Source organism: Theobroma cacao, chromosome 7, assembly GCF_053813885.1.
Source record: "Theobroma cacao isolate CCN51 chromosome 7, ASM5381388v1, whole genome shotgun sequence".
Lineage (NCBI taxonomy): Eukaryota > Viridiplantae > Streptophyta > Magnoliopsida > Malvales > Malvaceae > Theobroma > Theobroma cacao.
Window position 1 is genome coordinate 9798204 of NC_142645.1, and position 59999 is coordinate 9858202.

General features: G+C 34.6%; 2 protein-coding genes, 4 long non-coding RNA genes and 2 pseudogenes across 26 annotated transcripts; 7 read left to right on the forward strand and 1 right to left on the reverse strand.

Moving 5' to 3' along the window:
- Positions 1 to 2288: 2288 nt before the first annotated feature.
- LOC148761647 (putative disease resistance RPP13-like protein 1) lies at positions 2289 to 9208 on the forward strand (annotated as a pseudogene). Its single transcript, XR_016027453.1, has 5 exons — positions 2289 to 6706; positions 6809 to 6900; positions 6997 to 7033; positions 8090 to 8378; positions 9040 to 9208. The product of XR_016027453.1 is annotated as a putative disease resistance RPP13-like protein 1 (transcript).
- Positions 9209 to 10081: 873 nt separating this feature from the next.
- LOC18594447 (uncharacterized) lies at positions 10082 to 15289 on the forward strand. 15 transcript variants are annotated; one of them, XR_016027459.1, is made up of 12 exons: positions 10082 to 10172; positions 10586 to 10811; positions 11086 to 11170; positions 11332 to 11387; positions 11469 to 11572; positions 11936 to 12104; positions 12706 to 12825; positions 12933 to 12974; positions 13267 to 13440; positions 13576 to 13660; positions 13967 to 14043; positions 14307 to 15289. It is a non-coding gene; the product is annotated as an uncharacterized LOC18594447 (long non-coding RNA). The 15 variants fall into 15 exon arrangements; XR_016027454.1 differs by lacking the exon at positions 12933 to 12974; XR_016027465.1 differs by lacking the exon at positions 12933 to 12974 and having other exon boundaries at positions 14316 to 15289.
- A 1844-nt stretch (positions 15290 to 17133) lies between these two features.
- On the forward strand, positions 17134 to 19198 carry LOC148761648 (putative disease resistance protein At3g14460; annotated as a pseudogene).
- A 6567-nt stretch (positions 19199 to 25765) lies between these two features.
- LOC148761649 (uncharacterized) lies at positions 25766 to 27915 on the forward strand. The gene is made up of 3 exons (XR_016027647.1): positions 25766 to 25880; positions 26532 to 26611; positions 27478 to 27915. It is a non-coding gene; the product is annotated as an uncharacterized LOC148761649 (long non-coding RNA).
- A 1619-nt stretch (positions 27916 to 29534) lies between these two features.
- On the forward strand, positions 29535 to 30747 carry LOC18594448 (uncharacterized). The gene is made up of 4 exons (XR_001928828.2): positions 29535 to 29633; positions 29735 to 29814; positions 29933 to 30008; positions 30126 to 30747. It is a non-coding gene; the product is annotated as an uncharacterized LOC18594448 (long non-coding RNA).
- Positions 30748 to 33160: 2413 nt separating this feature from the next.
- LOC18594449 (uncharacterized) lies at positions 33161 to 34818 on the reverse strand. Its single transcript, XR_001928816.2, has 3 exons — positions 34066 to 34818; positions 33811 to 33924; positions 33161 to 33341 (listed from the first exon to the last, which is right to left on the reverse strand). It is a non-coding gene; the product is annotated as an uncharacterized LOC18594449 (long non-coding RNA).
- Positions 34819 to 35582: 764 nt separating this feature from the next.
- On the forward strand, positions 35583 to 52055 carry LOC18507199 (putative disease resistance RPP13-like protein 1). 6 transcript variants are annotated; one of them, XM_088808223.1, is made up of 8 exons: positions 35583 to 37083; positions 37198 to 39957; positions 40060 to 40318; positions 40830 to 40876; positions 50596 to 50687; positions 50781 to 50817; positions 51368 to 51422; positions 51874 to 52055. In XM_088808223.1, the coding sequence occupies exons 1-2, from the start codon at positions 35673 to 35675 to the stop codon at positions 39882 to 39884; spliced, it is 4098 nt and encodes a 1365-aa protein (XP_088664349.1). In that variant the 5' UTR covers positions 35583 to 35672; the 3' UTR covers positions 39885 to 39957; positions 40060 to 40318; positions 40830 to 40876; positions 50596 to 50687; positions 50781 to 50817; positions 51368 to 51422; positions 51874 to 52055. The 6 variants fall into 6 exon arrangements, with proteins under 6 accessions (XP_088664349.1, XP_088664344.1, XP_088664343.1 ...); XM_088808218.1 differs by having other exon boundaries at positions 35583 to 39957; positions 40060 to 40322; XM_088808217.1 differs by having other exon boundaries at positions 35583 to 39957.
- Positions 46012 to 52055, forward strand: LOC148761650 (putative disease resistance RPP13-like protein 1). Its single transcript, XM_088808224.1, has 5 exons — positions 46012 to 50493; positions 50596 to 50687; positions 50781 to 50817; positions 51368 to 51422; positions 51874 to 52055. The coding sequence occupies exon 1, from the start codon at positions 46152 to 46154 to the stop codon at positions 50430 to 50432; it is 4281 nt and encodes a 1426-aa protein (XP_088664350.1). The 5' UTR covers positions 46012 to 46151; the 3' UTR covers positions 50433 to 50493; positions 50596 to 50687; positions 50781 to 50817; positions 51368 to 51422; positions 51874 to 52055.
- Positions 52056 to 59999: the final 7944 nt, after the last annotated feature.

Here is a 59999-nt window from a genome sequence, read left to right on the forward strand (position 1 = left end):
TTAGGGTGTGAAAACACCAAAGGGATATCAGTCACTTACCTGATCTCGTTAATTTCAATTTCAAGTAGTAAATCCGAAAATCCTCTTAGTAGCCTAATATTTCGAGAAACATAAAAATAAGAACTAAATTTGTAAACAGATCCTACAAGACGACTTTTCGTTGACCATCCTAAGCACTTAGGGTGTGTAGCGACTCCTATTACAATTTATGAACATTTTTGGTTAATAAGGTAATATATTATTATTATTTATATTTTTGAATTAAACAAAATTTCCAATAAGGTTGAGAATTAAACTTAAATCATAAAATCAGTAAGGATTTTAATTTCAGATAGAGAAATAATACTAATTTCACTTGTAAAAATCATATTTATAATTAATTTCATTAATTTTGATATTTTAATAAAATCTACTAATTTAAGAAATAAATTTATAAAATATAAAGATACATACTTCTTGACATAAAAATACAGTAGAAATCACATATCCAATATTTATGAAATTTACAATAGAATTTATCACATATTAATTAAAATCAAATTTTAAAACAAATTTGAAAAAAAGAAATTTTCTGTTTTCTGGAATTTTCAGAATCTGGATGGCCATTTGGCTTACTTCAAGCTCTCATAACTTTTAACCCGAATTATTTCCAGTGATGAAATCAACACCAATTTGAAGTGTTCATATCATAATACAAGACCAAAATTTGTTTCGATTAAAAAGACCACAAGATTCTTAAGTTTCGAAAGCCAAAATTCAAGAAATCATCACAGAAATATCCAAATTTATGGGTTCCAGTATCAACAAGCCTATTTTGAGGCTTTAATTCTCTTAACACAGGAAGCCTCTAACTAAGACATTGACGCCAAATTAAACGCCTAATTTTATACTTCAAAAGCCCTCAAAGAAAAGACCAAAAACGTCGCCGGAATATGGAGTTCCGGTGACCCAAAGTCGGGTTGTCAAAATTGTTGAAAATCAGATTTTTAATTAACTTCAAAAATTCATATCTTCCTAACCACAAGGCCAAACAAGATGCTACAAAAACCATTGGAAAGATCTTTTCAAGACCTTTCCATTGGTACCTATCATGCTACTGGAAAGTCATCGAAAAAGTGTCAGATTTAAATAAAAGATAAGAAAATATATCTAATTTAGGGTTTTTGTATCCAAACTATGAAAATATAATTCCAAACATACCTTAATCAGCAATCTATTTCCCTTCCCTCTGTCTTTCTTCTTCTCTGATATTAAGCTTTTCTGATTGTCTGTTGTTTGAATTTGATGAATGAACTAACGTAAGTTGTTATTTGTTCTTTTAAAACTTATAAACTACCTAACCCCACTAACTTAAATGGAATAAATAAATTGACCCTTAATCTCACTAACTTAAATGTAATAATAAAACTGACTTAATTAAACTTCTTCTTTTACTTAAAGACCCCTTCTTCTATTTTCTAATTATTAAGACACCCAAGGTCATAATTGTAAATAAATAAAATACTAAAATAATATTTACTTATTATCTTTATAAAACTATAACTTAATAATTTTAATTTTTTTTATAATAAATACTTTGTGAGGAGTATTACATTTTTATTGCACCAAAAATACTTCTTTTGACGTTTCCTTTTGCTTTCTTCAAAACCGTGTGGGTTCCATCCAAGAAGAAGAATTAATTAGCCAAGTAAAGGAAAAAAAAAAGATATTTAAAAAAATTTTGATAAAACAAAATAAATTACAAATATAATTTTGTTTTGTTGAAAATTTTTGAAGTACAAAATTGAGAAAGACCAATAATTAAATAAGCTTTGATTGATTTATTTGATAATGTCAATGCAAAAGGCTCAAATTAAGTAAGAAAATGCTTCATTTGAAGGAGAGAGTAAGGAAAGAAGAAGCAACTAAAACCATGCAAACATGCAGCAAAATCCATTTCGCTCATGCATGCAGAAGAAGAATATGAGTTAAAACACGAACATGGCTGCACTGACCTACTGTACCCTAAACAGTCCAATACCCAAATTATTGCTATTCATAACCTGTCAATGCCGTTGATGCCTGGTCACTATGAAAAAGTTAACACATGAATCGCACGACCTAAGCATCGTAGTATAGGCCATCTATTCCCCATTTTTTATCACCCAAAGGAAGAAGAATCTTGTGAAGGTCGATGACTGCTTTATTGAGAGTAGAATTTGCTTTGGGTGACTCATTGATAGTTTTTTCCTCGTCTTTTTCCATCACTACCGGTGGCCTCTAAGAAACTACATGGGGTCTTTCTTCGAATGAGAATTCGACGACTCCAAGTCAATACCTTACTCAATTGTTAAGCTACCCTCACAAACTCCTTTAACTTTCACACAGCAAAATACATCTCTTTTCCACATACGCACTTCAATCTCCATTTTTGATTTCTCTCTTTCTTTCCTGAGCAAAACAATCATGTCTGTTGTTGGGGAGGCTGCTCTCACAGCTTTCTTTGATGGGTTGTTTGGCAAGTTATCCTCTTCTGATTTCCTCAACTTTGTCACTGAAAAGCAGATCCGCAAGGAGCTCAACAAGTGGGAAAAGATGCTGCGGGATATCCGTGCCGTGCTTGATGATGCCGAGGGGAAGCAGATGAAGGATCAGTATGTGAAGAACTGGTTGGCCGATCTTCAAGACTTGGCTTACGATGTCGATGACATTTTGGACGAGTTTGCCACTGAAGCTTCGAGGCGCAAGCTGACATCCTTTGAGGAACCTCAAGGCATCAAAAATAAGGTACAAAAGATCATTCCTACTCGTTTCTCTCCAAAAACTTTCATGTTTAATAAGAAGATGGTGTCCAAGATTAAAGAGATCAGTGCTAGAATAAATGATTTGGCCACAAAAAGAACTCAATTGGAATTGCGAGGCATTAATGAGGGATCAAGGTCCGATAGAATGATACAAAGGCTTCAGCCTACTTCTTTGGTGGATGAAACTGAGGTGTACGGTAGGCAAGAAGAAAAAGCAGCATTACTTGAATTGCTTTTGAGCAATGACGGTAGCGACAATAAAGCTTCTGTGATTCCCATCATTGGCATGGGAGGAATTGGCAAGACAACTCTTGCACAACTTGTCTACAATGATACTAGTATACAAAATTCTTTCCATGACAAGGCGTGGGTATGCGTTTCTGATGATTTTGATGCTGTTATGATAACGAAGACAATTCTACAATCAATTGCTCCTGATTCTTGTACCAATGTTAGTGATTTCAATTCGCTTCAAGTCAAGTTGAAGGAGAAGCTGGCTGGGAAAAAGTTTTTGCTTGTCTTGGATGATATCTGGAACGAGAATTATCTGGAGCTGACCAACCTACTCTCTCCATTCGGAGTTGGAACCAAAATTCTCATTACAACACGGAGTCACAATGTTTCTTCTATTATGGGCACTGTTGAAGCTTACCCGCTACAACAGTTATCAGAGGAGGATTGTCTATCTGTATTTTCTCAGCATGCATTAAGAGCAAATGATTTTAGTGGGCATCCTGAATTAAAAGAAGTTGGGGAAATTATAGTGAAAAAGTGCAACGGCTTACCTTTGGCAGCTAAAGCCATCGGTGGTTTACTACGCACTAGACTGGACTATGAGGCATGGAAAGGTATATCAGAGAGCGAGATATGGGGCATACCAGAAGAGAAATGTAGCATAATTCCTGCTTTACGATTGAGCTATCATCATCTTCCTTCACATTTGAAGCGATGCTTCGCATATTGCTCTATACTCCATAAGGATTATGAATTCGGGGAGGAGGAGATAATCTTGTTATGGAAAGCAGAAGGTTTTCTACAACCAACAAGCCCTGGAACTCAACTCGAAGTTCTAGGTAGTCAATATTTTCGAGATCTAGTCTCAAGGTCATTTTTTCAAACATCTACTAGGAACAAGTCTCGATTCGTAATGCATGATCTTGTCAATGATCTGGCTCAATCGGTTGCAGGGGATATATGCTCCAAATTGGAGGATGATAAACAGTTGAGATTTTTGGAAGGTACTCGACATTCATCTTATGTTCGTGGTTGGTTTGATTGAATGAAAAAGTTTGAAGCCTTCAATCAAACAAAGCATTTACGAACCTTTCTACAGTTGTCTGGATCGTCGTCGGCACCTGAAGGTAATTCTTATCTAAGTAACAATGTCCTCGTTGATTTGCTGCCCAAACTTCGGTACTTAAGAGTTCTTTCTTTAAAAGGGTATCGCATCATTGAGTTACCAAATTTTTTTCAAAACTTAATACATTTGCGCTACTTGGACTTTTCTCATACTACAATCGAAAGTTTGCCTGATTCAATTTGCGCCCTTTATAATTTAGAAACTTTACTATTATATGGGTGTAGATCTCTTCAAAATCTACCCTCAAATTTACCAATTCTAGTCAATTTGCGTGTTCTCGACATCACTTATACACCTTCAATGAAAGGGATGCCGTTTGGAATTGGTAACTTAACCAATCTTCGAAGACTATCTGATTTTGTTTTGGGCAAAGGTGATGGACATCATATACAAGAGATGAAGAATTTGTTAAATCTGAAGGGTAAGCTTTGTATCTCAGGGTTAGAGAACATTGTTAATGCTCAAGATGCATGGGAGGCTAAGTTAATATATAAGTCTGGCCTTGGCACATTAGAACTAAAGTGGAGTAGAGAATTTGATAATAATAGAAATAAAGAAGTTGAAGAAGAGGTCTTGAATTTGCTTGAACCTCATAAAAAGCTTGAAGAGCTCTTCATTCAGGATTATGGTGGTCTAAAATTTCCGATTTGGATGAATTCTTCATTACAAAATTTGTCGTCTTTGGTTCTCAAGGGCTGTAAAAATTGCGTATCACTACCATCAATTGGAAAATTACCGTTGTTGAAGAATCTTTCTATTGCTGGAATGGATGAGTTAAAAAAGGTTGGCATTGAGTTCTATGGGGAGAATCACTCAAATGCATTTGCTTTGTTACAGAGTTTGAGCTTTGAGAATATGCCACGATGGAAGGAATGGGACTTAGTTGATGAGCAAGTTGAGAAATTCCCTAGCCTCATCGAGCTTTCCATCAAAAACTGCCCTCAATTGTTGGGAAGGTTGCCTAACCATCTTCGTTCCTTGGAGAAGCTTGAAATTCGTGACTGTGCACAAATGGTGGTTTCACTTTCAGACCTTCCAAAGCTGTCTGAATTAGTAATAGATGCATGTGCAGAGTTGGTGCTCAGAGATGATGCAGACTTTCTCTCAATAAAAGAAGTCAATCTTTCAAGTGTCGTAAAGTTTTCTACTGCAACAGAAAGGCTGGTGTCAACATCAACAACATTGGAGCATTGTAAGATTGACAGTTGTGAGGGATTGACATATTTATCGCTAAAGAAGTTGGGACTGTTGGGATCTGCCCGTAAATTGGAAATTTATAAATGTCCACAACTTGTGTTGTTAGAGCCAGATGAGGTAGAGGAGGCAGAAGAGGAGCTGTTTCAAGTTGGGAATCTTTGGAATATTGAATCTTTGGAAATAATGCAAATTGGTCTCCATATGGAATCTTTGAGAATAAGAAAGCATTTTCTCCCATTTCTTACAGAGATGAGTATTCAAAACTGCCCAAACATAGTTTGTTTTGCAAAGAACAACTTACCCCCGCTTTTGAAGAAGTTAGTGATGGTAAATTGCGACAATTTGCGATGTTTGGTGGATGAAGGAGAAAATATAAGCATCACTAACATATCTCCTCTTGAGTTTTTGTATATTCGTGAATGTCCATCTCTAATATCATTATCATTACCCGTTAGGCTTCGACATCTTGCACTTTCGAGTTGCTAAAAGCTAGCTTCCTTATCAGAAAGTGGCAAGTTACCCATAGGGCTTAAATATCTTAACCTTTTTGTCTGCCCAGAGCTCGAATCCATTGCAGAAGCAATTGACGAAAACGGTTGTCTTGAATTTTTTTATATCTGGGGGTGTGGTATTAAATCTTTACCGCAAGGATTCGACAAGCTCAACCATCTTCAGAGTATTCAAATAACTCGATGTTCAAATCTAGTCTCGTTGGAAGGGTTTTTGCCCACCACCAATTTGACTAACCTTTGGATCTCTAACTGTAAAAATTTGCGAGCCCTGCCGAATTGCATGCACAACCTCACCTCTCTTCGACAATTGCAGGTTGAGAATGATTCAGGTGATCAGATATCCATTCCAGAAGAGGGTATCTCTACCAACCTAACGTCACTTTCCATCTCAATGCCCAGAAATTATGAGTCTCGACTTGAATGGGGATTGCATAGACTCACCTCTCTTAAAACACTTACCATTACTGGTAGAGGATGTCCGAATATGGTGGCGTTTCCACCAGAGCAGATAGGAATGATGCTACCTTCCTCTCTCACCGATTTGAGCATTGTAAATTTCGAAAATTTGAAATGCCTATCCTCCAAAGGCTTTCAAAACCTCAGCTCTCTTCATCATTTGCGCATCATCTGTTGCCCTAAGCTCACATCTCTTCCTGAAAAAGACAGGCTTCACTCGCTTTTGATGTTATTAATTATTGATTGTCCATTGCTAGAGGAAGAATGCGAAAGGAACAAAGGACGAGAGTGGTCCAAGATAGCCTACGTACCTTGTGTTGAAAGTCATTATCTCTGATTCTTTGATTGAGTTTGACACCCAAAGGAGTTGAATTGAAAGTTGACTGTGAAAATCACAGGTATGAAACCATTTGAAACGTAAGGCAATTTAGAAGCTGCTCATTTTTAACAACAAAATGAAACTAATAATAATATTTCTTTTCATTACTGATTATTTGCAGGCAATTCAAAAGCTTTAGAAGGAAACTTGGTGGGAGACTGGGCTTCTCACTTTTTCATCTAAATGGCAGAATCAGTGTGTAATTAATTGTTGGTTAGTAGACTCATGCACATACAACAACAGTCTACAGGACCCAACTGGTTTTTCTTCAACTTCATCGTTGATTTTGTTTTTTTTTTTTGTTTTCAGACCTATGAAAATGCTGTAGAGGCTGATGAATGGAGTGGTCAGTTAATTCTCTGCAACTCTCATCTACATTTTTAGGATTTGATAACGATTTGATATTCTAATAGAATACTATTGAGTTTTCTTCATTTCTATTATGATGAATTTGGTGTATTTTTTACGAATTCAAAGTCTGCCAATTCTATTTTACTTGCCTATACCTGGAGGACATCCTTCACTTTATTCTTTTAATTTCACATCATTCTCATTTGATCTTTGTGTGACAATTTCTCATACTCCAATCTATCTTACTTTTCTTAATTTTTTGGAGGAACTGCTTTATAAAGAAAAGAAAAGAAAACAGAGGAAAGGAATATAAGATTGGATATATGTAGGTTAGATGCTCCATTTAATTCGTTAACAGACTTTAATTTTCTGCATGTCTTATGCTCGTGTGAATAACAGATTACTCATTATCTGGGCAGAAAAGGAAATAGGTATTAGATCTCACAAGCAAACTTGGAAAAAATTCAGTGAATAGATATACCACATCCCATTCAAATAGTTGATTAAATTTTGAATGATAACGAAGTGTTCATTTAATTGTACAGGTAGAAACCTGAACAAGAATCTGAATAAGGGAAGAATGAATTCTGGCCTTCAAAGGTAATTTGTTGACCTAATAATCAATACAATTAAATGGTGGCATGCCATTAGGCAACAATGAGAAAATCCTTCCTAAGTAAACCATTTGATGTATAACTTTTAAAAGTTTGAGTTGGAACTCTCTCTAACCTTCATTCTCAACTTTCAGATAATCTAGGTACTTAGGGATGTGTTTGATGTGCACTTAAAAAGTTGGATAGGATTGCAAATAGAAATCGTCGCATACCAGTGAAAAACAAAACTTTACCTGACTTCATATGCACCCTTTGTAATTTAGACACCTTGCAATTAAAGTGATGTCACGAGTTAGAAAAGTTACCCTGAAAAATAGAAATTCTAGTCAAATTGCATCATCTTGACATTAGTCATACAAATTCAGTGAAAGCAATGCCCTTTGGAATTGGTGGACTAACCAATCTTTAAAAACTGTCTAATTTTGTTTTGGGTGAAGGTGGTGGATATCAGATATGAGAGATGAAGAATTTGTGGAATCTTAAGGGTGAGATTTCTATTTCAGGCTCGGAGATTGTTGTTAAAGCTCAAGATGCATGGGAAGCTAACTTGATTGATGCCCAGGCCTCAATGAGTTGGAAGTGGATTGCAACTTTTGATAACAATGCAAGAAATAAAGAAGTTGAAGAAGTGGTGTTGAACTCGTTGAATTATGGCTGTCTTTGCTGCATTGCTGCCACAGGGGATTAGTTTCTACACATTTGGAAACCAGCTTGGTTGGAGTCAGGGTCAGTTACTTTTTGCTCACCAAATGTTTGATTATTTCTTTGGTCATTTGTGCACTTGCTAGTTTGTTTTTCTTAGTTATATTTGGCTTTTTGAATCTGTCACCATGCCTTATAATGACAGTTTATGCAGCATTAGTTGAAATATTTTATGTTTAGTTTATTTTTAGAAGCAATGTGTCAAATAGTGTGAGCAGTTGAAGATGCTTTTGTTCAGTGTCTTGATTATATAAATATGTATTCTCTTAATGAAAAGTGATGTATGAAGAGCTGAAGTTCTGGTATTTTTTGAGTTTTGTTTTCCCTCTTTGTTTTTCCGGCAAACTTTGGTCTCTTCATGGAGAGTTTAGGATGCATATCCTTAAGTTTTTTTTTATCCAGCAGAAACCAAGGATAACATTTCATTTATCCCTGGTACAAACTCTTCAAAATTTATAACAGCAAAAACTAAGGTTTTTGCTTCTGCCTTCGGCTGCTTCTCCTTGGGTAGCCTTAGACAAGTAATGTGAGCTCCCACTAAAGCCAAGAGAACTTTTTTGGTCATCATAAAGAGCTAAAATAGCTCACCATAATAATTATGGGACTACCAAATTTCCAACTTGGATGGTAGATTCTTCATTACAGAATTTATTGTCCTTGAATATCATGAATTGTAAAATTGCAGATCATACCTGCAATTGGAAAATTACCACTGTTGGAATCTCTTTGCATTGAAGGAATGGATGGAGGCTACCAAAGGTCTTGCTTTGGTCATGTTCCTTGCAGATATACAGATTGCCAATGCCCAAGCATGGTTTCTGTTTTAACGAATAACCTGCTTCTGACTTGAAGAAGATTGAGAAATGAAGATGGCAAGAATTTACAGTGTTTGGTGGATGAAGAAGAAGATACTAGCACAACTTCACCTCTCTTAAGCCAGTTACGGTTGTTGGCTGTTCAGCTGACATATCTTTTCCAAAAGAGGATTTCCCTACCGACCTAACATCACTTGACATCACATCACCCAATATTTGTAGGTCACTACTTTAATAGGGATTGCATAGACTCAGCTTTCTCAAAAAACTGTCCATTAATGGTGAAGAATGTCCAGATATGGTGTTGTTTCCACAAGAGGCGATAGGAATGATGCTGCCTCCCCCTCTCTGCGATATCAACATAAGTGATTTCGACAACCTGAAATTTCTATCCTCGAATGGCTTTCAAAACCTCACGTCTCTTTGGTCTTTCGAGATCACTGATTGCTCTAAGCCCACATCTCTTCCAGAAAAAGACATGCTTCTCGCACTTTGCCATTTTCAGATTGATGATTGTCCTTTTCTAGAAGAATGGTGCAAAAGGGATAAAGGACATACCTCATGTTGAAAACAATAATGAACAAAATTATCCCAAAGAAGTTGAAATTTAGAAATTGAAAGTCAAAAGGTATTAAACCATTTGAAAGATAGGCCAGATAATTGAATTCTGATTATTTATTCATTTAATTTTTGTTAGATATATAAGATAATAGTAAGTCTGATATGTTATTGATGATATATAATTAATTTACAGCCACATTGGAGGCTTGAAAGCTACAAAGTGCAGTTTGTATATATAGCTCTATTCAAAGGTCAGGTACAAGCTTCTCATTTTCTTTTTCCATTTCACTTGCACTTAAGCATAGCATGCTCATCAATCCACAACATTTAACCATTAAAACACTTGTGCTCCTCTAACTTCAGGTCTAAACACCTCTTGGTGTGAATTTGTTGATTCATCATTTTGGCTTATGAAACTGATTAAAAAGTTCAAGGATGAAAGGTGAGTTGATTTTTTTCTACTTTTGTATGTCATGTACATTGAAGAATTGAAAAGTGATTGTTAGAATATATACGCAGTTTCATGGACAAAATTGTGTTTTATTTTTTGGTAAGTTATATATTCGTTCATACAGAAGCATATTTGTTTTGATTTCAGGAGATTGCCATTTTGTTAAAGAAAATTTAAGTCTCTTTCTCCTTTTCCATATTATCAATTTTCTTTGTACGTGATTACTTTAAACCACACGAATTATGCTTTCCTTGAGTATGTTGGATAGTGAACTACTTTCTGTTCTTTTAGTATTTTAATGTTCATTTATTTAGTCCTTTGCTTTCTGAGTTTGTAGAGAATGGAGGGGAAAGGAAAAATTACATCCATAAAATTCTAATTTTTTATTAGATTTTCCATTTCAGAGGAGTGTATCCCCACCAATTGAATGTTACTTCGAATCTCTGCTGCTAAAATCTGTATACCATTATTACATTGGGGAGAGCGCATACGAATCTGTCGTGGACAACTTCCCATTGGTGGTGCTAACGATGCAGCCGGCCACCTTTCAAACTTTCCTTATCACCAAGAAGTTCCTAAATTTGGAACACCAGCACTGCAAGGGTTTTCAGAGCATCTCCTTGCTCAAAGGTTTGTATACTTAATTGCCTTAATCTATAAAAAGGGATAAAAGATGAAGTGATTAGAGATATCTCCTGTATTAATAACAGATTACTTATAAGCCACAAGAGGAACAGTGAAAACTTGTTGTTTTTCATAGAAAAAGAGCGAAAAAAGCAGAATATACCATGCTTGTAAATTCAATCCTAGGTATGTCAATGGGAAAATCCTCTCTCCTTTTCCTCTTTGAACAATTAATTAAAACTTGTATGATCACCAAGTGTTGATTTACTTGTACATACAGAAGTCTGAACATGATTAGGAAACAGCAAGGATGAATTCAGCCTCCAGTTCTAATCTATTGGCCATAAAATCAATGCAATGCAGAGGTGAGCTTTTATATATTGGACTATATTAAGATAATATGCCTCACCAATAGAAACAATCCCTTCTTCTAAATGATATATGCATGCATAGTTCTATTATTGTATTGAATTTCCTCTAGCAGTCACATAATATTGTTTCCACACCACTGGATATTACTTATTAGCCACAGAAGGGAAAAACGGCAAGAATCAGAGAAACTACCATACTTGTAGATATATGGTATGTCAATTGGAAAATCCTCCTGTTCTTTTTACACTTTGATAATAATTAATTAAAGTTTTTATGCTAACCAAGTTTTAGTCTAGTGTGTACATGCAGAAATCTGAGCATCCATAGGAAGCAACAACAATGAAATTTAACCTCCAGTTGTAATCTATTGACTGTATAATCAATTCAAAGCAGAGGTGAGCTTTTATTAGACTACCTTAAGATAATGTCCCTCACCAATGGACAGCCCTTATGATAAATAACCTTTTGCATATCTATTAGTTACTCATCTTCATTCTCAATAGTGTGACCCTCATTCACAATAGGTTTAAGTAGATGAACCCTGATTGAAAGTACATTGCAGTTCTCAAGTAATGCGTAGAATTATTTTTTCACACCAGAACTGTTGTACAACTTGGCACACAGAGATGCAAAGAGCTTATGTAACAGCTTTCATGGCTCTTTATGCCAAACTTTTTTGGCTTCTAATATTACATATTACCATGCCCTGCATGTTGCTTCTTCAGCCTTCAACACTAATCTCTCTATGTCAATCCCAGTGAGTCTTCAATCCCTCCAAATGACGCAAAAAAGTATCACTAGAGGCAAAAAGTGTCACTAGCGGCAGCACCACTGCTAACATACATCATTGCAACATGTCATCACCTAAAGAGCAATCAATGTCATTGACAGTCAAGATTTTCTTTTCTAACACTATGAATCAGTTGGGTAAGAATAACTTATTAAAAAATTTGCTCTTCATTTATCATTTCTCTTTGCAAAGAAACTTCTTCAAATTCATCAGTAGTATCATCGCTAATAGATTCACACTAATCCCTTAACAAATTTTCATAGATAGACTTTGTAATGTGCCATAAACTAGTTGAGCTTTCAGTTTTCTTTTTCTTTTTCATGATTATGCTATATAAAGTTTGTATACTATGGTATTGGACTTCAGAAGGATTAATTTTCTTGCGCTTTTGAATTGAGATTATGAGATGTATAATAGATTCAAGCTAAATGTTAATCTCTTTTTCCTACTCTTCGTCCTTTCTCTTTTATCTTCTTCTTTGGCAAATAAAGAGATCCAACAAATTTCAATACAGGAAATAAACTGAATTTTTATGGCTATCATCTGATGGATGTTAAGCCATAATGCATGAGCAGGCCTTAAATCTTCTTGTTTCGCTGATAGCGATCTAACTTCTCTGTCACTTGGCTGTGGCAATGCTTAAAACTTCTGCAGATCAAAACACCTTTTTCCTTTTATTGGATATGTATAGTGCATGCCTTCATTTTGTATAATCAGTAATGTTCTTTGGCTTTTCAGAAGGTGCTTGTCTGTGTCATCCCTGTGCCAAAAAGGAGCGTTGCAATGGTAGACGGTAGTTTTGATGCAAGATGTTCTAAAAATGTTTTACCTCTGTTGGTGCCTCATCCTTAGTCCCACGTAAGTCTCATGAATGGTTGGGAATAGCTAAGTTATTTTATTGTTTTTTGACTAGAATGTCAACATGATGTCGTGGTCTTACCCCTGAGGCCACATTGTTTGACCAGGTGCCACAACCAAAGAAGCTGAATGTCAAGTTTCCTACTAGTGTTAGTGTCAATTTTTTATATTAATAGTTATTCTGTTTTTTCTTCTTGGTATTTTATGTTCCTTCATTAATATTGGGAATTTGGACCTATGCATTCTTTCAACCTGATATTTTATTGTAAAAGAAATGCCATGAGCATGGATAACGGATGTGGGCATGATAACTTGTCAAGTCACCATACAAAATTCATGAAAGCATAGTGATTTGCGACCAGGCTGCCATTGTTGGGATTTTTGTTATTGTGGATTATGGTGATTATTAAAGTCATAACTGTGGCAATTTTTTTCTAACAGGCTACTCGTTATCCATCACTTTATGAAGCAATCGATGGGTTGTGCAACAGCTACTGAGCCAAGATTAAAGCAGAATGGATTGTTGTGACAAATTATTGATCTGGCACTACCATGGAGTTTTCTACAGCACTAATTCAGGGGAAATAAAAAGCTGATGAAGTCTTTAGGCCACTTGTACCTACTTTCACTGCATTATTTTTCATATACATTCTTTTAGGGGAAATGAGAATGGGGGTGAGAGTGGGGATGCTAATTGGTATATCAATAAAGTTTATCACTGTTTGCTAAAGGATACTTTCTTGTATTCAGGTGATGTGTCCCAACAAGGTAATGGGTATGCAATCAGGGAGCTAGTCTCTAGGATCCAAACACATAAATTCAATTTAGCCTCCTGGTGAGATTTTGGCTTTGCTTTATGATTTTTACTTCATCGTTTCATATAATAGTTCACACATATTTGACTTATTTCTAAAGTATATCTCCAAGTATATTTACTTGCATCTAGTTGATGTCAGCAGAATTTTAGAACTCATCTGACTTTCAAAAATGTATTAGTTCTAACTGTGTCTGACCATATACAATAAATAATGAGATAGCATAATGGGGAATTCTTGGAAAAGTGAAGTATACTTTAGATATACTTATTATTATTGTCATCGAATGTCTGAAAATATTTGATTTTTTTGCTTTTTGTTTATAGCTCCTGAGAAAGGGAAATGAGTGCCAATAGTAAAATCACCACATATTTGCAGAACCTGAGATCTCTCAATTGGGAAGGTGGGCAACACCTGACTTCAGTTCCCTTTCTATACATAACTGTTAATTAAATTTAATTTTAATACTTGAAAATGCAGCATGATAAGAAGTTATTGACCTTTCTTGGGAAGTAGATTGAAAATGTAGGGATCGTTTGTATGTTTTTTGCTGCTACTTTCCCTTTTTTTCTTATGTTACTCAGGTCTCTCATATTTTCCTATGTAATGTAATTGCATAAGTTCAGGAAGAGTCATGTCTAAAATGTAACCACAAGAATATTTTAGTGATGGCAGGTTCAGATACTCAGGCACGCCTCTTTCACCTAAGCACTGCTTGGGACCCTTGTGTCAAGAGGTTGAGGAGGATTGCAATTATGTTCTATATTTATGTCAATTTTCTTGCAGTCCTGGTGCAAGTTACTTTCTCCGATGATGCTATTTTGGTCTCATCCCCTTTGCATCAGATTCCTGTTGCAATGCGTTTGAGCCTTTTCTGGATTACTCTGGTGGTTTACTTCCTATTCTGCTGCTTCTCCATGGCTAGTAAGATATGACGCTGGCTTTAATGAGAAACGGAGGTGGGTGGACGAGATTATTTTTCTTTGTAAGCTTTGTTCTCTGCATTGGCGTAGAGCTTTGGCTGATGGCATCTTGTTCTCGGACTAGGATTCTGTGGCTTGCTCCCCTTCCTTCCAGTAACATCTCCGTGGACCTGCTGGCTGCGGTTGAGTGTTAAGAGATTCCTCTGGCTCTATTCTAGCTTTGTTTTCTGGCCAAATTGGTGTGCTAGACCAATGTTGCTGAAATATAATACTATATTTGCTTTGGAAATATTCTCTAGGACATATTGGAAAGAGAAAAAGGTGCTGGTGGTTGAATGAGATTCGACGGTAGCTGTGCCTTGGGTGAAAAAGTTTGAGGATTGCCCATGGAGTGTGTGTGTTACCTTCAATTAGATTGATCCACTTATTGCTGACATTGGTGAAGTCTCCTTTGGTAATATCTGTTGGGAAGTTAACGGCCTTGCTGACTCTTTAGTGTGTAGAACTGGCATGTTCATGGCTTGGTGGTTCAGCAGGCTATTAGTTTATCTCCACCCTTTGGGCGTCATTCTACCAGGCCTGTTATTAGAGGTTTTATGCTGTGTATATTTTTACGCTTTTGGGTGGTAGTTTAGTCACAGGGAGATTGCTGGTTATCTGTACATGAACCCAATATATAAGAACCAACTCAAGCCGCCACAAGAATACTCAAGCAGTACATCACAAGAGTCAATAACTTTACCAATAAGTTTTTATATTTTACACATTGATTGCATGCTTCATTCGTTAAGAACGAAAGAAGCCAAATGCTAACACAAGAAAGCACCTGGAGAAGCTTGTGTTTGGGATTAGCTGATGGATGCAAACTAAAGTTAACAGAAATAATTTAGAAACTTTCTTCTTTCCCTTTGTAGAAGCATACATTGGGAGATGAAATTGAAGTTATACAAGAATAAAGCTAATTAAGGGCCAAAGACAACCTTTCCACTCTGCAGCCTCCTTCCCAACCCAACAACAAATAGTAAAACTTGCATGATGAACTCATCTTACATAATGCCATTTCTGTCAGCCATAAGATTAAGGCCTAGAATTTTCAATTTTTTTTTTCTCAGCAAGAATTTTCACTATTGAAAATTTAACGTGTGAATAAATTTAAAAATATTGATAAAATTATATTTTTTAAATATGAATAATAATTATGAAAAAAAAATCTATTAATTACTCACTTGACTTTACAAAAAATAAAGACCAATAAACCCGTTGTTCATTACTTCTATACCATATGTGAATAGTCGTCAAATAGTTGAAATCAAAATAAAGTAGCATTATTCTTTAAAATTTTTCTCCATCTCTCTCATTTTTATCTATCTCTATTTAACTTTTATGTATTTATATTAAATTTTTTATGTTTATACAAAATTGAGGTTCCATGGTTTTTAATATAAAAAGTTAAAAAAATCATGAAAAATTATTTTGAATATAAAAAAGTAATAGTATTAGCTGTTAAAAAAAAAGAACATAATATTAAAATATTAAAAAAATATAATCCAATAAAATGAGACAAAAAGAGTATGATAGGTATCCCTTGTACTCATCATCATCTACATTAAACAACTGTACCTTTTAGAAGAAGGTTTTTATGGTTTAAGAAGTTGAAAAGAGGAGGGAATAAAATAGTATACAAAGCATTTAAAAAATTGTCTTATGTTTGATTAGAATATGTTTATTGAAATTAATAAATTGTTATAATAATTAAATAAATATGTTATATATAAAATAATAATTTGCCAAGAAAAAAACAAAAGGGGACCTACTGTTAAATCAAAATTCAAACAAAAATGAACCCACCACCACTGGCTTGGTTAGTGCCCATTACCTATATTTCCCATGACAGTCTAAATTTTTGAAAAGAAGGCTTTCCTTTGACGTTCTTTTTTGTAACCAGTACCTTACCTTTCTTTTATTAATCTATTAGAATCTTTTTTATTGTACCAAAAATTGTTCTTTTCACGTTTCCTTTTGCTTTCTCCAGTATGGGTTCCATCCGTGAAGAAGAATTAATTAGCCAAGTAAAGAAAAAAAAAAGATATTTAAAGAAATTTTGATAAAATAAAATAAATTGGAAATATCATGTTGTTTTGTTGTAGTATTTTGAAGCACAAAATTTATGATTGATTTATTCGATAATAATGAAATCTGTGACTGCAAAAGGCTGAAATCAAGTAAGGAAATGCTTCATTTGAAGGAGAGAGTAAGGAAAGCAAAAAGCAAGTGAAGCCATGGAAAGATGCAGTAAAATTAAGAGAGCAATCGATGAAGTGATGTCGGGGATTAATGAATACTTCAGAACTTACCTAATGTCTTGTGAATTTGTCTAATAAATTTTCAATTGTTTCCCAAAGGAGAGGATTAATAGTTGTGATCAAAGTATTGAAACACGTAGCCTTGCTCTTTCTTCTACTTGGGTTTAGGTGTTGAATTTGCTTGAACCTCATAAAAAGCTTGAAGAGCTCTTCATTCAGGATTATGGTGGTACAAAATTTCCGATTTGGATAAATTCTTCATTATAAAATTTGTCATCTTTAGCTCTCAAGGGTTGTAAAAATTGCGTATCACTACCATCAATTGGAAAATTACTGTCCCTGAAGAATCTTTCTATGGTTGGAATGGATGAGTTAAATAAGGATGGCATTGAGTTCTATGGGGAGAATCAATCAAATGCATTTGCTTCGTTACAGAGTTTGCACTTTGAGAATATGCCAAGATGGAAGGAATGGGACTTAGTTGATGAGGTAGTTGTGAAATTCCCTAGCCTCGTTAGGCTTTCCATCGTAGACTGCCCTCAATTATTGGGAACGTTGCCTAATCATCTTCATTCCTTAGAGAAGCTTGAAATTCATGACTGTGCACAAATGGTGGTTTCACTTTCAGATTTTCCAAAGCTGTCTGAGTTAGAAATAGATGACTGTACAGAGTTGGTGCTCAGAGATGATGTAGACTTTTTGTCAATAAAAAAAGTCGATCTTTCAAATGTTGTAAAGTTTTCTACTCCAACAGAAAGGCTGGTATCAACATCAACAACATTAGAGCATTGTGAGATCTTGAAATGTAAGGCATTGACATATTCATTGCTAAAGAAGTTGGGATTGTTGGGATCTGTCCGTAAATTGGAAATTTTTAAATGTCCACAACTTGTGTTGTTAGAGCCAGATGAGGCAGATGAGGCTAGGAAGGAGCTGTTTTAAGTTGGAAATCTTTGCAATATTGAATGTTTGAGAATATGGGAAGATGGTCTCAATATGGACTCATTAACAATAAGAAAGCATTTCCTCGCATTTTTTACAGAGATGAATATTCAAAACTGCCCAAACATAGTTTGTTTTGCAAAGAACAACTTACCCCCACTTTTGAAAAAGTTAATGATTGTAGATTGCATGAGTTTGCGATGTTTGGTGGATGAAGGAGAAAATACTAGCATCAGTAACATATCTCTTCTTGAGCATCTGGAAATTACAAAGTGTCCGTCTCTAGTATCATTAAACATCAATAACATATCTCATCTTGAGCATTTGAAAATTATGTATTGTTCGTCTTTAATATCATTATCATTACCTGTTAGGCTTCGACATCTTATACTTATGAGATGCTCAAAGCTAGGTTCCTTATCAGAAAGTGGCAAGTTACCCATAAGGCTTAAACAGCTTCACCTTACTTTCTGCCCAGAGCTCGAATCCATTGCAGAAGCAATTGATAAAAATGCTTGTCTTGAATCTATGTATATCACCCTGTGTGGTATTAGATCTTTACCGCAAGGATTAGATAAGCTCAACCATCTTCAGAGCATTCAAATAACTAGATGTTCAAATCTAGTCTCGTTGGAAGGGTTTTTGCCCACCACCAATTTGACACAGCTTTTTATAGTTAGCGGTGAAAGTTTGCGAGCCTCGCCCAATTGCATGCACAACCTCACCTCTCTTCGACAATTGACGGTATGGAATGATTCAGGTGATCAGATATCCATCCAGAAGAGGGTATCTCTACCAACCTAACGTCACTTACAATCTCAGTACCAAGAAATTATGAGTCTCTACTTGAATGGGGATTGCATAGACTCACCTCTCTTAAAACACTTAAATGTTTCTGGTGAAGGATGTCCGAATATGATGTCGTTTCCACCAGACGAGATAGAAATGATGCTGCCTCCCTCTCTCACCCATTTGGACATTTCAAATTTCGAAAATTTGAAATGCCTATCCTCCGAAGGCTTTCAAAACCTCAACTCTCTTCATTATTTGAGCATCTTCGGTTGCCCTAGGCTCACATCTCTCCCTGAAAAAGACAGGCTTCTGCCGCTTTTGAACTTAAATATTTTTTCCTGTCCATTGCTAGAGGAAAAGTGCAAAAGGGACAAAGGACGAGAGTGGTCCAAGATAGCCCACATACCGTGCATTAGAATTTGCCCTGTGGTAAACCGAAAGTCAACCGTGAAAGTCACAGGTATGAAACCATTTGAAACGTACGACAATTCAGAAGCTTCTTATTTTTAACAACAAAATGAAACTAATTATACTTTTTTTTTTTGGTCATCATTGATTATTTGCAGGCAATTTAAAAGCTTTAGAAGGTACTTGGTGAGAAACTTGCTTCTCACTTTCATCTGAAATGGCAGAATCAGTGTGTAAAGTTTAATGGTTGGTTAGCAGTCTCAAGCTCATACAACTTCAACTGTCTATAGGGCATTTCAAAAGATCATTTCATGGACAAGGGTGGATGGACCCAAATCGGTTTTTCTTGGACCTTGTACGTTGATATGGATTTCCTTTTCAGACCTATGAAAGTGCTGCAGAGGTTGATGAATGGAGCGGTCAGTTAATTCTCTGCAACTTTCACCTACATTTTTATTGTTGATAAGGATTTGATATTCTAATAAAATATATTGAGTTTTATTCATTTCTATTATGATGAATTTGGTGTATTTTTTACAAATTCAAACTCTGCCAATTATAGTTTACTTGCCTACACCTTTATTTTATTCTTTTAATTTCACATCATTCTCATTCGATCTTTCTGCGACAATTTCTCACACTCCATTCTATCTTATGTTTCTTGATTTGTTGGAGAAATTGCTTTATAAAGAAAAGAAAAGAAAAGAAAAGAGAAGAGAAGAGAAGAAAGGAAAGGAAGGGAATATAAGATTGCATATATGTAGCTTAGATGCTCCATTGAATTCGTGAAGAAACTTTAATTTTCTGTTAGATTTCCAATATTAACATGTTTAAGCCACTGTTTTGAGTGGAGGTGGATAGACTAACGTCTTTTGGCCCTTCATTGATTCTACTTTTTAGTTTCATCCATGTAAAAGAGATAGGCAATTTTGCTTAATTTTGCTGGAAAAGGACTCGCTTCTCACTTTTCCAACTATTGCTAACTATCCTCTAGTAAGTTAACAATGTAAAAACATATAAACAATGGAGCAGTTGAGGATAGCCTGCCTGCCTTATGTTCGTGTCACTAACAGATTACTCATTATCTGGGCAGAAAAGGAAGAAGGTACTTGATCTCTTGAGGAAACTTGGAAAATATCAGTGAATAGATATACCACATCTGATTCTGGTTTTAACACTAGGTATGTCAATTAGAAAATCTTTTCTATCTTTTTTTTAAAAAAAAAATAAATCAAATAGTTGATTAAATTTTGTATGATAACAAAGTGTTCATTTAGTTGCATATGCAGAAACCTGAACAAGAATCCGAAGAAGAAAAGAATGAATTCTGGCCTCCAGAGGTAATTTCTTGACCCAATAATCAATACAATTAAATGCTGGGATGTCATGGGACAACAATGAAACAATTTGCCCCAAGTAAACCATTTTATGTATAACTTTTAAAAGTTTGAGTTGGAACTCTCTCTAACCTTCATTCTCAACTTTCAGATAATTTAAGGGATGTGTTTGGTGCAAAAGATGATGGACAGGATGTGATAAAAATCATTGTATTCCCTGTTTGGTGTGTACTTGAAAGGAAGGATTGGATTGCAATAAAAATCTTAGTATTAGTGAAGTGATCATCATAGCATACTAGTGACTGGAAATAGATTAGGGATTCTACATTTTTCATATTCTGCTTTATTAAATAATGTTTTGCCATGAGGGGACTCACACCATTTTCTATAAGTTGGTTAATTTTAACAGAAACAGGGGAAATAGAATTAAAAGGAAAGAAAGATAAATAGAATTTAAAATAAAATGTATTTATTTATTTTCATAAACTTTTGAAATGACAGTGAACCATGTAGTTGGCCAAAAGAAAAAACCATGCAGAACTTACAGGACTTTTCTTGCTACCAAGCAGTGACATACAATGGCTAGATATTGAAAATGTTTCATTTGACCAAGTAATTGTAATATTGCCTCTGCTTGCATGTTGGGAGCTTAGTACCTATTTAGTTTAACTTTTTTTTAGTTTATTTATATAAGTCAGGTCAAACAAGATTTTTGAGAAATAGCTTTTTTTTAAAGAAAAAATTAAAAAAAAAAAACTTAAAAAAAAGCTTCAAACATGAATTTTCTCTTCTCTTCTTTTAAAAATATATTAGCCTTTCAGGAAATACTTTCTTGCTCAATCAATCTCCTCTCTTCTCCCTCCCTTGCAAATTATCCTTTTCCAATGTAAATCGCAATCTCACTCTCCTCTATCTTTCTCTCCAAAACAAAGACTACTAGAAAAAAAAAAAAAGAAAATCCAATAACAAATTAGCAAAATTTAAGATTTTTTTTGTTCTTATAAAAATTAAGAAAAAAAAAGATCCAAAATTCAAAACTGTATTCAGGTGCTATTTAAAAGTTTTCTCACCAAAAAAGATTTTAATGTTAAGTACATCGTTTTCTTTTTTTCTTCTTTCTTAGGGAATTAAAATATCATGGTTCAATTGCTTGCTAGATCAATAAAAATATAATATTATTACTATTATACAAGTTTGAGAGTTGTTATGTTTCTTTGTGGATTTTTTTGAATTTAACATTTGAAATCATATATAAACTCGAAGCAGACTTATTCTACTTTGATTTATTAGGTGATTAAAGATAATATGAATATCCTTTATAATAATTTTAATCAAAATTAAAATTTATATAATTTATTTTACCAAACAGTTTTAATTTAATTTTAAAATATATTATTTTCATAAAAACTTTATAATAACTTTTAAGTTAAAAAAAAAAAAAAAAAACCTAAACCAAACATGCTCTTCGTAAGTTTCTACTTTGTTAATGGCTCTAATATTTTTCCCTCTTTTTTAACTATGTATTTCGTAGTTTCAGGGTGGATTTGATGGTGTCAGGCATCATCTTCCTTAGGGAAGCTAGTGAACTTGCTCTAGAAGCCGGCAAAGCCAAACATACCTTATGGACCAATATGTGCGTCTTCAACTTGTCTTGGAGCACATGGCTTACTCAAGGTAATTTCAACGTCACTTTCTTGGAGACATTTTATGGAGATTATATTTATCTTAGTGACTTGGTCAATTTAGAAACTTATCAAACAAATCATGAACTTAGTACTTGAAAAGCCATAATCTAGTGTTGTTACATGAAGTAGTTTCTAGAGAGGTGATTCAATTTCTTCCAATATATTTTGCAGAAGGCAATTGCTATTTAGATTTAACCGTGCACTTCTGGACTTGACAATTTTGAGCTTATCTTGAAAGAAGTGAGGAAAGGGAATAAAGTTGGTCTGTAATTATGGTACTCTGTAAAATTCTAATTTTGTATTGACTTTTCATTAGCAGTCAAATAATATTGTTTCCACACCCACTGAATATTACTCATTAGTTACAGGAGGAATTATGGAAAACTAGTTGATATCATAGAAGGGAAAAAGGGCAAAAATCAGAGAAACTACCATGCTTGTAGATATATGGTATGTCTCCCTTTTCTTTTTGCACTTTGATAACAATTAATTAAAGTTTTTATGGCAACCAAGTTTTAGTCTACTTGTGCAGGCAGAAATCTGAGCAAGAGTATGAAGCAGCAAGGATGAAATTTAGCCTGGAGTTGTAATCTATTGACTCTATAACCAATTCAAAGCAGAGGTGAGCTTTTATTAGGCTACCTTATGCCTCACCAATGGAAAATCCCTTACTGTTGTATAAGTTGGCATACAGAGATGCAAAGAGCTCATGTAACAGCTTCCTTGGCTCTTTATGTCCTGTTTTTTCTGCTGCTAATATTACACATTTACCATACCCTGCGTTTGGGTTCATCAGGCTTCAGCACTAATCTCTCGATGTCAATCCCAGTGAATCTTAAATGCCTCCAAATGAGGCAAAAAGTGTCAATAGTGGCAGCATCAATGCTAGCATATATAAAAAAATATAAATAGGGTCATAAACTCTGACATTTCGAACCCCTTGTTGCTCCAGTTTGTGTGAATTGTTTGACCTAGGTGCCACAACCAAAGGAGCTGAATAACAAGTTTCCTAGTTTTAGTGTCAAATTTTTTATGTTAATAGTTATTCTGTTTTTCTTCTTGGCATTTTATATTTGTTCACTACGATTGGGAATTTCTTATGTGTGTTATGTCTTTTCTTTAACAGAAACAGGGGAAACAGAATAAAAAGGAAAGAAAGATAAATAAACTTTAAAATAAAATGTATTTATTTGTTTTCATAAACTTTTGAAATGATAGTGAACTATGCGGTACTTATAGGACTTTTCTTGCTGCCAAGCAGTGACATACAAAAGCTAAACATTTAAAATGTTTCATTTGACCTAGTAACTAAAATATTGCCACTACCTACATCTTGGGAGCTTAGTGACTGTTTAGCTTGATTTTTTTTTAATTTATTTACTTATTAAAAATAGAAGTCAATTCAAATAGGATTTTTGACAAGAAATTTTTTTTAGAGAACAAAATTTAAAAAAAACCTTAAAGAAAAAATTCGAAAATGAACTTTCACTTCTCTTCTTTTCAAAATACATCATACTCTTCTCTCTCAATCAATCTCCCTCTGCTCTCCCTCCCTCTACAAATCACTTTTTTCTAACGTAAATGACGATCTCCCTCTCTCTACAAAGACTACTAGAAAAAATAAAAAAAAAAAATCCAGCAACAGAATAACAAAATTTAAATTTTTTTTGTTTCTACAAAAATTAAGAGAAAAGAAAATCTAAAATTTAAAGTTGCATTTAGTAACTATTTAAAGATTTTCTTTTTTTTTTCACAAAAAACGATTTTAATATCAAATACATCATTTTCTCTTTTTTCTTTTTTGTTGAGGAATTGAAGCATCATGGTCTGATTATTTGTTGGATCAATAAAAATCTAATACTATTATTAGTACACAAGTTTGAGCATTATTCCGTTTTTTTATGAATTTTTTTTTATTTTACCATCTAAAATCATATATAAACTCAAAACAAACTTATTCTGCTTTAATTTTTTAAATGCTTGAAAATGATATGAATACGCTTTATGATAATTTTAATCAAAATTAAAATTTATATTATTTATTTTACTAAACATCTTACCAAACAACTTTAATTTAATTTTAAAATATATTATTTTTCATAAAACCTTTGTAATAGTTTTAGATTAAAAAAAAGGTAAGCTAAACAGTTTCTTTGTATGTTTTAACTTTGTTAATGGCTCTAATATTTTTTCCCTTCTTTTTAACTATGTATTTCGTAGTTTCAGGTGGATTTGATGGTGTCAGGCATCATCTTCCTTAGGGAAGCTAGTGAAGTTGCACTAGAAGCCGGCAAACCCAAAACATACCTCATGGAGCAATACGTGCATCTTCAGCTTGTCCTGGAGCCCACGGCTTACTCAAGGTAATGTCAACATCACTTTCTTGGAGACATTTTATCTTGGTGACTTTGTAAATTTAAAAACTTATCAAACAAATTATGAACTTAGTACTTGAAAAGCCATAATCTAGTGTTGTTACATGAAGCAGTTTCTAGAGAGGTGATTCAATTTCTTCCAATATATGTTGCATTGGGGAATTGCTATTTAGATTTAACCATGCACTTCTGGACTTGACAATTTTGAACTTATCTTGAGCAAATTTAAGATTGCTTATCTTGAAAGAAGTGAGGAAAGGGAATAAAGTTGGTCTGTAATTATGGTACTCTGTAAAATTCTAATTTTGTATTGAATTTTCACTAGTAGTCAGATAAGATTGTTTCCACACCCACTGAATATTACTCATTAGTCACAGGAGGAATTGTGGAAAACTAGTGGATATCATAGAAGGGAAAAAGGGCAAAAATCAGAGAAACTACCATGCTTGTAGATATATGGTATGTCAATTGGAAAATCCTCCCTTTTCTTTTTGCACTTTGATAATAATTAATTAAAGTTTTTATGGTAACCAAGTTTTAGTCTAGTTGTACATGCAGAAATCTGAGTCCGGTTGTAATCTATTGAGACCAATTCAAAGCAGAGGTGAGCTTTTATTAGGCTACCTTATGCCTCACCAATGGAAAATCCCTTACTGTTGTACAATTTGGCATGCAGAGATGCAAAGAGCTCATATAACAGCTTCCTTGGCTCTTTATGTCCTGCTTTTTCTGCTGCTTATATTACACATTTACCATACCCTGCATTTTGGTTCTTCAGGCTTCAGCACTAATGTCAAACCCTGCTTTGTAAAATAATTATAATGTCATTCACATGTTCGATAGAATGTTTGTATATTTAGGAAGTTCGAAAAATCGTTAAAAGACGATATTGCCCCTAATGGTATCATTAAGTCGATTAAGCCTCGAACTAGTTCAAATAGGAATTTTAAGGTAAAATTAAGAGTTTCACAGTTCAGGGATGACTCAAAATGGTAATTTTACCACTCGAAATCGAAAATTTAATTTTTGAAAGGATTTTGATCAAATTTAATTATTTGGAGTGTGAAATGAGTATGAGGAGTGAAAATTATGCATTATGGCAAATTTTCAATTTTTGGGGCAAAAATGTAATTTTTGAAAAGTTCAGGGCAAAAGTGTAATTTTTAAAAATTTACTCCACCAAAACTTTGAAAAAGTCTAGAAATTTCATAGAAGACATGGATAATTGAAGAGGATTGAGTGGTAGAAAAAGAAAGTCAAAAAGATGGCTAGAAAAAAATAAAATAATAAAATATTCAAAAGGTAAATAAAATAATAATATTTTATTAATCCTATTAAAAGGCTTGAAAATTCCAGAATTCTTCATTGGGATGGTCAGCCAAAACCAGCAGGAGAGAGAGAGAAATAAGAACAAACCCTAGAGTGAGAAAATTCAAAGAAAAAGTGTGATTTTTCAAGGAATCAAGTGTTTAAAGGTATGATTTTTCAAGCTTAGCTTAAGATTTATCATTTCCATGCATTTCCCATCATTTTTCATGGTTGAATCATGTGATTTGAGGATGAATTCAATTCTGGAAAAATGGGTTAGGAGAGAGAAACTTGTTAGATTAATTTGATTTTAAGTTATGTTAGTGTTTTAAATTAGTTTAGCATATTTAGGAACAAAACAACAAGAAAAGAATTTATTTTCCTCCATTACCATTATTGGCTGAATTTTCTAGGGGAATATTGGCTGATGATCTTGATGTTTATTTGAGGAATTATGATGAATAATGATGAATTATGAGTCTAGAAAAATAATGGAAATTTTTGGAGCAAAAATATGAATTTTTACCCATTAGGGGTATTTTCGTAATTTGCTATCATGACTGATAATTTGCACCACACTTAGGGACATTAAGTCAATTTGGGTGCAATTGAGGTATAGAAACTGAAAAAAATTAATTTGAGATTAAATTGGACGCGTTAGTAATTTAATCGGGTAATAGGCCGAATTAGGTCAGCACCGCATTTAAGCGGTAGTCGGATAAGTTGCATGTCATATCATGCATATATACCGAGCCTGAATTGATTTTATAATGGTCAAGCATTGATGTGGTGAATTATGTATTGTACATTGTGGATAGGTGGTGAGCAAATTACACTGGTAAAAGTACAGAAATTGTGCTTGAAGATTGGGATTAGGAGTACGTCGACTCCTAGAACTGTGAGTGGACAATTTATCGTCTTAAATATCTAGAGTTATTATACTTATTTGATGCTTTTATTGAATGGTGAATTTAAATTATAAAATATTATGTTTTCCAATTAAAATGTTTTTTAATAAAAAATGAGATTTATACTGGTTTTGAAATCAAATATTGTTTTGGGAAAATTGAGTATATGGAGACTGTGTTGAAATTTATGATTTTATATGTTATTGAAATTATGGCTTATGACACTATGGTAGCATGATGGCTAAATTTTTGAGGTTGGCATGAAATACATGAACAGTTTTGGATTGGTCTTGGTAGACTGGATTACATTTTATTCGCCATAGTATGCTACTAGAATTTTTATGGGTCTGGTGGTATATTAAACGGTCACTGCAGTGGTGGAGGTTTCCGTGGACTGCCTATGAGAGGGGCACGGTAACTCAATTATATATTTACCTCCGGGGGGAGATGTTGGGTGAAGTATCTCCTGAGGTATGATTTGAGTGCACCTCACGTTCGGGCCACCACGTGAGAGTGAGACTCAGCCAACGCCAAGGAACGGCTGTGTGTTAGATGTGAAAATATGTTTATGAGTATGGGTCATTGAACAGCCTTGGCGGTCTCAGTGGGATACCTTAACGAAGGTACCCGCGAGAATGATATTGGCAGGGGCCAAGTTTAAGAAATTCATAAGTCGGGAAAATTTTGATGAAAAGAAATTATTTGGTATAGATTGAAATGAATTTCGTGTTATGAACATTATTGAGATATAACGTTTTTATATTGTCTCCATCTACTCGGCTTTAGATGCTTTTGATGGTAATTGTTTACTCACTGGGATTATTTAATCTCACCCCTCTTCCTATCCATTTTTCAGGCTCAGGACAGTTTGTTGATAGTTGATTAAGACGAGAATTAATCTCGGAGTTGCATCATAGGAAGTAAGGGTTCGTAGCCCTACATCTTCTTAGTCAGTTGGGGACCCACGTGTCACTGTAAAAGTAATTTTATTCTTCAGTTATTTGATTTAAAGTATGTATGAATATATTTAGCTTTTACACCATGTTTTTGACGAGTTTTGGTATTTTCGAAGAAAAATGATGAAAATGCCCCTGTGAGCCAGAAAGTAATATTTTATTGTTTTGATTTGGAAATGACTTCTGATTTTTTTTTAAATGTGAGATTTAATAACTGTCACTCACTAGGGAGATGCAGAAGCTGATGCTAAGCCTTGCGGGGTTTCGATCGGCATTCGGGGTAATGAGTGCCTATCGGGACGTCGCGGCGGTTGTCACGGGCTCGATGGGAGTTCCGGGTCGTGACAACTAATCTCTCTATGCCAATCCCAGTGAATCTTGAATGCCTCCAAATGAGGCAAAAAGTGTCAATAGTGGCAGCATCATGCTAACATATATCATTGCACCATGTCACCAGCGGAAGATCGATCAATGTCATTGATAGTCAAGATTTTACTTTTCTAACACTACAAATCAGTTGAGTAAGAAACAACTGACTAGAAAATTTGCTCCATTTAGCATTGCTCTCTGCAAAGAACTTGTTTGAATTCATCAATAGTATCACGACTAATAGATTCACACCCATCCCCTAATAAATTTCGTAGATAGACTTTGTAATGTGTCATAAACTAGTTGAGCGTTCAGTTTTCTTCTTTCTTTTCATGATTATGCTATATAAAGTTTGCATCCTATGGTATTGGAAATTTGGAAGGGTTAATTTTCTTGTGCATTTTGAGTTGAGATTAGAGATATATAATGGATTCAAGCTAAATGTTAATCTCTTTTTCCTACTCTTCCTCCTATCTCCATTATCATCTTATTTGGCAAATAAAGAGATCTAACAAAGTTCAATACAAGAAATAAACTGAAAATTTTGATGGCTATCCTCTGATGGATGTTAAGCCATAAGCTACCACGCATCGCAGCATGAGCAGGCCTTAAATCTTCTTTTCTAGCTAATAGCAATCTAACTTCTCTTTCACTTGACTGTGGCCAAGCTCAGAACTTCTGCAAATGAAAACACCTTTTTCCTTTATTAGATATGCTTATAAATGCCAACATGATGTCATAGCCTTGTCCTTTATTAGATATTCACTACGATTTGGAATTCCTCATGTGTGTTATGTCTTTTTTTTAACACTGCTTCCGCTTCCAAAGTGTTAAATTGAAAGGCAAACTTCTTCAAACAGTTCGTGCATTTAGTTTCACAGAACAGCTTTTTTCTTTTAATTCCTTCTGTGCTTCGAGGTTTTTTTGGCTGTTTTTGAATGGGACTGAGCTGATGGAGGCTTTTATAATAATAAACCTATTGAGGAGATGAAAGATAATGTGACAGGGGATTCTGTCAACAAGAAGCTTTGCATGCTTGCCACAGTGTCAATATTGTTGCTGATGCTCTTATCTCTGATTTCAATGCCATGGTTGTCAATCTCATTGCACCCCCTCTAGGCTGTAAGTGCCTCTCTCTGTTTGAATGATGCTTGTGTTTCTGATTCCATTTTTTTGTTGTTTGAGCTTGAGATTTCCTTTTGCAAGACAGTTCCCAATTTTTGTGTTTGAATTTGGAATTTGGACCTCTGGATTCTTAGAAAATATTTTATAAAACAGTGTCTAACCGTATACAATGAATAATGAGATAGCTTAATAGGGGATTCTTAGAAAAGTAAAGTTTTAGAAATATTTATTATTATTGTCAGAAAGGGCAGGAAAGCCGCACAGAATCAGAGAATAGGGATATTCTCATTTCACAAAAGTAGGGAAAAGCCTTTACAAGGTTTATATACAAAGATTCAGTATAAAGCTAAAAAGGAAAAACAAGTCATTAAAGCATAACTAACTAATCAGTACATTAACTAATTTTTGAAATAAAACGGTGCAGCTTTGATTTCTTCTCCTTTTATTGAAACGTTGCCTACAGGTCTTCTCTTCTTCCTTTCTACCCCATTTTTGTTGAAACGGTGCGTTGGGGTCTTCTCCTTGTGACTGTCTTCTTTTCAACCCGATCACCTCTGCTCAGGTCAGTCACTTATTCAGCTTTTCAATTCTTCAAGTGTAAGTTCAATAATTATTACCATCAAATATCTGAAAGAGATTTGATTTTTACTTTTTTTTTTATAGCTCCTGAGAAAGGGAAATGCGTGCGAAAAGTAAAATCACCTCGAGATATTTGCAGAACTTGAGGTCTCTCAATTGAGAAGGTAGGCAGCACCTCACTTCAGTTCCCTTTCTATATGTACCTGTTAATTAAATTTTAATTTTAATTTCAATATATAACATTTCTTGGGATGTAGATTGAATTCTGCTTTGGGTTTGTAGGGATCATTTGCGTGTTCTTTGCTGCCACTGCAACCACTGCTGCTGCTACTTTTCCTTTTTTTCATAGGTTACTCAGGTCTCTCTTATTTTCCTATGTAATGTAAATATACGTAATTGATTTCTTTGCATCATAAGTCCTAGAAGAGTCTGGTCTAAACTGTAACCACAACACTGTTTTGATGATGGCTGGCAGGTTCATTTACCCCCAGAGACAGGGCGTGCCTCTTTCAGCTGAACACTGTTAAGGACCCTAGTGTCAAGAGATTGAGGAGGATGGCAATCATGTTCTATATTTATGTCAAATGTTCTTGCAGTTCCGGTGCAAGTTACTTCCTCCCATGATGCTATTTTGGTCTCATCCCTTTTGCATCAAATTCCTCTTGCAATGCTTGTGAGACTTTTCTGGATTGCTCTGGTGGTTTGCTGTCCATATATTCTGCTGCCTCTCCATGGCTAGTAAGATATGAGTCTGGCTTTAATGAGAAAAAGTGGTGGGCTGATGAGATTATTTTTCTTTGTAAGCTTTGTTCTCTGCATTGGGTTAGAGCTTGGGCTGATGGCATCTTGTTTTTGGACTAAGATTCTGTGGCTTTAAGGAGACTTGGTGAAGTCTTTGAAGCATGTTGCCCTGTCAAATTTATCACCTGTTGATTGTCAGTGGCATCCAGAAGAAGTGAATGGTTATCTATCACCTCTGCAAGCAGCTGGATTTCCAGTTCTCTTTCTCCCATTTGTATTTTTTCCTTCCCCTAAAAAGTTGCCAAGATAGGCCTTGGGTTTCTTCCTATGTATTTCAACTGTTTGTTCATTCATAGCTCCCTTTAAAATAGTTGAAATCAAATAAAGTCATATTATTCTTTAAAATTTTTCTTCATTTGTCTCATTTTTATCTATCTCCATTTAACTTTCACAAAATATAAAAAAAAATTATTTTGATGTATTTATATTAAATTTTTTATTTTTTTACATAAATTGAGGTTTCATGGTTTTTAATATACAAAATACAAAAAGATCATGAAAAATAATTTTTGAATATAAAAGAAATTAAAATTAATAAGGAAGTCATTGAGCCTAAGATACCTGTCTCATCTAAGCATTTCATGCATGAATGCTTTTCATTTTTTAATGAAAAGTAGTAATACAATATTTACATTTCTCTACAACTATTACATAAATAGGCCAATATTTTCATTGGCAGAAATATTACATATGGATATTTTTCTACATTCAATGCATTGGCAGTATTTTTTTTAACGTTATAAGTAAGTTTAAAGGGTTGACATGTATTCATTTAGGTACATTTAAAAAGAAAATAATGAATTGTTTAATTCTTAAATAAACATATAAAAATTTTAATCTCACTTGTGGAATTAAAAGAATTTACTATCAATATACAAAATAATAATCTATTTTTTCATAAAACTAAGCAAACTCATCACTTTAATTTTTTCATTCTCTTTTTTTTTATTGCTATATTTTTATACTTGTAGGGTTACTCACATTTTTCAAGTAATTAAATTTATTTATCATATGAATAATTTTTAAAAAAATTTTATTAGAAAATAAAAATAACTAGGGTTTGGGGAAGTAAGGGGCAAACGGCACTGTTTAGGAGAGATAACAACGTAAAAAAATATAATAAGGTTTAAGTTATCCTATGGATGATACCCAGAATGTATCCAAATTCGAGTTAGATATTAAAACTTTATCCAAACTTGCTACATAATCAAATATAGGGTACTCAAACCTTATGTTATCAAGTCGGATATCCGTAGATCTATTGTATAACAATTTCTTTAGGAAACTATTGATTGCCTGTACTTATACCAAAAGGAATGAACAAGTTATTTTACTATAAATAACAATAGGACCACTATAGCAAAAAAAGAGAATTGCAAGTAAATGAAAAATTTTCTACGCACTAACTTTAAAAGTTTTTAGTTAACAAATTAAAAAATTGTCTTATGATTGATTAGAGTATGTTTATTGAAATCAATAAATTGTTATAATAATTAAATAAATATGCTATATATAAAATAATAATTTGGCCAAAGAAAAGAGGACATACTATTAAATCAAAATTTGAACCAACATGAACCCACCACCACTAGCTTGTTTAGTGCCCATTTCCTTTATTTTCCATGAAGAAGAATTAATCAGCCAAGTAACGATAAAAAAAAAGAAAGATATTTAAAGAAATTTTGATAAAACAAAATAAATTACAAATATAATTTTGTTTTGTTGAAGTATTTTGAAGCACAAAATTGAGAAAGACCAATAATTAAATAAGCTTTGATTGATTTATTTGATAATAACGAAATCTGTGAATACCAAAAGGCTGAAATTAAGTAAGGAAATGCTTCATTTGAAAGAGAGAGTAAGGAAAGAAGAAGCAAGTAAAACCATGGAAAGATGCAGTAAAATTAAGAGAGCAATGAATGAAGGGATTGATGAATATTTCGGCACGCACCTAAGGACATGTGAATTTGTTTAATAAATTTTAAATTGTTGCCAAAGGGAGAGGAATAGTTGTGATCAAAGTATTGGAACACGTAGCCTTACTGGTTCTTTAACTTGGTTTTGCCTTTATTCATGGCAGAAACAAACAGAAGTACTACAGTACCCTAAATAGTCCAATAACCAAATTATTACTACTCACTAGAATTGAACCCCTACTTTGCGTTGCGGCAAAATGAAAGAATATTTATTTCGTTGGATAGAAAACTTTTGAGTTAGAATTGTTTGTCTTAAATTATGTGTTTGTAAAAATATCTATACACAAAAATTATTGTAAAGGTAACCACAAAGTGAATAATTGTTACATGGTTGTTCACAATTTTATGTATTAATTTTCAACTAACTCACAAAAAGTTAATGCTTATGAAAAAAATTAAGATAAAATATAAATTGTTATGAATCAGAATTATATTGTGTCGTTACTATAAAAGCCATTAAAGTAATTTCGTAACTTAAGTAGTTTCTATTAAATTTAATAGAGTAGTAGAGTATACTGATTTGACCAATATATTCCCAATATTACTGTTATATATTAACTTAATTAAGAATAAAGTAACCTATTTTTCATAAAAAAACCAACAAATTCGAACAAAATTAAATAAATATCTAAATAAGATACATACAAAAAAATAAACTGAAAAAAAATAACAAATTTTTTGTGCTCAAATACAGAGATAAGAAACAAACATAAGGAGGCAGAAAAGAAATTAATTAAAAAATACCAAGCAACTCCATATCAGATTCAATTTTGTAACTTTCATGTGCTCTTATGAATAAATTTCTTACAAACTATTTATAGAAATAATTACATAGTTGTCATATTAAATAGACTAATAAGGATAGCAGCACACCGATAAATAGTTTGTGATTCTTTTATGCTAGCTGCTTTGACCTGAGCATGTGAAAGAAGAAAAAAAATATTAATGGCAGAAAGAAGGAGAAACTAAAGAGAGGTTTGCACATGATATTCATTAAATTAAGATGTTGTATAAATCTTTTTTTACAATCAATAATCCATGGATTATAATATAAAACTTCAATGAACGCAAATAAAAGGTCATAAAATAACTAAATGATTATGAATGAGTAACAAATAAGGAACCAAAACAAATTGAAAATTACAATAAGATAAGGCAAGCAAAAATAATAGAAAGGAAAGAAACAGAGAAAAAACAATTGTTACAAAGACAAAAAATCAAAACTTGATGATAAATAAAAACAATGAAATCAGAAACATGTGATCATAAAAATATTACCATAGATTGTGACAATCCTTGTCTTCGGACGTGTAACTTGGTAGTTAATAGAAACTTCTAATTAAGAGGAGTGGGATAAAGATTAAAGAGAAATATTTTAATCACCTTTACTTGGACTTCTTTTTGGGTGCTCTTACTTCGCACTAAACTATTTCCTTTAATGCTTCGCCAGTCTTTGCCCATCACCAAGAAATCATTTGGAACATCAAATTAAAAATGCTGATAAATGTAAATGTCAACAAAAAAAAAAATAAGAAATGACTAAAACAAATGTAAATAGGTTTGTCACTTAGGCAAGCAGCAAATAAATAATTTGACTGCGCAAAGATGTATAGAAACACATAAGTTGAAGTTAAAAACCTTTGCCTGAATTAATTGGACATCCTTCACTACAAACTCTGCAGCTCTGTTATGATCCTCTCTTTGAAGGACAGAATATACATCGTTGACTAGAGCCTCCTCAAAGTTTAAGCCACAAAAGTTGTCAAATCAATATCTCCATAAGAAAGATAGATCTTCGAGGGATTGATCCAAATGGAATTACTTATAATAAGTATAAATAAAATAAATAATTAACATCTATTTAAACTGTTCAGTAATTCATATTTAACGTTCTTACGTTCATGATCGCATCAATAAACAACCAATGAAAAATCATAAGAGTTTATTCTCAACAGATTAAAGATGAAAAAAAAAAAAAAAAAAAAAAACATCAAATGGCTCATTCATCCACCACAACTAAGAGATATGGCTATCACTATAACACAAAAGCACAACTATACAAATAAATAATGGAATGAAGGAAAAATTATTTTTTAAAAATACCCTATATGAAATGGGAGTAATCAAAATTTTTTTTATATATTTAATGGAGTTAAGAAACAACAATGAAAGCCGAAAAGAAAAAAAAAAGGGGACAAAACAAAACTGGGAAAAGATAGATAGTAGTCAAAAATGAAAAGAAAACCCTTGAGAAGAAAAACGCAAAATCAAAGTAGAGAAAGACACAAAACACAGAAAATAAGAAAGCAAACTAGCCAAACTCAAAGGGAGAAATCAGCAAAAACAGAGCATACAAATCAAAAAATGAAGGACACAAACTCGAAAGAACAGAAAGTATGGCCTTAGAGTAACCAAAATAAATAAAGACAAACTCCTCACCCAAATTTGAAAATCAAGTCAGACGTGAAACGAAAGCATGAAAAGCAAGTTAAGCACGTCATTCCATTAAAATCACACACGTGTTTTGTCTGAAAAAATACGCAGTTCGAGACACCAAACACATCACAACACCAACTTGGCTCCTCCAACCTTCACGTGGTAAAACTTGGGTACCTGTTGGAGCATGAAAGCATTTTACACAATACCAAGGACTTGGATGAAAATGCGTTCAATGGATTGACGGGGGTAAAGATTTTTTTTTTAAATGTTGCTTTAATTTAATTATGTGTTAATTGACTCTTCTCTAAATTGACTTACTCATTATGGATTTATAAATTAAAAATGTGAACATTATCTGAGTTGACACGTGGATAAATAAGGAAGCCCTTTTGGGGCTTCGTTTTACTTACGTTATAGATACTTGTGAATGCCGTTGATGCCTTGTCACTATGAAGAAGGTAACACATGTATAGCTAGATCTAAGAATAGTACTAGCCTATCTATTCCCCGGTTGTTTATCACGCAAAGGGCGAAGAATCTTTCAAAGTTCGATAAGTACTTTATTGAAAGTACGAATTTGCTTTTGATGACTCCGTGCCAGCTTTTTCCTTGTCTTTTTCCCACACTGCCGCTGGCCTCCAACAAACTACTGGTCATGGGGTCTTTATTCCAATGCCTTTACTCAAGTGTTAAGCTACCCCACACAAACTCTTTTAACTTTCACACAGCAAAAAACACCTCTTTTCCACATACGTACTTCGATCTCCATTTTTGATTTCTCTCTTTCTTTCCTGAGCATAACTATCATGTCTTTTCTTGGGGAGGTTGCTCTCACAGCTTTCTTTGATGGGTTGTTTGGCAAGCTATCCTCTTCTGATTTCCTCAACTTTGTAACTGAAAAGCAGGTCTTCGAGGAGATCAACAAGTGGAAAAAGATGCTGCGGGATATCCGTGCCGTGCTTGATGATGCAGAGGGGAAGCAGATGAAGGATCAGTATGTGAAGAACTGGTTGGCCGATCTTCAAGACTTGGCTTACGATGTTGATGACATTTTGGACGAGTTTGCCACTGAAGCTTTGGGGCACAAGCTGACATCCTTGGAGGAACCTCAAGGCATAAAAAATAAGGTACAAAAGATCATTCATGCTTGTTTCTCTTCAAAAACTTTCATGTTTAATAATAAGATGATGTCCAAGATTAAAGAGATCAGTGCTAGAATGAATGATTTGGCCACACAAAGAACTCAATTGGAATTGCGAGGCATTAATGGGGGAGCAAGGTCCAACAGACTGATACAAAGGCTTCAGCCTACTTCTTTGGTGGATGAAACTCAGGTGTACGGTAGGCAAGAAGAAAAGGCAGCATTACTTGAATTGCTTCTGAGCAATGGTGGTACTGACAATGAAGCTTCTGTGATTCCCATCGTTGGCATGGGAGGAATTGGCAAGACAACTCTCGCACAACTTGTCTACAATGATACTAGGATACAAAATTCTTTCCATGACAAGGCGTGGGTATGCGTTTCTGATGATTTTGATGCCGTTATGATAACGAAGACAATTCTACAATCAATTGCTCCTGATTCTTGTACCAATATTAATGATTTCAATTTGCTTCAAGTCAAGTTGAAGGAGAAGCTGGCTGGGAAAAAGTTTTTGCTTGTCTTAGATGATATCTGGAACGAGAATTATCTGGAGCTGACCAACCTACTCTCTCCATTCAGAGTTGGAACCAAAATTCTCATTACAACACGGAGTCACAATGTTTCTTCTATTATGGGCACTGTTAAAGCTTACCCGCTACAAAAGTTATCACAGGAAAATTGTCTATCTGTATTTACTCAACATGCATTAAGAGCAAATGATTTTAGTGGGCATCCTGAAGTAAAAGAAGTTGGGGAAATTATAGTGAAAAAGTGTAAAGGCTTACCTTTGGCAGCTAAAGCCATTGGTGGTTTACTACGCACTAGCCTGGACTATGAGGCATGGAAAGGTATATCAGAGAGCGAGATATGGGGCATACCAGAAGAGAAATGTGGCATAATTCCAGCTCTACGATTGAGCTATCATCATCTTCCGTCACATTTGAAGCGATGCTTTGCATATTGCTCTATACTCCATAAGGATTATGAATTCGGAGAGGAGGAAATAATCTTGTTATGGAAAGCAGAAGGTTTTCTACAACCAGCCAGCCCTGGAACTCAACTCGAAGTTCTAGGTAGTCAATATTTTCGAGATCTAGTCTCAAGGTCATTTTTTCAAGCATCTACTAGGAACAAATCTCGATTCATAATGCATGATCTTGTCAATGATCTAGCTCAATCGGTTGCAGGGGAAATATGCTCCAAATTGGAGGATGATAAACAGTTGAGATTTTCGAAAGGTACTCGACATTCATCTTATGTTCGTGGTCGTTATGATGGAATGAAAAAGTTTGAAGCCTTCAATCAAACAAAGCATTTACGAACCTTTCTACAGTTTCCTGGATCGTCATGGGCACCTGAAGGTGATTGTTATTTAAGTAAGCATGTCCTGGTTGATTTACTGCCCAAACTTAGATGCTTAAGAGTTCTTTCTTTGAAAGGGTATCGCATCATTGAGTTACCAAACTTTTTTCAAAACTTAATGCATTTGCGCTACTTGGACTTTTCTCATACTACAATTAAAAGTTTGCCTGATTCAATACACATCCTTTATAATTTAGAAACTTTACTATTATGTGGTTGTAGATTGCTTGAAAATCTACCTTCCAATTTACAAATTCTAGTCAACTTACGTGTTCTCGACATCACTAATACACCTTCAATGAAAGGGATGCCATTTGGAGTTGGTAACTTAACCAATCTTCGAAGACTATCTGATTTTGTTTTGGGCAAAGGTGATGGACATCATATACAAGAGATGAAGAATTTGTTAAATCTGAAGGGTAAGCTTTGTATCTCAGGGTTAGAGAACATTGTTAATGCTCAAGATGCATGGGAGGCTAAGTTAATATATAAGTCAGGCCTTCGCACATTAGAACTAAAGTGGAGTAGAGAATTTGATAGTAATAGAAATAAAGAAGTTGAAGAAGAGGTCTTGAATTTGCTTGAACCTCATAAAAAGCTTGAAGAGCTCTTCATTCAGGATTATGGTGGTACAAAATTTCCGATTTGGATGAATTCTTCATTACAAAATTTGCCGTCTTTGGTTCTCAAGGGCTGTAAAAATTGCGTATCACTACCATCAATTGGAACATTACCATTGTTGAAGAATCTTTCTATTGCTGGAATGGATGAGTTAAAAAAGGTTGGCATTGAGTTCTATGGGGAGAATCACTCAAATGCATTTGCTTTGTTACAGAGTTTGAGCTTTGAGAATATGCCACGATGGAAGGAATGGGACTTAGTTGATGAGCAAGTTGAGAAATTCCCTAGCCTCATCGAGCTTTCCATCAAAAACTGCCCTCAATTGTTGGGAAGGTTGCCTAACCATCTTCGTTCCTTGGAGAAGCTTGAAATTCGTGACTGTGCACAAATGGTGGTTTCACTTTCAGACCTTCCAAAGCTGTCTCAATTACAAATAGATAGGTGTGCAGAGTTGGTGCTTAAAGATGATGCAGACTTTTGCTCAATAAAAAAAATCCATCTTTCAAACGTTGGAAAGTTTTCTACTCCAACAGAAAGGCTGGTATCAACATCAACAACATTGGAGCATTGTGAGATTTCTGATTGTGAGGGATTGACATATTTATCGCTAAAGAAGTTGGGACTGTTGGGATCTGTCCGTAAATTGGAAATTTGTAATTGTCCACACCTTCTGTTTTTAGAGCCAGATGAGGTAGAGGAGGCAGAGGAGGAGCTGTTTCAAGTTGGGAATCTTTGCAATATCGAATCTTTGATAATATGGCAAATTGGTCTTAATATGGAATCTTTGAGAATAAGAAAGCATTTTCTCCCATTTCTTACAGAGATGAATATTCAAAACTGCCCAAACATAGTTTGTTTTGCAAAGAACAACTTTCCCCCACTTTTGAAAAAGTTAGAGATTGTAAATTGCGGGAATTTGCGGTGTTTGGTGGATGAAGGAGAAAATATAAGCATCGGTAACATATCTTCTCTTGAGCTTTTGGATATTAATGGCTGTCCATCTCTAATATCATTATCATTACCTGTTAGGCTTCGACATCTTATACTTATGAGTTGCTCAAAGCTAGCTTCCTTATCAGAAAGTGGCAAGTTACCCATAGGGCTTAAACAGCTTGACCTTTCTTTCTGCCCAGAGCTCAAATCCATTGCAGAAGTAATTGATGAAAATGCTTGTCTTGAATCTATTAGCTTCTTCAGTTGTGGTATTAAATCTTTACCGCAAGGATTAGACAAGCTCAACCATCTTCGGAGTATTGAAATAATGAGATGTTCAAATCTAGTCTCGTTGGAAGGGGTTTTACCCACCACCAATTTGACTGAGCTTTCTATCTCCAACTGTGAAAATTTGCCAGCCCTGCCCAATTGCATGCACAGCCTCACCTCTCTTCGAGAATTACAGGTTGAGAATGATTCAGGTGATCAGATATCCATTCCAGAAGAGGGTATCTCTACCAACCTAACATCACTTTCGATCTCAATACCAAGAAATTATGAGTCTCTACTTGAAAGAGGATTGCATAGACTCCCCTCTCTTAAAACACTTCGTATTTCTGGTGAAGGATGTCCGAATATGGTGTTGTTTCCACCAGAGGAGATAGGAATGATGCTGCCTCCCTCTCTCACCCATTTGAGCATTGAAAATTTTGAAAATTTGAAATGCCTATCCTCCAAAGGCTTTCAAAACCTCACCTCTTTTCATCATTTGTCCATTTGCTCTTGCCCTAAGCTCACATCTCTTCCTGAAAAAGACATTCTTCACTCCCTTTTGCATTTATTCATTTGTGCTTGTCCATTGCTAAAGGAAGAGTGCAAAAGGGACAAAGGACGAGAATGGTCCAAGATAGCCCACGTACCTCGTGTTCAAATTTTTGATTTCTTATCCTTTTTTTGACACCCAAAGGAGTTGAATTGAAACTTGACTGTAAAACTCTGAAAAAAAAAAGAGTTGGCCGTGACAATCACAGGTATGAAACCATTGAAACGTATGGCAATTTAGAAGCTTCTCATTTTTAACTACAAAATGAAGCTAATTATAATATTTTTTTTTCATCATTGATTATTTTCAGGCAATTGAAAAGCTTTAGAAGGTAACATGTTGAGAAACTGGGCTTCTCACTTTTTCATCTGTAATGGCAGAATCAATGTGTAAAGTTTAATGGTTTGTTAGTAAACTCATGCTCATACAACTTCAGCAGTCTACCTGGCATTTCAAAAGATCATTTCCTGGAAAAGGGTGGACTCAACTCTGTTTTTCTTGGGCCTCGTATGTTGATTTCTTCCTTTTTCATACCTATGAAAGTGCTGCAGAGGTTGATGAATGGAGCGGTCAGTTAATTCTCTGCAACTTTTGTCTACATTTTTAGTGTTTGATAATGATTTGATATTCTAATAAAATACTATTGAGTTTTCTTCATTTCTATTATGATGCATTGGGTGTATTATTTACAAATTCAAAGTCTGCCAATTCTACTTTACTTGCCTATACCTGGATTACATGCTTCATTTTATTCTTTTACTTTCGCATCATTCTTATTTGGTTTTTGTGTGACAATTTCTCATGCTCCAATCTATCTTACTTTTCTTAATTTTTTGGAGAAACTGCTTTATAAAGAAAAGAAAAGAAAAGAGAGGAAAGGAATATAAGATTGCATATATGAAGGTTAGATGCTCCATTGAATTCATTAAGAAACTTTAATTTTCTGTTAGATTTCCATTACTACTTTGGATCTCCAATTGACTAACATATTTTAGCCCTTCATTGATTGTACTTTTTAGTTTCAACAGTATATAAGAGATGAGCAATGTTGCTTATTTTATGTGCCTTGCTTGTTCTCAGGTATTTACCGATCTGCAATTGCCTTAATTCTGCAATCCATCTGAAAAGTACTCACACTCACTTTTCCAACTATCCATTGCTAACTGTCCTCTAGTAAGTAAACAGTGCAAAAAGAGATAAAGGATGGAGCAGTTGAAGATAGCTTGCATGTCTTATGCTTGCATGAATGACAGATTACTCATTATCTGGGCAGAAAAGGAAAAAGGTTTTAGATCTCACAAGGAAACTTGGATAAATCAGTGAAAGATATATCACATCTCATTCAGGTTTTAACACAAGGTATGTAAATAAGAAAATTTCTTTTATCTTTTTTTTTTAAAAGAAATCCAAATAATTGATTAAATTTTGAATGATAACAAAGTGTTCATTTAATTGTACATGCAGAAACCTGAACAAGAATATGAAGAAGGGAAGAATGAATTCTGGCCTCCAAAGGTAATTTGATGACCTAATAATATGGTGAGATGTCATTAGGTAACAATGAAACAATCCCTCTTAATTAAACCATGTTATGTATATGTTTGAAAAGTTGGAGGTGGAACTCTCTCTAACCGTCATTCTCAACTTTCAGATAATCTAGGTACTTTGGGATGCGTTTGGTGCAAAAGATGATGGACAGGATATGATAAAAATCATTCTATCCCTTGTTTGATGTGCACTTCAAAAAGAAGGATTGGATTACAAATAGAAATTTTAGTACTGGTGAAGTGGTAATCTTCGCATGCTAGCGAAAATCAAAACTTTACCTGACTTCATATGCACCCTTTGCAATTTAGAGACCTTGCTGTTAAAGCGATGTCACGAGTTAGAAAAGTTAACCTGAGAAATAGAAATTCTAGTCAAATTGCATCATCTAGACATTACAAGTCATACAAATTCAGCGAAAGCAATGACCTTTGGAACTGGTAGAGTAACAATGGATATAGTCAATCTTTCAAATATTTAAAAATTTTGTACTCTAACAGAGAGGCTGATGTCAGGATTTGGAAAATAGGAATATTTGATGATTGATAGTTGCAAGGAATGGACATGTTTAATTGCAAAAGGAATTGGGGTCCCTTGGGAGCCTAATGTTTCTCCCTTGGCTGAGAGTTTTGAATTGTTCACAACTTGTACTTGTATCGTTCGAGACAGAGGAAGCAGAAGAGGAGCATTTGCAACTTGACAGGCTTTGCGAGTTTCAATGTCCAACAATTATGAAATGTGAACAACTTCAAAGGCCACCAAAGGTCTTGGATTTGGTCATGTTCCTTGCAGATATACAGATTGCCAATGCCCAAGCATGGTTTCTGTTTTAACAAATAACCTGCTTCTGCCTTGAAGAAGATTGAGAATTGAAGATTGCGAGAATTTACAATGTTTGGTGGATGAAGAAGAAGATGCTAGCACAACTTCACCTCTCTTAAGGCAGTGACGTTTGTTGGCTGTTCAGCTGACATATCCTTTCCTGTTCTACGGCTTCTCCATGGCTATTAAGATATGAGGCTGGCTTTAATGAGAAAAGGTGGTGGGTGGATGAGATTAGTTTTCTTTGTAAGCTTTGTTCTCTGCATTGGCTTAGAGCTTGGGCTGATGTCATCTTGTTTTCGGACTCAGATTCTGTGGCCTGCTCCCCTTCACCAGTAACGTCTCTGAGGACCTGCTGGCTGCGGTTGAGTGTAAAGAGATTCCTCTGGCTATATTCTAGCTTTGCTTTCTGGCCAAATTGGTGTGCTTACTAATGTTGCTGAAATATAATACTATATTTGCTTTGGAAATATTCTCTAAAACAATTTGGACAGGAAAAAAGGTGTTGGTGGTTGGGTCAGATTCGACAGCAGCTGTGCAATTTTTCCTTTTTCTGTTATGCCATCAGAAGCTTTCATTAAAACAATGTAAGATTACAGATAGTCAAAAATCAAGACTAGCAGGTAAGAACCCCTTACATAAGAATAGAAAGCTCTTAGAAGCACCTAGAAAAACATCAAATCATTTTGTCTTGAAGCCAATTCAGCCAATCATCTCTTATGGTATGTGTAATGTACCATGGCATTGCAGAACTTGGAACATCCTCCGCAGGATGCTTCCACTGCCACTGATTAACCTTCAATGTTCATACCTGACAAGCGCTGAAAATGGTGGCTTCTAGTAGGTCTCAGCATCGCCTTTCTTTTCCTTTGTTAATCCAAACAGGTAAATTCTATTTCAATCATGTTATAATATAAGCTTCGACCTATTCAACAACGGAGTCAACTATTTTATAAAATTCGTAGTAATTGATCAATATTATATTTTGATGAGATTACGGTTCTATCTTAATAGGATCTTATTTCTATTAAACTCAAATTTATAGAAGGTTTCAAATCAGAGTTTTTACAGAGAATTTTAAATGAATGCCCAATGAATTATGATGAAACTAATTACTAAATGATTGGTATGATGAAGTAGCAATTTCTTTTTCTTCTTTTTTTTTTTTCTATTTTATTGGGTGATTTCAAGTTTAATAACTAGCCTTTATTAACGGAATTTTTTTTATTTGAAAAAAAGTTTGAGATTTAAACCTGATACATTGAATCAAGTGCTTAGATATTATTAAAGGGTTATTTCATTGAGATCATGTGAGCACTGCTACATATCTATAGTTGCCATATAATGGATTAAATTTGGTTCAATTTTATCACTTTACTTGATAATAGTAAGCCCAAGGAAAAATAAGTAAATTTATCACTTTACTAAGTATAATGGATCACGTTTATCACTAGTTAGTGAACAGAAATGATTTGATCATCATATTTTTTAATTTATCTCAAAAAATTGTCAAAAATTAATGGTAAAAGGATATTTCAGTAAAAAAACAAAGGAATATTTTGCAAAATATTTTAATTTTGACTATTTTTAAACTAAATTTAAAAATTTTGATAAAATTTTATTTGTTTAAATATGAATAGTAATTGTGAGCAAAAATCTATTAATTACTCACTGGAATTACAAATGTGGTAGTCTACAGAACATAAATATAAAAATTGTATCATTCGCTAACATCATAATGTTTTGGATGATGCAAATATTTTAAACACTTGCCAACACATTTGTTAAGCATTTATACACAATAAGCATTAGTAACACTTGTATAAAATCACCAAGTGTTTAACAAAGGATTAACGTTAACATGCAAAGCTTACACGTTTATAAACATCAAGAGCAGCATAGGTTCTGGTTTATTAAACTAATACAACGAAGCAAAATGGGACAGACGTCCACCACATAATTCTAAAAGCCCTCCAAAATATAATTCAAGCTAGTTTTTATCTCAACAATAATTATACGCAATCTATTCATTATATCATAAGTCCAAGAAGAACCATGTCTAAAATGTAAACCACAACACTCTTTTGATGATGGCAGGTTCATTTACTCACAGAGATAGGGCGTGCCTCTTTTACCTGAACACTGTTTGGGACTCTGGTGTCAAGAAGTTGAGGAGGATTGCAATTAATCATGTTCTATATTTATGTAAATGTTCCTACAGTTCCGGTGCAAGTTACTTTCTCCCATGATGCTATCTTGGTCTCATCCACTTTGCATCAAATTCCTCTTGCAATGCTTGTGAGCCTTTTCTGGATTACTCTGGTGGTTTGCTTTCTGTATATTCTGCTGCCTCTCCATGGCTAGTAAGATATGAGGCTGGCTTTAATGAGAAAAGTGGTGAGTGTGTGAAGATTATTTTTCTTCGTATCTCTGCATTGGTTTAGAGCTTTGGCTGATGGCGTCTTTGTTTTTGGGCTAGGATTCTGTGGCTTTAAGGAGACTTGGTGAAGTCTTTGAAGCATGTTGCCCTGTCAAATTTATCACCTGTTGATTGTCAGTGGCATCCAGAAGAAATGAATGGTTATTTATCACCTGTGCAAAACAGCTGGATTTCCAGTTCTCTTTCTCTCAATTGTATTTTTCACTTCCCCTAAAAAGTTGCCGAGTACCTGCAACAACACAAGCCAGCCTTCACTTTTCTTGTCTTCGGTAGGCCTTTGGTTTCTTCTTATTTCAACTTTTTGTTCATTCATAGCTTCTATGGAATGTACCTACAAGCTTCTTATTACAACTTGTCCTGCAAATTTTAATTTAGAATTTCAATGAATGATGTCTCTTATTCACAAAGTCAAATTCAAACTTCTTTCCCAAAATAAAATATACATCTTTTTAAAAGTTGCATCTGCCGAGTCAATTATCATGTTATCATATTGCTTTAATAATCACGAAGAAACCTGCAATTGCTAATTTGATTTTCTGGTGCTTATTTTGATTTCAGCCTTTCAGGAATTTTTTTGCATTTTCCATTGCCAATTGAGTATTCACTAGGTTTGCTTTGGTTAAGGCCAAAAGAGGTAGAGAATTCCTGCAATGTGCAACAAGCTGTCAGTTCTTTTACAGAAGACAAGTATGGTTGATTTGATGGCAAACATCATTACTGGGAGAGACTCATCAAAAAGATAAAATTTGGAATTAGTTTTTTCATGAATAAGTTATAATGTTAGAGATGCACTCTTTTTTCTCTGTCTCCTTCCCTAAGACAACAATGTCCTTCCACAATAACTTGCTGTTCTTTTAATTTCTTCTAAAAGTATGCACTTGGCCAAAAATATTACAATTGGGTATCTTCTACATTCTCATTTGTTATTTCTTTTTTTGGATTATTATTCATGTATTGGATAATATTATTTTTTTAATATTATAATTAAGTTTTAATGGATGAAAGGTATTCATTTAGGTATATTTTTTAAAAATAATAAATTATTTAATTATTCAATAAACATATAAAAATAGTTTAAACTCACTCATTACGTTAAAAACTTCATTATCGGTAAATAAATAATAATAATAATCTATTTCTTCCTAAAACCAAACAAACTCGTTACTTTATTTCTTTCCTTCCGTTTTATTTTTAATATAGTTTTATACTTGCAAATTTAAACACATTTTTTCAGGTAATTAAATTTATTTATCATATAAATAATTTGAAAATATTTTTTGTTAGAAACTAAATAAAATATTAGTTATTTTATTCTAGAACTTTGCAAAAGAAAGCTTTAAGAACAATCTTTAAGATTAGAAAACAAGAAACCATCATGTTAACATAAATATCACTTTAAAAAGTGTGCTTAGAACATTTATTTATTGCGCATGGAATTTGCTATCGGTCACTCATTGCTTTGTCCTTGTCTTTTCCCAGCAGTTGCCTCTGGCCTTCAACACCACATACAGTCCATCCATGAATCAGAATTCCACGGCTCCAAGTCAATACCCAACTCAATTATTAAGCGATCCTCACTAACTTCTCTAACTTTCATGCAACAAAAATACGTCTCTTTTCCGCATACTTCAATCTCCATTTTTTATTTCTCTCTTTCTTTCTTGAGCAAAACAATCATGTCTGTTGTTGGGGAAGCTGCTCTCACAGCTTTCTTTGATGGGTTGTTTGGCAAGTTATCCTCTTCTGATTTCCTCGACTTTGTCACTGACAAGCAGGTCTTCGAGGAGATCAACAAGTGGGAAAAGATGCTGCGCGATATCCGTGCCGTGCTTGATGATGCAGAGGGGAAGCAGATGAAGGATCAGTATGTGAAGAACTGGTTGGCCGATCTTCAAGACTTGGCTTACGATGTTGATGACATTTTGGACGAGTTTGCCACTGAAGCTTTGGGGCGCAAGTTGACATCCTTGGAGGAACCTCAAGGCATAAAAAATAAGGTACAAAAGATCATTCATACTTGTTTCTCTTCAAAAACTTTCATGTTTAATAATAAGATGATGTCCAAGATTAAAGAGATGAGTGCTAGAATGAATGATGTGGCCACAAAAAGAACTCAATTGGAATTGCGAGGAATTAATGAGGGAGCAAGGTCCAACAGAATGATACAAAGGCTTCAGCCTACTTCTTTGGTGGATGAAACTCAGGTGTACGGTAGGCAAGAAGTAAAGGCAGCATTACTTGAATTGCTTTTAAGCAATGATAGTACTGACAAAGAAGCTTCTGTGATTCCCATCGTTGGCATGGGCGGAATTGGCAAGACAACTCTTGCACAACTTGTCTACAATGATACTAGGATACAAAATTCTTTCCATGACAAGGCGTGGGTATGCGTTTCTGATGATTTTGATGCTGTTATGATAACGAAGACAATTCTACAATCAATTGCTCCTGATTCTTGTACCAATGTTAGTGATTTCAATTCGCTTCAAGTCAAGTTGAAGGAGAAGCTGGCTGGGAAAAAGTTTTTGCTTGTCTTAGATGATATCTGGAACGAGAATTATCTGGAGCTGACCAACCTACTCTCTCCTTTCGGAGTTGGAACCAAAATTCTCATTACAACACGGAGTCACAATGTTTCTTCTATTATGGGCACTGTTGAAGCTTACCCACTACAACAGTTATCACAGGAAGATTGTCTATCTATATTTACTCAACATGCATTAAGAGCAAATGATTTTAGTGGGCGTCCTGAATTAAAAGAAGTTGGGGAAATTATAGTGAAAAAGTGCAACGGCTTACCTTTGGCAGCTAAAGCCATCGGCGGTTTACTACGCACTAGCCTGGACTATGAGGCATGGAAAGGTATATCAGAGAGCGAGATATGGGGCATACCAGAAGAGAAATGTGGCATAATTCCAGCTCTACGATTGAGCTATCATCATCTTCCGTCACATTTGAAGCGATGCTTTGCATATTGCTCTATACTCCATAAGGATTATGAATTCGGAGAGGAGGAAATAATCTTGTTATGGAAAGCAGAAGGTTTTCTACAACCAGCAAGCCCTGGAACTCAACTCGAAGTTCTAGGTAGTCAATATTTTCGAGATCTAGTCTCAAGGTCATTTTTTCAAACATCTACTAGGAACAAGTCTCGATTCGTAATGCATGATCTTGTCAATGATCTGGCTCAATCGGTTGCAGGGGATATATGCTTCAAATTGGAGGATGATAAACAGTTGAGATTTTTGGAAGGTACTCGACATTCATCTTATGTTCGTGGTTGGTTTGATGGAATGAAAAAGTTTGAAGCCTTCAATCAAACAAAGCATTTACGAACCTTTCTACAGTTGTCTGGATCGTCGTCGGCACCTGAAGGTAATTCTTATCTAAGTAACAATGTCCTCGTTGATTTGCTGCCCAAACTTCGGTACTTAAGAGTTCTTTCTTTAAAAGGGTATCGCATCATTGAGTTACCAAATTTTTTTCAAAACTTAATACATTTGCGCTACTTGGACTTTTCTCATACTACAATCGAAAGTTTGCCTGATTCAATTTGCGCCCTTTATAATTTAGAAACTTTACTATTATATGGGTGTAGATCTCTTCAAAATCTACCCTCAAATTTACCAATTCTAGTCAATTTGCGTGTTCTCGATATCACTTATACACCTTCAATGAAAGGGATGCCGTTTGGAATTGGTAACTTAACCAATCTTCGAAGACTATCTGATTTTGTTTTGGGCAAAGGTGATGGACATCATATACAAGAGATGAAGAATTTGTTAAATCTGAAGGGTAAGCTTTGTATCTCAGGGTTAGAGAACATTGTTAATGCTCAAGATGCATGGGAGGCTAAGTTAATATATAAGTCTGGCCTTGGCACATTAGAACTAAAGTGGAGTAGAGAATTTGATAATAATAGAAATAAAGAAGTTGAAGAAGAGGTGTTGAATTTGCTTGAACCTCATAAAAAGCTTGAAGAGCTCTTCATTCAGGATTATGGTGGTATAAAATTTCCGATTTGGATGAATTCTTCATTACAAAATTTGTCGTCTTTGGTTCTCAAGGGCTGTAAAAATTGCATATCACTACCATCAATTGGAAAATTACTGTTGTTGAAGAATCTTTCTATTGCTGGAATGGATGAGTTAAAAAAGGTTGGCATTGAGTTCTATGGGGAGAATCACTCAAATGCATTTGCTTTGTTACAGAGTTTGAGCTTTGAGAATATGCCACGATGGAAGGAATGGGACTTAGTTGATGAGCAAGTTGAGAAATTCCCTAGCCTCATCGAGCTTTCCATCAAAAACTGCCCTCAATTGTTGGGAAGGTTGCCTAACCATCTTCGTTCCTTGGAGAAGCTTGAAATTCGTGACTGTGCACAAATGGTGGTTTCACTTTCAGACCTTCCAAAGCTGTCTGAATTAGTAATACATGCATGTGCAGAGTTGGTGCTCAGAGATGATGCAGACTTTCTCTCAATAAAAGAAGTCAATCTTTCAAGTGTTGTAAAGTTTTCTACTACAACAGAAAGGCTGGTATCAACATCAACAACATTGGAGCATTGTAAGATTGACAGTTGTGAGGGATTGACATATTTATCGCTAAAGAAGTTGGGACTGTTGGGATCTGTCCGTAAATTGGAAATTTATAAATGTCCACAACTTGTGTTGTTAGAGCCAGATGAGGTAGAGGAGGCAGAAGAGGAGCTGTTTCAAGTTGGGAATCTTTGGAATATTGAATCTTTGGAAATAATGCAAATTGGTCTCCATATGGAATCTTTGAGAATAAGAAAGCATTTTCTCCCATTTCTTACAGAGATGAGTATTCAAAACTGCCCAAACATAGTTTGTTTTGCAAAGAACAACTTACCCCCGCTTTTGAAGAAGTTAGTGATGGTAAATTGCGACAATTTGCGATGTTTGGTGGATGAAGGAGAAAATATAAGCATCACTAACATATCTCCTCTTGAGTTTTTGTATATTCGTGAATGTCCATCTCTAATATCTTTATCATTACCCGTTAGGCTTCGACATCTTGAACTTTCGAGTTGCTCAAAGCTAGCTTCCTTATCAGAAAGTGGCAAGTTACCCATAGGGCTTAAATATCTTAACCTTTTTGTCTGCCCAGAGCTCGAATCCATTGCAGAAGCAATTGACGAAAATGCTTGTCTTGAATTTTTTTATATCTGGGGGTGTGGTATTAAATCTTTACCGCAAGGATTCGACAAGCTCAACCATCTTCAGAGTATTCAAATAGCTCGATGTTCAAATCTAGTCTCGTTGGAAGGGTTTTTGCCCACCACCAATTTGACTAACCTTTGGATCTCTAACTGTAAAAATTTGCGAGCCCTGCCGAATTGCATGCACAACCTCACCTCTCTTCGACAATTGCAGGTTGAGAATGATTCAGGTGATCAGATATCCATTCCAGAAGAGGGTATCTCTACCAACCTAACATCACTTTCCATCTCAATGCCCAGAAATTATGAGTCTCGACTTGAATGGGGATTGCATAGACTCACCTCTCTTAAAACACTTACCATTACTGGTAGAGGATGTCTGAATATGGTGGCGTTTCCACCAGAGCAGATAGGAATGATGCTACCTTCCTCTCTCACCGATTTGAGCATTGTAAATTTTGAAAATTTGAAATGCCTATCCTCCAAAGGCTTTCAAAACCTCAGCTCTCTTCATCATTTGCGCATCATCTGTTGCCCTAAGCTCACATCTCTTCCTGAAAAAGACAGGCTTCACTCGCTTTTGATGTTATTAATTATTGATTGTCCATTGCTAGTGGAAGAATGCGAAAGGGACAAAGGACGAGAGTGGTCCAAGATAGCCTACATACCTTGTGTTGAAAGTCATTATCTCTGATTCTTTGATTGAGTTTGACACCCAAAGGAGTTGAATTGAAAGTTGACTGTGAAAATCACAGGTATGAAACCATTTGAAATGTAAGGCAATTTAGAAGCTGCTCATTTTTAACAACAAAATGAAACTAATAATAATATTTCTTTTCATTACTGATTATTTGCAGGCAATTCAAAAGCTTTAGAAGGAAACTTGGTGGGAGACTGGGCTTCTCACTTTTTCATCTAAATGGCAGAATCAGTGTGTAATTAATTGTTGGTTAGTAGACTCATGCACATACAACAACAGTCTACAGGACCCAACTGGTTTTTCTTCAACTTCATCGTTGATTTTGTTTTTTTTCGTTTTCAGACCTATGAAAATGCTGTAGAGGCTGATGAATGGAGTGGTCAGTTAATTCTCTGCAACTCTCATCTACATTTTTAGGATTTGATAACGATTTGATATTCTAATAGAATACTATTGAGTTTTCTTCATTTCTATTATGATGAATTTGGTGTATTTTTTATGAATTCAAAGTCTGCCAATTCTATTTTACTTGCCTATACCTGGAGGACATCCTTCACTTTATTCTTTTAATTTCACATCATTCTCATTTGATCTTTGTGTGACAATTTCTCATACTCCAATCTATCTTACTTTTCTTAATTTTTTGAAGGAACTGCTTTATAAAGAAAAGAAAAGAAAACAGAGGAAAGGAATATAAGATTGGATATATGTAGGTTAGATGCTCCATTTAATTCGTTAACAAACTTTAATTTTCTGCATGTCTTATGCTTGTGTGAATAACAGATTACTCATTATCTGGGCAGAAAAGGAAATAGGTATTAGATCTCACAAGCAAACTTGGAAAAAATTCAGTGAATAGATATACCACATCCCATTCAAATAGTTGATTAAATTTTGAATGATAACGAAGTGTTCATTTAATTGTACAGGCAGAAACCTGAACGAGAATCTGAATAAGGGAAGAATGAATACTGGCCTTCAAAGGTAATTTGTTGACCTAATAATCAATACAATTAAATGGTGGCATGCCATTAGGCAACAATGAGAAAATCCCTCCTAAGTAAACCATTTGATGTATAACTTTTAAAAGTTTGAGTTGGAACTCTCTCTAACCTTCATTCTCAACTCTCAGATAATCTAGGTACTTAGGGATGCATTTGATGTGCACTTAAAAAGTTGGATAGGATTGCAAATAGAAATCGTCGCGTACCAGTGAAAAACAAAGCTTTACCTGACTTCATATTCACCCTTTGCAATTTAGACACCTGGCAATTAAAGCGATGTCACGAGTTAGAAAAGTTACCCTGAAAAATAAAAATTCTAGTCAAATTGCATCATCTTGACATTAGTCATACAAATTCAGTGAAAGCAATGCCCTTTGGAATTGGTGTACTAACCAATCTTTAAAAACTGTCTAATTTTGTTTTGGGTGAAGGTGGTGGATATCAGATATGAGAGATGAAGAATTTGTGGAATCTTAAGGGTGAGATTTCTATTTCAGGGTCGGAGATTGTTGTTAAAGCTCAAGATGCATGGGAAGCTAAGTTGATTGATGCCCAGGCCTCAATGAGTTGGAAGCGGATTGCAACTTTTGATAGCAATGCAAGCAATAAAGAAGTTGAAGAAGTGGTGTTGAACTCGTTGAATTATAGCTGTCTTTGCTGCATTGCTGCCACCGGGGATTAGTTTCTACACATTTTGAAACCAGCTTGGTTGGAGTCAGGGTCAGTTACTTTTTGCTCACCAAATGTTTGAATATTTCTTTGGTCATTTGTGCACTTGCTAGTTTGTGTTTCTTAGTTATATTTGACTTTTTGAATCTGTCACCATGCCTTATAATGACAGTTTATGCAGCATTAGTTGAAATATTTTATGTTTAGTTTATTTTTAGAAGCAATGTATCAAATAGTGTGAGCAGTCGAAGATGTTTTTGTTCACTGTCTTGATTATACAAATATGTATTCTCTTAATAAAAAGTGATGTATGAAGAGTTGAAGTTCTGGTATTTTTTGAGTTTTGTTTTCCCTCTTTGTTTTTCCATCAAACTTTGGTCTTCTCATGGAGAGTTTAGTATGCATATCCTTAAGTTTTTTTTATCCAGCAGAAACCAAGGATAACATTTCATTTATCCCTGTCTGCCCATACTCAATACCAAGGATAACACTTGTTTTACTCTGTCTGTCTGTCTGTCCCCAAAAAACCAAGAATAAAACCTTATTTCCTTGGTACAAACTCTTTCAAAATTTACAATAGCAGAAACTAAGGTTTTTGCTTCTACCTTTGGCTGCTTCTCCTTGGGTAGCCTTAGACAAGTAATGTGAGCTGCCACTAAAGCCAAGAGAACTTTTTTGGTCATCATAAAGATCTAAAATAGCTCACCATAATAATTATGGGACTACCAAATTTCCAACTTGGATAATAGATTCTTCATTACAGAATTTATTGTCCTTGAATCTCATGAATTGTAAAATTGCAGATCATACCTGCAATTGGAAAATTACCACTGTTGGAATCTCTTTGCATTGATGGAATGGATGGAGGCTACCAAAGGTCTTTCTTTTGGTCATGTTCCTTGCAGATATACAGTTGCCAATGCCCAAGCATGGTTTCTGTTTTAACGAATAACCTGCTTCTGACTTGAAGAAGATTGAGAAATGAAGATGGCAAGTATTTACAATGTTTGGTGGATGAAGAAGAAGATACTAGCCGAACTTCATCTCTGTTAAGCCAGTTACATTTGTTGGCTGTTCAACTGACATATCTTTTCCAAAAGAGGATTTCCCTACCAACCTAACATCACTTGACATCACATCACCCAATATTTATAGGTCACTACTTCAATAGGGATTGCATAGATTCAGCTCTCTCAAAAGAACTGTCCATTAATGGTGAAGAATGTCCAGATGTGGTGTTGTTTCCACAAGAGGCGATAGGAATGATGCTGCCTCCCGCTCTCTGCGATATCACCATAAGTGATTTCGACAACCTGAAATTTCTATCCTCAAATGGCTGTCAAAACCTCATATCTCTTCAGTCTTTCGAGATCAGTGATTGCTCTAAGCCCACATCTCTTCCAGAAAAAGACATGCTTCTCTCACTTTGCCATTTTCAGATTGATGATTGTCCTTTGCTAGAAGAACAGTGCAAAAGGGATAAAGGACATACCTCATGTTGAAATCAATAATGAACAAAATTGTCCCAAAGAAGTTGAAATCTAGAATTGAAAGTCAAAAGGTATTAAACCATTTGAAAGATTGGCCAGATAATTGAATTCTGATTATTTATTCATTTAATTTTTGTTAGATATATAAGATAATAGTAAGTCTGATATGTTATTGATGATATATAATTAATTTACAGCCACATTGGAGGCTTGAAAGCTACAAAGTGCAGTTCGTATATATAGCTAGCTCTATTCAAAGATCAGGTACAAGCTTCTCATTTTCTTTTTCCATTTCACCTGCACTTAAACATAGCATGCTCATCAATCCACAACATTTAACCATTAAAACACTTATGCTCCTCTAACTTCAAGTATCTCTAAACATCTATTGGTGTGAAATTGTTGATTCATCATTTCGGCTTATGAAACTGATTAAAAAGTTCAAGGATGAAAGGTGAGTTGATTTTCTCTGCTTTTTAATATCATGTACATTGAAGAATTGAAAAGTGATTGTTAGAATATATACGCAGTTTCATGGACAAAATTGTGTTTTAATTTTTGGTAAGTTATGTATTTGTTCATACGGAAGCATATTTGTTTTGATTTCAGGAGATTGCCTTTTTGTTAAAGAAAATTTAAGTCTCTCTCTCCTTTTCCATATTATCAATTTTCTTTGTACGTGATTACTTTAAACCACACCAATTATGCTTTCCTTCAGTATGTTGGATAGTGAACAACTTTCTGTTCTTTTAGTATTTTAATGTTCATGTATTTAGTCCTTTGCTTTCTGAGTTTGTAGAGAATGGAGAGGAAAGGAAAAATTACATCCATAAAATTCTAAGTTTTTATTGAATTTTCCATTTCAGAGGAGTGTGTCCCCACCAATTGAATGTTACTTCGAATCTCTGCTGCTAAAATCTGTATACCATTATTACATTGGGGAGTGCGCATACGAATCTGTCGTGTACAACTTCCCATTGGTGGTGGTAATGATGCAGCCGGCCACCTTTCAAAGTTTCCTTGTCACCAAGAAGTTCCTAAATTTGGAATACCAGCACTGCAAGGGCTTTCAGAACATCTCCTTGCTCAAAGGTGGGTATACTTAATTGCCTTAATCTATAAAAAAGGATAAAAGATGAAGTGATTAGAGATATCTCCAGTATTAATAACAGATTACTTATCAGCCACAAGAGGCACAGTGAAAACTAGTTGTTTTTCATAGAAAAAGAGCGAAAAAAGGAGAATATGCCATGCTTGTCAATTCAATCCTAGGTATGTCAATGGGAAAATCCTCTCTCCTTGGCCTCTTTGAACAATTAATTAAAACTTGTATGATCACCAAGTGTTGATTTACTTGTACATACAGAAGTCTGAACATGATTAGGAAACACCAAGGATGAATTCAGCCTCCAGTTCTAATCTATTGGCCATAAAATCAATGCAATGCAGAGGTGAGGTTTTATATATTGGACTATATTAAGATAATATGCCTCACCAATAGAAACAATCCCTCCTTCTAAATGATATATGCATGTATAGTTCTATTTTTGTATTGAATTTCCTCTAGCAGTCACATAATATGTTTCCACACCACTGGATATTACTTATTAGCCACAGAAGGGAAAAACAGTGAGAATCAGAGAAACTACCATACTTGTAATCTATTGACTATATAATCAATTCAAAGCAGAGGTGAGCTTTTATTAGACTACCTTAAGATAATATGCCTCACCAATGGACATCCCTTATGATAAATAACCTTATGCATATCTATTAGTTACTCATCTTCATTCTTAATAGTGTGACCCTCATTCACAATAGGTTTAAGTAGATGATCCCTGATTGAAAGTACATTGCAGTTCCCAAGTAATGTGTAGAATTATTTTTTCATACCAGAACTGTTGCACAACTTGGCACACAGAGATGCAAAGAGCTTATGTAACAGCTTTTATGCCTCTTTATGCCAAGCTTTTTCTGCTTCTAATATTACATATTTACCATGCCCTGGATGTTGCTTCCTTAGCCTTTAACACTAATCTCTCTATGTCAATCCCAGTGAGTCTTCAATCCCTCCAAATGAGGCAAAAGTGTCACTAGTGGCAGCACCAATGCTAACATACATCATTGCAACATGTCATCACCTAAAGAGCAATCAATGTCATTGACAGTCAAGATTTTCTTTTCTAACACTATGAATCAGTTGGATAAGAATAACTTATTAAAAAATTTGCTCTTCATTTATCATTTCTCTTTGCAGAGAAACTTCTTCAAATTCATCATTAGCGTCATCACTAATAGATTCACACTAATCCCTTAACAAATTTTCATAGATAGACTTTGTAATGTGCCATAAACTAGTTGAGCTTTCAGTTTTCTTTTTCTTTTTCTTGATTATGCTATATAAAGTTTGTACACTATGGTATTGGACTTCAGAAGGATTAATTTTCTTGTGCTTTTGATTTGAGATTATGAGATGTATAATAGATTCAAGCTAAATGTTAATCTCTTTTTCCTACTCTTTGTCCTTTCTCTGTTATCTTCTTCTTTGGCAAATAAAGAGATCCAACAAATTTCAATACAGGAAATAAACTGAATTTTTATGGCTATCATCTGATGGATGTTAAGCCATAAGCTTCCATGCATTGCAGCATGAGCAGGCCTTAAATCTTCTTTTCTCGCTGATAGCAATCCAACTTATCTGTCATTTGGCTGTGGCAATGCTTAAAGCTTCTGCAGATCAAAACACCTTTTTCCTTTTATTGGATATGTATAGTGCATGCCTTCATTTTGTATAATCAGTAATGTTCTTTGGCTTTTCAGAGGGTGCTTGTCTGTGTCATCCCTGTGCCAAAAACGAGTGTTACAATGGTAGACGGTAGTTTTGATGCAAGATGTTCTAAAAATGTTTTACCTCTGTTGGTGCCTCATCCTTAGTCCCACGTAAGTCTCATGAATGGTTGGGAATAGCTAAGTTATTTTATTGTTTTTTTACTAGAATGTCAACATGATGTCATAGTCTTACCCCTGAGGCCACATTCTGAAGCTCTCCTTTTATGAAACTTCGTGCACAGTATCAATGGTGCATAAAAGATATTAAAAAATATAAATAGGGTCATAAACTCCAACATTTTGAAGCCCTTTTTCTTCTAATTTGTGTAAATTGTTCGACCAGGTGCCACAACCAAAGAAGCTGAATGTCAAGTTTCCTACTAGTTTTAGTGTCAATTTTTCTATATTAATAGTTATTCTGCTTTTTCTTCTTGGTATTTTATGTTCATTCATTAATATTGGGAATTTGGACCTATGCATTGTTTCAACCCGATATTTTATTGTGAAAGAAATGCCATGAGCGTGGATAACAGATGTGGGCATGATAACTTGTCAAGTCACCATACAAAATTCGTGAAAGCATAGTGATTTGCGACCAGGCTGCCATTGTTGGGATTTTTGTTATTGTGGATTATGGTGATGATTAAAGTCATAACTGTGGCAATTTTTTTCTAATAGGCTACTCGTTATCCATCATTTTATGAAGCAATCGATGGATTGTGCAACAGCTACCAAGGCAAGATTAAAGCAGAATGGATTGTTGTGACAACTTATTGATCTGGAACTACCATGGAGTTTTCTACAGCACTAATTCATGGGAAATAAAAAGCTGATGAAGTCTTTAGGCCACTTGTACCTACTTTCACTGCATTATTTTTCTCATACATTCTTTTAGGGGAAATGAGAAGGGGGGTGAGAGGGGGGATGCTAATTGGTATATCAATAAAGTTTATCACTGTTTGCTAAAAGATACTTATTTGTATTTAGGTGATGTCTCCTAACCAGGTAATGGGTATGCAATCAGGAATCTAAACTTTAGGATCCAAACACATAAATTCAATTTAGCCTCCTGGTGAGATTTTGGCTTTGCTTTATGATTTTTACTTCATCGTTTCATATAATAGTTCACACCTATTTGTCTTATTTCTAAAGCATATCTCCAAGTGTATTTACTTGCATCTAGTTGATGTCAGCAGAATTTTAGAAGTCATCTGAGTTTCAAAAATGTATTAGTTCTAACTGTGTCTGACTATATACAATAAATAATGAGATAGCATAATAGGGGATTCTTGGAAAAGTGAAGTATACTTTAGATGTATTTATTATTATTGTCATCAAATGTCTGAAAAGATTTGATTTTTTTACATTTTGTTTATAGCTCCTGAGAAAGGGAAATGAGTGCCGATGGTAAAATCACCACAAGATATTTGCAGAACCTGAGGTCTCTCAATTCAGAAGGTAGGCAACACCTCACTTCAGTTCCCTTTCTACATATAACTGTTAATTAAATTTAAATTTTAATACTTGAAAATGCAGGATGATAAGGAGTTATTGACCTTTCTTGGGAAGTAGATTGAATTCTGCTTTGGGTTTGTAGGGATCATTTGTGTGTTTCTTGCTGCTGCTCTCCCCTTTTTTTCTTAAATTACTCAGGTCTCCTTTGTTCTCCTATGTAATGTAATTGTACGTAATCGATTCATTACATCATAAGTCCAGGAAGAGTCATGTCTAAAATGTAACCACAAGAATATTTTGGTGATATGGCAGGTTCTGACACTCAGGCATGCCTCTTTCACCTAAACACTGTTTGGGACCCTTGTGTCAAGAGGTTGAGGAGGATTGCAATCATGTTCTATATTTATGTCAATTTTCTTGCAGTCCCGGTGCAAGTTTTCTCCGATGATGCTATTTTGGTCTCACCCCCTTTGCATCAGATTCCTCTTGCAATGCTTGTGAGCCTTTTCTGGATTACTCTGGTGGTTTGCTTCCTGTTCTGCTGCTTCTCCATGGCTAGTAAGATACGAGGCTGGCTTTAATCAGAAAAGGAGGTGGGTGGACGAGATTATTTTTCTTTGTAAGCTTTGCTTTCTGCATTGGCGTAGAGCTTTGGTTGACGGCATCTTGTTCTCGGATTAGGATTCTGTGGCTTGCTCCCCTTCCTTCCAGTAACATCTCCGTGGACCTGCTGGCTGCGGTTGAGTGTTAAGAGATTCCTCTGGCTCTATTCTAGCTGTGTTTTCTGGCCAAATTGGTGTGCTAGACCAATGTTGCTGAAATATAATACTATATTTGCTTTGGAAATATTCTCTAGGACATATTGGAAAGAGAAAAAGGTGCTGGTGGTTGAATCAGATTCGACCGTAGTTGTGCCTTGGGTGAAGAAGATTGAGGATTGCCCAGCGAATTTGTGTGTTACCGTCAATTAGATTGATCCGCTTATTGCTGACATTGGTGAAGCCTCCTTTGGTACATCTGTTGGGAAGTTAATGGCCTTACCGACTCTTTAGCGTGTAGGACTGATATGTTGATTTCTTGGTGGTTCAGCAGGCTGTTATTTTATCTCCACCCTTTGGGCGCCATTCTACCAGGCCTGTTATTAGAGGTTTTATGGTGTGCATATTTTTACGCCTTTGGGTGTTATTTTAGTCCAGGGAGATTGCTTGTTATCTGTTCATCAACCCAATATATAAGAACCAACTCAAGCCGCCACAAGAATACTCAAGCAGTACATCACAAGAGTCCATAACTTTACCAGTAAGTTTTTATATTTTACACATTGATTGCATGCTTCATTCGTTAAGAACGAAAGAAACCAAATGCTACCACAAGAAAGCACCTGGAGAAGCTTGTGTTTGGTTTGCTTGGGATTGGTTGATGGATCCGAATTAAAGTTAACAGAAATAATTTAGAAACTTTCTTCTTTCCCTTTGTAGAAACATACATTGGGAGATGAAATCGAAGCTATATAAGAATAAAGCTAATTAAGAGCCTAAGACAACCTTTCCACTCTGCATCCCTCCTTCCCAACCCAACAACAAATAGCAAAACTTGCATGTTGTCAGCCATAAGATTAAAGCCTAGAATTTTCAACTTTTTTTGCTCAGCAAGAATTTTCACTATTGAAAATTTAAAGTGTTAATAGATATAAAAATATCGATAAAATTATATTTGATTAAATATAAATAATAATTATGAACAAAAATCTATTAATTACTCACTCGACTTTACAAAAAATAAATACCAACAAACTCGTTGTTCATTACTTCTATACCATATGTGAATAGTCGTCAAATAGTCGAATCAAGATAAAGTAGCATTATTCGTTAAAATTTTTCTCCATCTCTCTCATTTTTATCTCTCTTTATTTAACTTTTATGTATTTATATTAATTTTTTTTATTTTTATATAAAATCGAGGTTCCATGGTTTTTAAAACAAAAAGTTAAAAAAATCATGAAAAATTATTTTGAATATAAAAAAGCAATAGTATTAGCTGTTCAAAAAAAAAAAAAAGAACATAATATTAAAATATTCACAAAAATATAATCCAATGAAAGGAGACAAAAAGAG

Excerpts from the sequence above, each read along its gene's own strand:
- LOC18507199 (XM_088808218.1), top strand. The coding sequence starts at position 35,673 with ATGTCTTTTCTTGGGGAGGTTGCTCTCACAGCTTTCTTTGATGGGTTG.
- LOC148761650 (XM_088808224.1), top strand. The coding sequence starts at position 46,152 with ATGCAACAAAAATACGTCTCTTTTCCGCATACTTCAATCTCCATTTTT.